The 72,089-nt window shown below is 41.4% G+C and overlaps 1 protein-coding gene across 1 annotated transcript; it reads right to left on the bottom strand.

The window, feature by feature from the left end:
- Nucleotides 1-41,287: 41,287 nt before the first annotated feature.
- Nucleotides 41,288-69,698, bottom strand: NDFIP1 (Nedd4 family interacting protein 1). The gene is made up of 8 exons (XM_053461863.1): nt 69,541-69,698; nt 51,228-51,315; nt 50,971-51,101; nt 49,790-49,877; nt 48,863-48,987; nt 47,300-47,366; nt 46,018-46,123; nt 41,288-42,159 (listed from the first exon to the last, which is right to left on the bottom strand). The coding sequence occupies exons 1-7, from the start codon at nt 69,577-69,579 to the stop codon at nt 46,020-46,022; spliced, it is 642 nt and encodes a 213-aa protein (XP_053317838.1). The 5' UTR covers nt 69,580-69,698; the 3' UTR covers nt 41,288-42,159; nt 46,018-46,019.
- Between the last annotated feature and the right edge of the window lie 2,391 nt (nt 69,699-72,089).

Raw genomic sequence — 72,089 nt, 5'->3', positions numbered from 1 at the left:
GTCTGGGTGGATGGGCAACAGGTCAACTGCTAACTTAATATCTGACATGGCCACCAGACACCATGGCCCAGGCATCTGGGTCCACAGAGTAGGGTCCACGATATCAAAGGATACCTTGTGGACCCTACTCTGTTTCTTAGTGATATCACCATTAACGGACGAACCCCTGGGTTTAATAAGTGAGGTAGCAATATTTCTAGTATTTTTTCTGTAGTAGACTGGCATATCTGTATTTACATACAGTAGTTCTGCAATGACAAAAATATACATTTCATTGTTCTCATGAAGTTTTATATTTATATATATATAAAATGACAAATACTACCTTAAAAACAGGCATATGCTTTCAAATTACAAGCACACATAGAGCGAGCTGCATCTCAGCTGTACACAAATCACAAGAACAGGATGTGTGCATAGCTGTGTATAGAAGAAAAATATCTGCACTGCAAACAGAAATGTAGCCAAGAAAAAAAAATGAAATGCTTCATACAAATAAAAGTTATATAACGATAGAATATATAGTCTAAGGGCATTACTGCTAAAAAAGGATCTTTCTGAAGCTTTAATTACTGATGTACTGAAACAGTATGTAAAACAGGTAGATCTCGCTTATGAGCTACCCACTCCGATTGTGTTTATGTGGCTGAGGATCATGGGAATTGGAGAACTACCTGTTGATTCCAATGTAATAGGTTATAAAGCATTTGGAATGTCATTGCATCAGAACAGTACCTCTTAGTAAGTATACCTGATTATGTAAACAGGATACAGAGTAGTGAGAGGAACATATCAACATGTTTAAAAGAGCACAATGTAAACAAGACCTTTGGAAAGACAGTTTCTGATTCAAAACTAAGTTTCAGAGATACTTTTATAGTAACCTCTTTGATTGCTATATGCAGCATATTTAGAATTGAAATACCACCAGCCTTAGTCAGTGTTTGTTTTTTTTACTCTGCTGGACCTGAGGCACATGTTTAACCCCTTAACAGCAGAGGACGCAATACTACGTCACATAATTCTGTAAACAAGGGAGGTCATAGTTTTACATCTTACCTCACCTGCAGCTTTCTCTAAGATGTTCGCACACTGTGCTCACAAGTTCTTTTTACTGCTCAGGGGAAGCAGGAACACTGTTGAAAAGATTTATGTATCATGTGTTAAACAAGACTAAGTTGCCTGGACTTGAAGATCTTTAGCTAGGATGACATCCTGTGACCATTAGTGGATAATAGAGTTTATGTGCAGTTTATATTCCAGAGTCTGATATGACTACTTGGTTAAGGATAATTAAGAGGGTTCTTACACATTGGTTTTATGCGATGCAACTTCTGCTTCCTAATCATGTCTTGTCTCAATCCCTTAGCATATGAAGGGATTCTAAGCATGAATTACTCATTCCAATCCAAACACGGATTCATTCAGAAATTGTATTTTTTTTTTTAAATTATACAAACCACTCTGAAGCTGCCTTCCAACCCTTCCAAACCACAGATGAGCTTGGCAGTAGAGATATCCTCCTGGTGTTACATAATGCTTTTAGGGAAATAAAAATAGACTTACCGAAGGGAGCTAAAAGGCCAATAAAAATATTTGGTGGTACCAATCCATTTATTAAATGATCGGGCTTCCGTAAGATGGATAATGTAAGCTCATACCAGATGGTACACAAGGCCCTGGGGATTGATCTAATAATAATGTTGTTCAATAAACAAAGTCTGCTGATGCCCTGGAATGGCTGACTTGTTTTTTTTTCTCCACACACTTCAGTTCAGTTATCAGAAGTACCGTATAACTAACTGGCAGTGGAAACCATGTTGCAATTACTTTAGGGCCCTCAACAGCAATTCTTTTTCAATCAGACCTACCGTATGTACTGGAGTGGTGTTTTATAAATGGGACACATGCTCACAATGAACTACCCTGCCGTGTGGCCTATGTCCATCCCCATTAAAATTCCTTAGACCTGTAAGTATCCTTGAGTTTAGCTGCTTCATTCTTGAAGAGTGTCACTGCATTTTTATTACTTATTATCAAAGTGAAGAGAGTCTGGCAAATTAAACAAAGTGAAACAAGAAGGAGTATTAAATATAATATGAGAATAAAGATCTACTAGACAGTAAACAATCTCCTTTGTTTATGGTCTAGTAGACAACAGGTCATCACTTATAAGGCCATCTAAAACATTTGCCTAGTTATCCTGGATGGGGGATTCTGGTAAGAAGTTCTTGAGGAACTATATTACAATTGCTTATAAATCAACGAATAAGTACGGGATGTTACAAATTTAAAAAAGTGACATTGAAGCATGACTCATTCCATCAGTGGAAAACAATAAATGTAATAAAAGATGGGATGTCCCAGTTATACAGTCAAACCTATTAAGTCATTACATTAGTCACTCTAAGCCATATTCCCAGTTGTGATTTATTAGTTGTTTCATTGTAGAACTACAATGTCGAAGAGACTGAATTTATAGAAAGTATATCCAGGGTGGTCAAAATCGGCTGTATATATTCAATTCACATTTCCTAGGTATTTGCCATCACAGATCTTGTGTTATAATGACATGGGTTCTGCGAACCTATGTTTCACCAGAGCAGCAAACTGCAAACTTGAGTCTCTTAAATAGCAAAAGCTTTACAGCAACTCACTCAGTGGCTTCCTTCCATTAAAAAGTAAAAAAATAAATAAATTTTAAACCCCCCCCCCATTTCTGTGGTATAACAATAATGGCCAATTGGAATGACACATATTTGGTTTCAGAGAGAGTCCCAAATGGTGCAGCCAACCCAGGCTATATGCTCAGGAGGATCCTATACTACTACTTGTCTGTATGCTTACAAAATGCTGCAAGGAGAAAGCACCGAAAACACATTTCAGTTTTTTCTGATGTGAGCCGTTCTAATGCTCAAAAGGGTACTGAGAACAATATCCCATTAAATAGCCCCACCATGGCTCAGTCTCAATCACCACACCACATAATAATAAAATTGCCACGCATGGACACTGCAACCCTCTAGAGGCTTATGTGACGGCAAGCGTATATAGCTAAAGGATTTGTGTGTCTTTCTTAATGGACTATCCAGAGATTTATGTACAGTATGCCACGGCTCCTAATATTTACAATGCAATAGAGAGACACTTTTCTCTTAGGGGAGTTGGTCAGAGATTTTAATGTGATAATCAGTTGTAACAGGATTGTGACGTGATTATTTTGTTTTTATGTTTTTATTGTTTTTTTCTGTACGTTATAGGGCAATAATTACAAGTAGTGTCTGCTATTTCAAAACCATTTTTTCTTAATCTGGTAATTATGCCCCCATGTGCCATTTGGAACATCTCTGAACCCGTCCAATGCAATTTACCCCAGGGTATTTAAAATGCTAGTATTTGAAATCTTTCCATGCACTAATTGTACCAACAGTCTCCTGTCACACAACATCCCAATATGTTTTCAGCACCATCTCCCTAGTACAGTGATACCACCCATTCATGGGTTTGCCTGGCTGCGAACAGCAACACTGTTTGGGTGAAGAAAACGACCGTAGATTGCTTTTTACACCTGTTCAAATTCATGACGTGCCAGACATGTCAACTATCGTCAAGGAGTTAAATTAATGTGTACTTGTTTAGTTGGGTATAATTATAATGTTGGACACATATTTAAAGAATATTATTGAGACTATAGTGTTAAGGGTGAAGTCGTAACATCCTGTATTTTCTTGTTTTAATTTCTCTTGTACTACTTCATCTTGTATTAATAATTACTCGCTGTCCACTCTAATCCACTCTACATTTAAGTGTAACCTACTTAATCCATTCACCTCTGTTGTGTATTCACTATTGTTGAATATGTGAGGAGATTAGTCTAGTGCCGATGTTGTCTGCAAAATCTGTTGCCATCCTGTTATGTGTTTCCTTTCCTGTTTCACGTGTTTGTCAATTTCCTTTCCCTTGGTAATGTGGCTAAATAAACTATGGCCAGTCCCAATAAAGTGTTATCTTGCATTCTGACTGGCATGTTGTGTGGACACTGGCGGTACGGTTCTTTGGGAGACCTTTACTGAAGCGGCTACCCATCTCGTAGTCGGCTTTTCCTATGAGAAAGGTGGCAGCGACAGCCAGGGGCATTCCAGTAGACCCCATGATTCCCGTTACACCAATTTATGCAACTTACCAAATATTATTTACCATTGTATAGCAAGTCGTGAGGAAACAGCTGTACGTTACACACAATGTTAGGTCTGTATAATAGGCCAGTAAAAGAGCAATCTGAGACTATAGGAGGAGAGAATGATTGCTTGCTGTTTGTTATGGAGTGAAAGGAAGCTTTACATGATTGTCCTTCTTCTATTAACAGCAGGATGGAGTCAGTCTGGAGCCAGGAGGCTGCAAAGTTAGCTGGGATTTTCAAACATCCATAGCATGGTCTCCCCTTCACAAAGCACTCTACAGTTCCTGTAGGAAGAAACATGAGTTTTAATTGTAGAAATGTGTATGTTTTGCATGGAAAAACCTGCGGTGGGAGATAAATAATGTAAGCAGATAACATTTTCCAAACAAAAATACCAGAGTCTTGTAAAAACAGTTGTGGGACTGGGAATGAATTTCTAAGTGAAGTGCTTTACTGGGTAAAGTAAAGAAAATGATTACAGGTGTATAACGAACTGTAAACTCTTAACTATAGAATATCTACTGTGCATTATAAAAAAAAAAAAAAAACAGAAAAAATCACAAAATATAAGTAAAACACAATGTATCATTTAATTTTTCTTGGTTTTCTAAGTTTGGGCAATTAAACCAGTCTTACAGAGTATCACAGAGAATGTATACCACACATGAGGCCCTCTTTTATCTGTTGAAGAACCAACAAAATACCAAAGTGAAACAGAGCTGACACATGTACAATAAGTGGTACTTATCTGGAAAATATCCCCTTTTCGTTTCAGTGGGCTATTTCTCTGTGCTAAAGGCTCAGCACTTTTACATTTCAAAATGCACTTTGCCAGGACCCAACCGGTTTTCAAATGTGAAGAAAACATACAAAAAAGACAGTAAGTGTATTATACAAGAATATGTGCAACCATTAGACTCACAGTTCTCACAGTGAAATTCAACATGAGTTTACCTAGGTTTAGTTACCTAATTTGAAAAGTTATGGCTTTAACTCGTGCCCCATGCTGCACTTGTCATCTGGATACTCATAATTTAAAGACTAAAAGGAGAGTAGGTGTTTTAGCCAACTTGATCACTGGGTTCCGATTTTTTCAACCATTGAAAGCTTTTACATTTTATGCATAGATTATCTGCAAGACATTTATGCAGTATATCTATTAAAAGTCAAGACCACAAAATAATGTATATTCAGACTAGTGGAAAATTATAATGAATCTAGGACCCAGATATATTATTTCAGGTGTCATTTGTATAAATATGATGCTGTAATAATGTATGCATATGATGCTATGCAAAGATATAATGGCAAACTGCATTTCATATGAAATAGATTGTAAACTCACAAGTGCTCCACCCTCTTCTCGTCGTCTAAATGTGTGTCAATCTTATCGTCAAATTGTCTGGAAACGAATTAAGCCCACCCACTTCATATATTTCAATGTAAAGTGTTACCCCAATATAAAAGCTCTGCTGAGAGCTCTCGGGGACTGAGGCTGTCCGGGACATGAAGTCCCATTGCGAGACTGTCCTGGGCAATCCGGGACACATGATCACCCTACTATATAATCTGCTGGTGTTCTACAAATAAATGTAATGTAAAATGTAATAGATAAGGTAAAATACAGTGCACCCACATCTCAAAAAGCTAGATTACAATGTGTTATAACTAGACTTGGGCACCAGGGGGCTCTTCGTGTTCGTCTTCGTGCTCGTCTTCGGGGAAAAAAAAATCTTCGTATTCCGCGAATATTCGCCCGTTCCTGTCTTCTCTTCGGGCGAATATTCGCGGACATTCTTCGTGCTCGTTTAATCTTCGTTTTCTTCCTGGTTGCCTAGCAGGGGTTAATACGGGGTTAATAACACATCACAGCAGCAGCAGCTGCCGTGAAGGTACGTGTGTGCAGCTCTATTGGTCGTTTCGGCAGGGGGCTGGTCTGGCATCAACGAGTGAATTGCAGAACTGCAGAATGCACTTCATTCGTTGATGGCAGGCGAGCCCCCTGCCGAAACGACCAATAGAGTTGCACACACATACCGAGGTGTACTGTCCATAGATGTTTAATAAAAGAATAGGGAATATTTTACATTTTTAAATTGATTTTGGACCACTTTACATGCCTAACATTTGCTACCTATTTACAATGGCATACTTTGCAACAACCCAACTTACTTATTGGACAGGACTGGAAAATAGCAGGACTGTCCACCAAAATCTTGGGTGTGTTGGCAGGTATGCTGATGGAAAAATGTTGGACAAGAACTAAAAAATAGCTTAGGGTTAATGTACGGTTATGTTTAAGATTAGTAGCAGTGCACTGGTTTGGTTAAAGATGGATTATGTCTAAATAATAATAATTTAATTTTAATGTTTTTTTTTAAAAAAAAATAGGGGTTTATTTAAATGTATTTTAAAGTTAGATTTATTATTTAGTACTTGATTATATTTATTAAATGTTTATAGTAGCGTTACCTACCGAGCTATACCTACCTATGTGTATTTGCATTTTGCATACCTAGTTTAGCTAAATTAGATGGGACAGGACTGGAAAAAAGCAGGACTGTCCCTGAAAAAGTTGGGTCTGTTGGCAGGTATGTGGATGGAAAAATGTTATAGGGTGAAGTGTGAGTTATAGTGTTAATGTAATGCTATTAGTGAGTGAAGGCCAGGGCAAATAACAAGGAAAAGGTCCTTGTGTTTTGTGCATTGTAAGTGTGTGTGTATGTGTGTTATGTGTGATGTCACTGTGTGTTATATGTGTTATATGTGTTATTGTGTGTGTTATGTTTGGTTGGTTGTGTATCAGAAGGAAAATAATGAAATGGAAAAGGAAATGGGAAAGGCAAATGAGTGGGCAATTGGCGACCCGCTCACCTGTTTCACCCCAGGGCAAAGCACCCAAACACTGTCAGTCTTAGACGTTTGGCAGCAGACTTCCAGAGCTCAGACACAAGGCCCTAGCGTAAGCTGGCCACTCCGGCGGAGGTAGCAGGCGTTGCCACACCGCAAACAGAGGCAGCCAGGGGGGAGAAACTGCCCTTACCATTAGGGACATTTTGGGCATGACTCTAGCCAGGAAGCGAACTGGCAGAGAAGAGATGCTGGCACCACCACCAGCAGCAGCATTGAAAAATGGGAAAGGCGAATGAGTGGGCAATTGGCGACCCACTCACCTGTTTCACCCCAGGGCAAAGCACCCAAACACTGTCAGTCTTAGACGTTTGGCAGCAGACTTCCAGAGCTCAGACACAAGGCCCTAGCGTAAGCTGGCCACTCCGGCGGAGGTAGCAGGCGTTGCCACACCGCAAACAGAGGCAGCCAGGGGGGAGAAACTGCCCTTACCATTAGGGACATTTTGGGCATGACTCTAGCCAGGAAGCGAACTGGCAGAGAAGAGATGCTGGCACCACCACCAGCAGCAGCATTGAAAACTGAAAAGGCGAATGAGTGGGCAATTGGCGACCCACTCACCTGTTTCACCCCAGGGCAAAGCACCCAAACACTGTCAGTCTTAAACGTTTGGCAGCAGACTTCCAGAGCTCAGACACAAGGCCCTAGCGTAAGCTGGCCACTCCGGCGGAGGTAGCAGGCGTTGCCACACCGCAGACAGAGGCAGCCAGGGGGGAGAAACTGCCCTTACCATTAGGGACATTTGATTCATGACACTAGCCAGGAAGCGAACTGGCATCGAAGAGACACTGGCACCACCACCAGCAGCAGCAGCAGCAGCAGAATTGGGAAAGGCGAATGAGTGGGCAATTGGCGACCCACTCACCTGTTTCACCCCAGGGCAAAGCACCCAAACACTGTCAGTCTTAAACGTTTGGCAGCAGACTTCCAGAGCTCAGACACAAGGCCCTAGCGTAAGCTGGCCACTCCGGCGGAGGTAGCAGGCGTTGCCACACCGCAGACAGAGGCAGCCAGGGGGGAGAAACTGCCCTTACCATTAGGGACATTTGATTCATGACACTAGCCAGGAAGCGAACTGGCAGAGAAGAGACACTGGCACCACCACCAGCAGCAGCAGCAGAATTGGGAAAGGCGAATGAGTGGGCAATTGGCGACCCACTCACCTGTTTCACCCCAGGGCAAAGCACCCAAACACTGTCAGTCTTAGACGTTTGGCAGCAGACTTCCAGAGCTCAGACACAAGGCCCTAGCGTAAGCTGGCCACTCCGGCGGAGGTAGCAGGCGTTGCCACACCGCAGACAGAGGCAGCCAGGGGGGAGAAACTGCCCTTACAATTAGGGACATTTTGGGCATGACTCTAGCCAGGAAGCGAACTGGCAGAGAAGAGATGCTGGCACCACCACCACCACCACCACCACCAGCAGCATTGAAAAATTGGAAAGGCGAATGAGTGGGCAATTGGCGACCCACTCACCTGTTTCACCCCAGGGCAAAGCACCCAAACACTGTCAGTCTTAGACGTTTGGCAGCAGACTTCCAGAGCTCAGACACTAGGCCCTAGCGTAAGCTGGCCACTCCGGCGGAGGTAGCAGGCGTTGCCACACCGCAGACAGAGGCAGCCAGGGGGGAGAAACTGCCCTTACCATTAGGGACATTTGATTCATGACACTAGCCAGGAAGCGAACTGGCATCGAAGAGACACTGGCACCACCACCAGCAGCAGCAGCAGCAGCAGAATTGGGAAAGGCGAATGAGTGGGCAATTGGCGACCCACTCACCTGTTTCACCCCAGGGCAAAGCACCCAAACACTGTCAGTCTTAGACGTTTGGCAGCAGACTTCCAGAGCTCAGACACTAGGCCCTAGCGTAAGCTGGCCACTCCGGCGGAGGTAGCAGGCGTTGCCACACCGCAGACAGAGGCAGCCAGGGGGGAGAAACTGCCCTTACCATTAGGGACATTTGATTCATGACACTAGCCAGGAAGCGAACTGGCATCGAAGAGACACTGGCACCACCACCAGCAGCAGCAGCAGCAGCAGAATTGGGAAAGGCGAATGAGTGGGCAATTGGCGACCCACTCACCTGTTTCACCCCAGGGCAAAGCACCCAAACACTGTCAGTCTTAGACGTTTGGCAGCAGACTTCCAGAGCTCAGACACTAGGCCCTAGCGTAAGCTGGCCACTCCGGCGGAGGTAGCAGGCGTTGCCACACCGCAGACAGAGGCAGCCAGGGGGGAGAAACTGCCCTTACCATTAGGGACATTTGATTCATGACACTAGCCAGGAAGCGAACTGGCATCGAAGAGACACTGGCACCACCAGCAGCAGCAGCAGCAGCAGAATTGGGAAAGGCGAATGAGTGGGCAATTGGCGACCCACTCACCTGTTTCACCCCAGGGCAAAGCACCCAAACACTGTCAGTCTTAGACGTTTGGCAGCAGACTTCCAGAGCTCAGACACTAGGCCCTAGCGTAAGCTGGCCACTCCGGCGGAGGTAGCAGGCGTTGCCACACCGCAGACAGAGGCAGCCAGGGGGGAGAAACTGCCCTTACCATTAGGGACATTTGATTCATGACACTAGCCAGGAAGCGAACTGGCATCGAAGAGACACTGGCACCACCAGCAGCAGCAGCAGCAGCAGAATTGGGAAAGGCGAATGAGTGGGCAATTGGCGACCCACTCACCTGTTTCACCCCAGGGCAAAGCACCCAAACACTGTCAGTCTTAGACGTTTGGCAGCAGACTTCCAGAGCTCAGACACTAGGCCCTAGCGTAAGCTGGCCACTCCGGCGGAGGTAGCAGGCGTTGCCACACCGCAGACAGAGGCAGCCAGGGGGGAGAAACTGCCCTTACCATTAGGGACATTTGATTCATGACACTAGCCAGGAAGCGAACTGGCATCGAAGAGACACTGGCACCACCAGCAGCAGCAGCAGCAGCAGAATTGGGAAAGGCGAATGAGTGGGCAATTGGCGACCCACTCACCTGTTTCACCCCAGGGCAAAGCACCCAAACACTGTCAGTCTTAGACGTTTGGCAGCAGACTTCCAGAGCTCAGACACTAGGCCCTAGCGTAAGCTGGCCACTCCGGCGGAGGTAGCAGGCGTTGCCACACCGCAGACAGACGCAGCCAGAGGGGAGAAACTGCCCTTACCACTAGGGACATTTTGGGCATGACTCTAGCCAGGAAGCGAACTGGCAGAGAAGAGATGCTGGCACCACCACCAGCAGCAGCATTGAAAAGGCGAATGAGTGGGCAATTGGCGACCCACTCACCTGTTTCACCCCAGGGCAAAGCATCCAAACACTGTCAGTCCTTGGCGTTTGGGAGCGGACTTCCAGAGCTCAGACACAAGGCCCTAGCGTAAGCTGGCCACTCCGGCGGAGGTAGCAGGCGTTGCCACACCGCAAACAGAGGCAGCCAGGGGGGAGAAACTGCCCTTACCATAAGGGACAATTAAGGCATGACACTAGCCAGGAAGCGAACTGGCAGAGAAGAGATGCTGGCACCACCAGCAGCAGCAGCAGCAGCAGCAGCAGCAGCATTGGAAAAGGCAAATGAGTGGGCAATTGACAACCCGCTCACCTGTTTCACCCCAGGGCAAAGCATCCAAAGACTGTCAGTCCTTGGCGTTTGGGAGCGGACTTCCAGAGCTCAGACACAAGGCCCTAGCGTAAGCTGGCTACATTGGCGGAGGTAGCAGGCGTTGCCACACCGCAGCAAGTGCAACCAGGGGGGAGAAACTGCCCTTACCATAAGGGACATTTGAGGCATGACACTAGCCAGGAAGCGAACTGGCAGAGAAGAGACACTGGCACCACCACCAGCAGCAGCATTGGAAAAGGCGAATGAGTGGGCAATTGACGACCCGCTCACCTGTTTCACCCCAGGGCAAAGCATCCAAACACTGTCAGTCCTTGGCGTTTGGGAGCGGACTTCCAGAACTCAGACACAAGGCCCTAGCGTAAGCTGGCTACATTGGCGGAGGTAGCAGGCGTTGCCACACCGCAGCAAGTGCAACCAGGGGGGAGAAACTGCCCTTACCATAAGGGACATTTGAGGCATGACACTAGCCAGGAAGCGAACTGGCATCGAAGAGACACTGGCACCACCACCAGCAGCAGCAGCAGCAGCAGAATTGGAAAAGGCGAATGAGTGGGCAATTGACGACCCGCTCACCTGTTTCACCCCAGGGCAAAGCATCCAAAGACTGTCAGTCCTTGGCGTTTGGGAGCGGACTTCCAGAACTCAGACACAAGGCCCTAGCGTAAGCTGGCTACACCGGCGGAGGTAGCAGGCGTTGCCACACCGCAGCAAGTGCAACCAGGGGGGAGAAACTACCCTCACCATCAGGGACATTCGAGGCATGACACTAGCCAGGAAGCGAACTGGCATTGAAGAGAGACACTGGCACCACCACCAGCAGCAGCAGAATTGGGAAAGGCGAATGAGTGGGCAATTGACGACCCGCTCACCTGTTTCACCCCAGGGCAAAGCATCCAAACACTGTCAGTCCTTGGCGTTTGGGAGCGGACTTCCAGAGCTCAGACACAAGGCCCTAGCGTAAGCTGGCTACATTGGCGGAGGTAGCAGGCGTTGCCACACCGCAGCAAGTGCAACCAGGGGGGAGAAACTACCCTCACCATCAGGGACATTCGAGGCATGACACTAGCCAGGAAGCGAACTGGCATTGAAGAGAGACACTGGCACCACCACCAGCAGCAGCAGAATTGGGAAAGGCGAATGAGTGGGCAATTGACGACCCGCTCACCTGTTTCACCCCAGGGCAAAGCATCCAAGCACTGTCAGTCCTTGGCGTTTGGGAGCAGACCTACAGAACTCAGACACAAGGCCCTAGCATAAGCTAGCTACACCGGCGGAGGTAGCAGGCGTTGCCACACCGCAGCAAGTGCAACCAGGGGGGAGAAACTACCCTTTCCATTAGGGACATCTGAGGCATGATTTCAGCCAGGAAGCGAACTGGCAAAAGATACTGGCACCACCACCAGCAGCAGCGTTGGAAACGGAAAAAGGTGAATGAGTGGGCAATTGACGACCCACTCACCTGTTTCACCCCAGGGCAAAGCATCCAAAGACTGTCAGTCCTAGGCGTTTGGGAGCGGACTTACAGAGCTCAGACACTAGGCCCTAGCGTAAATTGGCTACACCAGCGGAGGTAGCAGGCATTGCCACACCGCAGCAAGTGCAACCAGGGGGAGAAACTACCTTAAACATTAGAGAGAAAAAATTTAACTTTCCAAGCTAAGAGCTGGGTAACCCAATTTGGGCAGATTGAATTTAAGAAAGGCAATCTGCTCCATGAGATGAGGTGCCATGCGTGAGCGCTGTGGACTCAGTATGTTTCCAGTCATAGAAAACACGCGCTCACTTTGAACAGTGGTTGGCGGACATGATAGAAGCTGCTGCGCAACCCATGAGAGTGCAGGCCACACACTCTTCTTTTCATCCCAGTAGCTAAGAGGATCAACATTAGGAGCAGAAGGAACTTCACAGAGGTAAAGTTTGACCATTTCAGCAGCACTACTCTCCTTTCTGCTGCTAGCTCTGTCAGATGGTCCAACTATACTGCCAAGTGCCTCTTCCCAAAACGCAGCTGCTCCACTCAGCTGTGTTGTGCTGCTTGTGGCACTGCTGCTGATGCTGCTGCTAGGGGTAGCAGACCACATCATCTCTTCCTCCTCCTGCACCTCACCCTCCTCGGACAGCATTCCCATTTTACGCTGCCAGTCACGCACCTTGTTGACCAATTGCTCCCGGTAGCTACTGAGAACATTGAATTTCAAAGCTAGCTTTCCCTTAATTCTTGGATCACAAAGGCACGCTAGCATCATTTCGGGACTCTCTTCCATTCGCTTGCGAAGGTGTACTTTTAGCAGATCCTTCAGCTTCCTGACTATGGCTGCTACGTCAGGATGTAGAGTGCCACCTTGAACAGCCTCACGGTTTCCAAGGAACACATCCATCTTGCTGCCTAGATGGGAGAACACTGGGATTACCTGGGCCAGACTGGCAGTGTTTGAGCTTAAATTTTCTGTGGCATCCCTGAATGGTTTAAGGACTGCCACTAGCTGGGCGATCACTGTCCAATCCTCCCTATTCAATGGAGAGGTAATCCCTATATTGTGCTCTGAGGCAAGATTATGGATTGCCCTCTGCTGCTCCAAAATCCTCTCTAGCATGTCTAACGTGGAGTTCCACCGTGTACTGACATCCTGACGTAGGCAGTGTACGGGAAGACCTGACCTCTCTTGCTCTTCCCTCAAAAGTTGGCTAGCCTTAACACTATGGTGAAAGTGCCCAGCGATCTTTCTGCAGCGGGACAGAACTACTGCTGCCACATTAGTTCCTTCTGACATTGCTGCCTTCACTACAAGATGGATGATGTGGGCTGCACAGCGCACACCAACAATATGACCATCTCGCAGCGCTTTCACCATATTGGCACCTCCGTCAGTTACCACAAAACCAACTTCAACATTGGTGCCCGCCTCTGCTCCCACCCAAAGGCTAAACATTTTCCTAATCGCATGCAGAATATTTTGGGAAGTGTGCTTTTCATCCATCACTTCTGCATGGAGAAGGAATGATCGGTAGCCTGCTGCAGCAACTTCCTTAGACACACCGGGCTGCCACCAGTGTGCTGTCAAAGAAAGAAAGGCATGCTGGGCGCTAGGTGCACTCCACAAATCTGTAGTGAAATGAACACACTGACCAGCAGCCTTGGAAAGCTCCTCTTTCACTGCTGCAACACAGGACCGATACAGCGAGGGGACAATGTTCCTGCTGAAAGTGGAACGTGACGGAACTGTGTATTGTGGAGCCACAGCCGCCATCAATTGTTTGAAAGGCTCCCCTTCAATCATGGAGAAGGATGCCCCTCCAACAGCAATGAACTGACCAATAAGTCGCGTTACTTTATTGGCCTGCTGTTTGGGCATCGTTCTCTTGGAGTGGAATGCCCCAAATTCTTCCAGGGTGGGCTGGGCATGCAGTGCTCCAACCTGCCTTGGTCTCTGGCTGCCAGCACTAGTTGCTGCTGCTGCTGCTGCTGCTGCTATTGGCTCAGAAGAAGAAGCTGTTGGGGTTTTTCCACGGCCACCAGCTATGCTGCCTGCACTAAGTTTTACCTCTGCATCTTTCCCCAATAGCACAGCGTTGTGTTGAGTGCTGAGGTGATGCTTCATGCTAGCACTGGTAAAATGGCCAGACACTTTCCCTCTGCTTATTAGCTTCCCACAATGTTTGCACTTTCCATAGCGCCCTTCTTCAACATTTTCAAAGTGCTCCCAAATTGGGGCGCGCATAGCCTTGGAGTGTGCCTTGGGTGCTGCTCTTACTGCTCGGGGTGGATGAACAGAGGCAGAACTAGTGGTGGTGGGACTGGTGGTAACAGTACTGGCCATAGTGGGACTGCTAATTGCTTTAGATTTGCTAGGTTTTGCTGCTGCTGCTGGTGGTGGTGATGGTGATGATCGTAGCGGAGAAGGTGGAGGCTCAGGGGAAAATTGTGCACTAGTCATTTGGACACTGCTCCCTGAGGAATCTGATTCCTGACCACTCATCTCCTCTACTTCCTCTGGCTCATAGTCTAGCTCTTCATTAGCCAGATCGAATGGAATTCCTGCTAGGCTGGAGCTAAGACTGATATCGTCGTGAGACTCGTGACTAGTAGTAGTGCGAGCAGGAAGAATAGACTCTGCACTTGGCCTCTCAGTCTCAGGCTCCTCTGCTACCTCGCTAGGTGGAGTTCCACTATGTGTAGCCCTCTCTCTAACTGTCTTTACAAAAATTTTGTAAGGACTTGGTGGCTTGCTAGAGGTACTAGGAGGACATGGCGTGGCGGTACCAGTGGGAACAGTAGGCGCAGCACTAGTGGTGGTAGAGGCGGTAGAGGTGGGGGTGGTGGTGGTGGTTTTCCCTACAAAGGAATGAGATCGCTTTGGTTTGGGACCCCTCTGAGTCTTGCTGCTAATTTGGCTCTGCTTGGTACCTTGCATGCTGCTGGTGGATGGGGAAGATGCTGCTTGGGGCAAAAGGCACTTCTTTTTAGTCACTGGGCTGGTACTACTTGTGCTACCCTTTAACTTTGAACGTGCTTCTGGTGCTTTAGGCTTTCCGTAAAAAACCATAGAGCTTGTGGGCCTAGCCGCACTACTACTGCCTGCTTTTGGTGCCTTTCCTTTACTTGATGATCCTTCAAGCAATGCTTCCCCAAATGATAAGCGAGAGCTTGGCCTACTTGGCCGACTAGACTGACGCAAAGGCTGCATCTTAGAACTGGTGGTGGTGCTGGTGGTGGTGCTGGTGGTGGTGGTGGTGGTGGTAGATGGAGCTTGTCCCTCCTTAGTCCCAAAAGGAGGATCCATTTCAAATTTTGTGTTGTGTGTGTAGTGTAGTGTAGTGTAGTGTAGTGTAGTGTTTAAAAAACTATAAAAAAAAAATAAAAAAATAAAAATAAAAAAAAGGAAAAACGAATTAAAGACAAAAAAATTAGAGGAAGTTCTCTTCAGTGCTACTGCTTAAAAAGTAAAACTATGCACTACTGCACTGTGCTGTGTGCAATCTGCCAAAATCCTAAAGTTATTTAAATTATTAACTCAAGATTAACTATTTAATAACTAGCAGTATTTTATTTTTAATTTGAATTTACACGGGCCTAAGAGCTTAGCCTACTACTATGCTAGCCTAAAGCTATATTTCCTTACTATAAGTCTACCTCTAGGCAGACGCTCTCAAACCCACTAAGCTAAAGTGAGGTTAAATCAGATTCAGTATATGATTTATTAATTAATATTAAGTTATATAATATTAATAGATTAGAACTAATTTACTTATATATTATGTATTATAGATAGAAGAATATAGATTATGAATTAGAATTTAGAATTAGAATTACTTATATTATAGATTATGAATTAGAATATTATTATTTATAATATATTATAGATTAAGATTAAAGAAGATTAGAATTATTTTAGTACTACAGCTAGTAGCTTGAAGCTTTGCTTAGTACAGCTCGTCACAGTCAATTTTTCTTGAAAAGAATTAGAAATAAAATAAAATGTCACAGCAAAACAGTTATCTTCACTGCTTGCTGCACTCACTAGCCCAACAAGTTCACTTCACTGATGGACTGAGGTGAGCAAAACACTAAGGGTACTTTTAATAAAATTGAAATAAAATGTAAAATAAATGAGAAAATCTTTGCAAAACAGTTAACGTCACTGCTTGCTGATCAAAAAAAAACACAGCACTTATGCGGCTGCACTCACTAGCCCAACAAGTTCACTTCACTGATGGACTGAGGTGAGCAAAACAAATGAAATAAAATGAAAGATTAATTAAGAAAAATTGACTTGGTCTCTTACTGTTGCTAAAACAAAGCACAAACTATAGAGCTGCAGCACCAGTACTAATAAGATTAGCTGAACTATACGCTAGTAGTAATTAATTAATATTATTACTTTTATTTATAGCTAATTTAATTAACTATTAAGATAAGAAAGAATTAGAGAATTATTGATATTACTGATTTTAGATTAGACACTAGTAGATGTTCTGAATGTCTACAGTACACTCTACACTAGTATACTATTACTAACTATAACTGACAAATATATATATTTTATAATGAATTCAATTATTAATTATATTAATTAATATTACTGATTTTAAATTAGACACTAGTAGATGAATGTCTACAGTACACTCTACACTAGTATACTATAGTATATATATATATATGACTGACAAATATATATATATATATAATATTATAATGAACTATTAAATTATAGATTCTATTAAATTGTAATTTATAAATTCTATTTAATTTATTTAAGCAGGACAGGCAATAGGCACTAGTGCCAGCCCAGGGCAAGGGCACCCCAGTGCCACTGAGGCACTGGGTGCACTGTCAACTCAACAGCACTTACACTAAAGTTGATGACAAATTAATTTTAAAAAAATTAAATTAATCAAATTATTATTATTAAATATATTAATTAAGTAGCACTGAAGTGAGGATGAAGTACACAGTGAGAAATGGCAGGCTAAGGCTTACCAGTCTCACACAGAACAGAACAATCTCTCTCTGTAACGCTCGGATGCAGCACAGCAGTGTTGCCAAAGCAGTCACAGCGAAAAATGAATGGATCTCTCAGGCAAGCTCTGGTCTTATAAAGGCGCCTTCAGAATTCAAAAAACAGCAGCACAGGCATTGGACGAGACCCTTAGCGTTACGTCACAAGAGTGAGCTGATTGGACAGACGAGGATCAGCTCACTCCTGTTTGAAATTTTGGCGGTTGCGCGGCAAAAACGAAGACGATCACGAAGAATCTTCGATTCTTCGTGATTGTGAGTCTTCGTCTTCGCCTACGGTTTGCCGGCACTGTATTCTGTTCTACGTTCCTTCGGAACGAACAAAAAAACGGCCTCTTCGTGCTCGTTTTCATGTTCGCCCGAAGACGAATGCACAAGTCTAGTTATAACTTGTGAATGAGGAATAATAATGTATGTACTTCTCTGTTTTTTTGGGTTTTTTTACATTAGCCCGTCATGTAATACATTTTTTTATTTAAATAATATGGTACGTTATATTTGCAATTTGCATGTGTTTAACCAGTCCCTAAATAATGAATACATTGCAAATATAGTACAAAACAATATAATATCCTAATCATTTTAGACACGTTTACTTGTATCATTTGTCTTTATACATGTTTTTCTTGGACTTTTTTAAACTGAAGATGCTTACCCAAAATAAATAACATTAATGTGGAATTTCCAAATCATTGCGAATTGTACAACCCAATCGAATGAAGTACACACGTACTTTTTAATGATTTCTTTTTCTTGGAACATCAACACAATCATACACTGTTGTGTTATAAATGCCACTTTGTGTCAGTCGAATAACCTTAGCTTAAATATGTTTCTTAGTTAGTTTTTTCGTTACATTATCATTATCAATAACCCACTTAGTAGTTTAAAAGCTCTTGCAGCAAAAATGCAGGCCTTAACAACAGTGTTGAAATTATGGGTAATTCCCCGTTTCCGTGTAGTAATCGTTTCCCCATGCAAATTGCAGAAATCCACAAACACAAAATGATCATTTTGTTTAAGTAGAAACTAACTTGGGATTAAGAGAGGAGAGCCGTCTCCTCCAATCATAAGCCAAACCACTAAACCTTTCTAAAATGGTTCTTTTGAGGCCTTAGTAAGGGCTATTTCCTCACAAACAGTGTAATATGCTTGTCTAATATATTTGCATATTCATGAAATCAGCAGCCAGGAGGCCCTAGTGACAGGTATGTGTCACAGTATGAATGGCTTGTCAGTTATAAACATTTGCAATCCAAGGTGTAAGAAGTTCTTTCTACAATGTCGTCCAGTTTTAAATGTTAATTACCAGTGGTCAGGGGTCATGATATATGCGGAATAGATATTCCCTTTTTTTGAAGATGGAAGTGCGTGTTTACAGGCCAACTTCATGTTGATGAGTAAAAAATATAAAATATAATAAAACAAAACGAACAAACATTTCCATTTGCCATAGCTGGCTCTAAGTCTAAACATGCAACAAATCTATTTTTCTATTGGGGCAAGAGGGGCACCATGTGAATAGTGCGTTTGAGCCGCTAGGTAGAACCAGATGTGATGTCTCTATGGGGTGGTACTTGCAACCATGTCTTATGTGCTGTGACAAACCCTGTTGCATGAGGGCCATACATGTCACATTTAGGGGTCCTAAGCACAATCCTCTAGGGCAATTAGAGTCGGGAACACCAGCTTTGAACAAAACAGCACTTTATTTTAATCGCTTAAACCCCAAAAAAACAAATCAAAAAGAGAAAACCTAGCTCCCAATTGGAGACCTCTCTAACTGAACTATGCTGGTCCAGACTGACCAGCCTAATCACCCACTACCTCAACCTCCCAACCAGGCCCAGCTACGCCAGGCTCTGGGAAACCTCCCCCAGGCAACACAAAAAAATTCCAGGCAGGTATTGCCTCACTTGGCTCAGGGATGGTCTTCTTGTTCAGGGCCTCTCCTTGCCCTGGGAGCACAGGGAACTTCCTCTTCCCCCAACAGTCTCCCTGAGTATCAAGCTACAGGGGTTTTAATGCCCAGCACCTGTGCCTGATGCCAGCCCCATAGGAATCCCAGACCGGATCCTGCAGATTTCTTGCCTCCTGGAAAACCTGGCATGGAATTTCCACAGAATGGGGAAACGGAGCATTGGACCACCCTGCTCTCCAATTGCTCCACTCCAGGGGGACCCATAGCACCTGTACCCAAATGCCACACTAAGCATCTCCCTGGGGTGTACACTGTCACAGTGCCAAGACCCCTAGTTGTGGTTCTGTACCAGCACATGTCTACTCGTGACTGTTGTAGGATACTTGGAAGGTATAGAGGATATTACATTTTTAATTCCCTACAAAATATTGAAAAATCTATAAAATAAAACACTCTTAAAACTAGATAAAACTAAATTAAGATCAAGCTAAAGTTCTTGCAATTTAGGCCAACATAAAAATTATTTGACCAAGATCCATACATATTAAGCACAAACTGTGGCGATGACGCGACGGCCCCGGTACCTAGAGAAGGCGCTAATTATATTTTGATGAATAGATTTTGTCAACTGATTAGTAGAGGACTTGAACATCTCATGGGTGGCTTATATTTTTAAATAAGGGGCTGTCCCCAGGGCATAAAATTGTTTAACGGATAGGGAGCAGGAATTGTCATAAATGGAACTTTCTCTGCAATTGTTTCACCTAAATGGAGGGTATCACCAAGGGTGGGCTGACCCAGGGGTATAGGCACATGACAATGTCTGAGCAGCCATAAGGCAAGCCTCCTGTAATGGAGTGAGGTGTTAGGTGTGACACGTGTGAGGTGTGATGGACTGGGTATGTTTTATTTTAAGTCTGTGTGTGTTAGAGTGAGTATGTATGTTTGTGTTAATGTTAATGTGGGTTGCATGAGTGTATGTGTTAGTGGCTGTTAGCTTTGCCTGCCCCCTGGACCAAAAGTTGCCAACCCTCTCCTGGGTATCACAGTGTTAATTCCAATTTCTCTGTTGTGACCTAAGATCAGAATGCAAAGTCATTTTAGAATTACTTATTTAAATTGGAAGAATGGTCTGAATAATGAGATTCTGGCTTTAGTGTAAAAAGAGGATTTTTGTTGTTTGCATTTATCTGGAACGATGCCATAAGGAATATATTTGAAAGATTAAATAATAGTTTATATGTTTTTCCAACCTCACTATTGGCTTACAAATGGGTCCCAGCACCCAAAATGTTAAAAAACAAGAGATGATTGTCAGAAAATTAGTTAATAGTACTTGTTCTGTCTACTGTTTTATGGCCATAAACTGTAGTTCCCAGTAAAGAGAAACACAGTCTAACATAAGAGCCTGCTCAAAAAGCCTCTAGATAGTTAACAGAAGGAAATAATTAACTTTATCACAGTGATGCATGGCTCCATTTTTATAGACACTTTATAAACACAGGCAGCTTGCGGGCTACCGGGCAAGGCGTATAGTAAACAATACAGATTCTCTGGAAGAAAAAGTAAGCGCAATTACAATAATCAGGTAATGTTGTAATAAAAAGCAATGACTAAGCATGGTAGCTTGTAGTTTTTAAGATCATCAGCATACTGTAAATGTTGATACTGATGTTTGTCATAAATTACACAACAGAAAAGATGATATAAAAATAAGTAAACCATTTAGCCAAAAGAGTTGATTTATTTATGCAGCATATATATACGAGGGCCCACAAATTCTAAAGATGAAAGAATGTCCAAGAGTAATGTTGAAACTCTGCTTATAGTGGCAGAACAACAAGAGGTCCAGCCAAGTGTAAGGCATCAGGGTAAGGCTCTTCCTTCACTGACCCCACTGGCATAACAGAGGCCCCCACATTGCAGGAGGGTCTCTCCTGTAGGGGACCCCAATGCCAGCACTGCAACCCCCCAGCCTTGTAAACCACTAGGCCGAAGGGCCGTAGCATCACTAAGTCTGAGTGCAAGGATATAACATCAGTGAGGCAGAGTGTAAGGCAACATGAGGGAGCACCAGGCGATAACCATCACTGGCTGGTGGATCGCCCCTCCTAAGCCATGTTTGTAATATGTTATTGTGTGGAAATATGTTCTGTATATAAAGCATTTTAACTCAATGTATTGTCTTTGTCTTGAGTTTACACATTAATATGGATGTGGAATGGTACAGCAATAAACTCAAGATTAAGGCAACAGAATAGCCAAAATATAGATAGACAATCTCAGCAAACCTGGCCTGAGCACAGCACTTTGGCCAGAAGATTAACTTTTTAGATCTAGATCAATGGCAAAGTGTTTAGTTAGGCGTCTTAACAGTTCCCCCGGAAGACCTTCTTCTTCAATGAGTTGTATGGATGCCTTATTAAGACCCCCATGCAGCAGAATGTCTTGAAAAGTAATTTTGTTTATTCAGGATGTAAAACCTCCATAAAGGGCCAAAATTAATGAAAACACTCTAGTTAGCACAGTTATTGGATGTTTACTTTCAAATTGCAGGAAGCTGTTTCACTAAGTACAGATAATTTCTGCTTAAGTACCATCATTATTTAGATGTAATGACTTGATTTACATGCTCGCTGTTTTCCCACTGCTCTGGGGGGTCTTGAGGAAAAAAAACATAAGATTTTAGGAAATAATTTGACCCACTATAGCATTAATGACCCGCCACTGTGATAAACTTTCATTGTATAAAAACAAAAAAAAATAGCTTCTTTAATATAGAGTAAGAAAGAGTTTAGCATAATATCCAGGCACTCCGTGTACCATAAATATAATAAAATGCCCAGTTTCCTCAATCTCCCATTGCTGGGCCAGCATTTTAATTGGAGAGACCATTTTTTATTATATAGCTTGAGCGTATATAGCACATACAATAAATTCTGAACACAAAAAAATTAATGGATTTGGATGAAGTTTGAGTTTCATTCCACTGTGGGAAAAGGAAAAATCCATTGGTCAATGACTCAGTGGAAAAGTTACAAGTGCTAAAATTATCTTTAACAACATTCATTCTCTGTCTTTTCGGTTTTAATAATATTCTCATGGACCTCAAAGCCATTGAATATTCAACCCAGGCAAATAAAGTCACATAACACAGTGGAAGACTGACAACATTCTGAATCAAGTTGAATCAAGTGGACTAGCAGTTGGCAGTCTACACTCACAAGGCACCCTAGCTAGACCTGGCCAACACACATTCCAAAAAAAGACTACGCAGAACATCGAAGGAACACAAAATCGACTCACTAAGGGTATAAACATTTCCCAAAGTTTAAGTAACCTGCTGGTAACATTTGCAATTGCACTACAAACCCACAAAAATAATTCAGATAATGACTCAAAGTCTTCAGATCAAGCCAACTATCCCCCTGTTCCCTTTGACACCCCCTGTAAATGTCTTAAACCACTTAATGTCTCTACTGGGGTCATCTTAAGAAAGAACCTTCTTATAGATATGCCTTTTTTTTTCTTGTAAGAATATTCAGAGATATATGTTTCTATAGGTCCCAGAGTAACAACCCACATTTCATATGAGTATATTAGAAGAATGGGAAGAGTGTGGAAACTACTATGCTTAATCCCTTTATGACGGGGGATTTCCCACCTTAGTGATGAAAAAATGTTGATACTTTTACTATATATTTAATCTTGATTCATTCATTTTATACTTAATTTGCCCACACAAATTATATATTGTTTTTTTGTTTGTTTGTTTTTTTGGAGGGCTAGGCCTTTCATTTGCTACCATTGTGTATGTATAGTTATGGGTTATATGAAAAACCCTCATTTATGTTCAGCAACAATAACCCACATGTAATTGTTTTTGTATTTTTATACGGATTTTGCCCCCTTACATGCTTCTCTATTTTTTATTTTTTGGGGGGGGTTGCGAGGATCAGTGAAGGGTACTACTTCTAACTTAACATTAAGCAGGCAGTGTGATAAAGCAGTGTGAAATGCATGCATGGTAGATAAAGGTATTCTGGAGCTAGTTCAAAAAGGGCTACTAAAAGAGTTTGTGGGTTACAGGATAAATCAATATGTACAGCTTGGAGGCAGTGGCATCCTGGAATGGGGAGGGTGTACCCTCCAAATAAGATATTCAAGTTTCCTAGCGACCTCATGATTGTAAATATAGATTCATTAATTGAAAGCTGAAAGGGCGGAAACGTACGAATTTCAACATTTTAATGGGTGCCGTGCAGGGCCCAGGAAATATTAGAGAAGGAAGACCCAAAGATCATGGTGCTATGTAAAGCAATACATAATAATAATTAATGATAGAAGCATTTATAAATGTCAACACTTTAACAAAGTATGGCAGGGATGGAAACTGAAAGAGGAACGCTACGACAAGAGGGTGAAAGCCTTAAATGTAAAAGTTCTTTTTCACATTAACGCTATTACGTATACTGATATAATATACAGTATTGTGCAAAAGTTTTAGGCAGGTGTGAAAAGATACTGTAAAGAATGCTTAAAAAAAACAAAGTGCAAAGTGAGTGAACATTATTAAATAATAAAAAAAAAATATGAGCATGCCTATTTTTTGAAAAAGTCTTACTTTTGCATTTTTTTCCACACCTTTCTAATACTGTACAGTTCTGTATATCTATATCTATATCTATATATATATATATATCTTTAACATTAATCTATGGGTATCACCCAATATATTTACTCATGTTCTCCTTTTTCACTCTAAGTAATGCTTCTATAATTTTCATTTGCTCTAGATATGTACATAGCTAACTTAAAATACTCCACCCTTTAGTTACATAAATGGTTTGATCCCATAATTGCAAATCGGATGTTTTCCTAGTTGCGAATATAATAATGACTTCACAATGCAATAGTAACAGGACTTTTAAAGCCAGCCTGGATGTGGTAATGCAAACTCATGTGACTGATGAATGTGTGTGAATAAATATAGGAAGAGATAAGACTGTGATATGGAGACACATACTTCCCGCCAGCTATGTTTGAACACTGATAGACACCTTGATAAACAAAGGTCTTTTGTGCATTGTGCATCCTTTTTCATTAGCTTATATATGCCTTAAAGGGACAACCCATTTCTGAATATAGATGCGTAGAACCAAAATACATGGCATGCTGAAATATTTGTGGCTCTTGATAGAAAAATAAAATCTTGCATAAATATTATCCAACCATTTTCAGGAGACGCGTAGTTCTTGCATTGGGACCTACTCAGGCAGTCTGATTATCATGTAGCTACAGACTATATTTGTTTATATTTAATATAAAATAATAGAGGAGTTTACTGCTTTGATGAACAATGGACATTATCAAACCATCCAACTTTTTCCTAACATACAAACTACATCACGTGTAGCTAAATATAAACCAAATGAATATAACAAACACTTGATGAAAACAAACAGAAAATAAAGCTTTTATATATTATAGAGAATATATCATCTAAAAGTTGTATTCAAGTGTTTCAAATGGTTGGTGTGCCAGATGCACATACATTACAGTTAGTGACTAGTCACTAGTAGCTCAATGTCCTAACACATTAAACTTATTTTATTACATTTATTTCTTCCATGAGTCAGATTTCATACCCCAATAGCATAAACATGTTAAAACATACTGGTACAGAAATATAAGAAGGTCCTGCTATAGGGAACTTACAATCTATTAGGTGGTTAAGAGGGAGTCAGAAAAAGAATAGTGTCTGCTTACGTGGGAAGGCTCTGGCAGATAGACATATCCAGCCACATGGCATATGACTGAACTTCTACAAAACTTAGACAATTCATATGAATTGATCCCTCAGCGTAAGGTGATGTAGTTGGAGCAGCAGTAGAGCACTTGGCAGGTATTGGCAGGCAGACACATCCATCCTAGGGTGACCACATGTCCCAGATTGCCCGGGACAGTCCTGCAATCTTTTTTAAGTCCCGGGTCCCACCATCTTTTTTTATTTTTTGAAGCGGAGGAGAGGGGCGCCGAGCAGTCGCTTATGAAGTTTTCAGCAACCGCTTGGGAGAGGGGGTAGATAGTGACAAAGGGAGGGGAGGGGGTAGATAGTGAGAAGAGAGGGGATAAATAGTGAGAAGGGAGGGAGAGGGGGTAGATAGTGAGAAGGGAGACGGGGTAGATAGAGAGCGGTAGATAGTGAGATGGGAGGGAGAGGAGGTAGATAGTGAGATGGGAGGGAGAGGAGGGTAGATAGTGGGAATGGAGGGAGAGGGGGTAGATAGTGAGAAGAGAGGGAGAGGGGGTAGATAGTGAGAAGGGAGGGAGAGGGGGTAGATAGTGAGAAGAGAGGGAGAGGGGGTAGATTTTGAAAAGGGAGGGAAAGGGGGTAGGTAGTGAAAAGGGAGGGAGAGGGGTAGATAGTGAGAGAGGGGGGAGAGGAGGTAGATAGTGAGAAGGGAAGAAGGGAGGGAGAGGGGATAGATAGTGAGAATGGAGGGAGAGGGGGTAGATAGTGAGAAGAGAGGGAGAGGGGGTAGATAGTGGGAAGAGAGGGAGAGGGGTAGATAGTGAGAAGGGAGGGAGAGGGGGTAGATAGTGAGAAAGTGAGAAAAGGGGCAGTAAGAATATTTAAATAAAGAGTGAGAATGAGTGAGAGAATGGATGAATTAGTGTGTGGATGAATTATGTGAATGAGTGAGAGAATGAATTGATGTGTGGATGAATTGTCTGAATGAGTGAGAGTATGAATTAATGTGTGGATGAATTGTATGAATGAGTGAGAGAATAAATGATTGTGTGAATGAATTATATGAATTAAAGTGTGAATTAGTGAGTGACTGCGTATCATAGATGTATAATTGATTTGTGGAAAGGCAAAGATGGCAAAAGCAGGGTGTTTGAGCCTTGGGGACCAAGATGGCACAGGCAGGGTGTTTATGGAACAAAGATGACACAGGCCAGGCTGTTTGGGGACAACATTGACTCATGCTGGGCTGTTGGGGACAAAGATGGCAAGTCCTATGTGTGTTATCTGGGTGCTGGTCAGGTTCTATTTGGGCAGTGTGGATGCCAGGGCTGGCTTTGGGTTCTGCAACCTGTGATCTATGCCTGTAAGTTAGGGGTTTTATCTATACAATTAATGCTGAGTTTTTATGTGAATTCCAATTGATCTATACCTGCAAAGCTGGCTTTGTGTGTTATTCTGTTGCTCCATATCTGCTATGCCATGTTTCCATACAATATTTATGCATACCTGCAAATACAGGGTTTGTATGACTTATTCAGTTGATCAATACCTGCAATGCTGTTCCCATGTGTTTATTTGATCTATACCCTCAGTGCTGAGTTTACATGTGATTTCTAGTTGATCTATACCTGCAATGCTGGGCTTGTGTGTTCTGTTTGCACCAGTTTGTTATTGTATGTGTTTCTTAATTGTTCTTCTGACTGTGACAGTGCTGCGGAATCAGCCGGCGCTTTATTAACCCCTTAATGACAAAGCCCGTACATGTATAGGCTCAAAATGCATTGTTTTCAATGGGTTTAGGGACTGCCCATTGTCCTTAAGGGGTTAATAAATGTAATGTATTGTTCTGTTGATTTATACCTGAAATGCTATGTTTCCATACATTGTTATTGTATATCTGCAAATACAGGATTTGTATGTCTGATTCAGTCCTGAGTTCACATGTGAATTTCAATTGATCTATACATGCAAAGCTGGGTTTGTGTGTTAATGTGTTGATCTATACATTATACTTTATATTTGCATACCTGCAAATATAAAGTATCTATGTCTTATTCAGTTGATCTATACATGCAAGTGCTGTTTTATGTGTTTATTTGATCTATACCTATTTTTTGGTGCAGGAGCGGAGGGAGTGATTATATATATATTTTGGCACCAGGCTCTAATATTTATATATATTGGCAGCAGGGGCTTATAGTAATATACAGTATCTCACAAAGTGAGTACACCCCTCACATTTTTGTAAATATTTTATTATATCTTTTCATGTGACAACACTGAAGAAATGACACTCTGCTACAGTGTACAGTAGTGAGTGTACGGCCTGTGTAACAGGGTAAATTTGCTGCTCACTTAAATATAACCCAACACACAGCCATTAATGTCTAAACCTTGGCAACAAAAGTAAGTACACCCCACGTATGAGTGCTGCCAGCATTGCTGCACACTGTATCAAATTGGTTTGCATGGCTTTCGTCCCAGAAGGAAGCCTCTTCTAAGGATGATGCGAAAGAAAGTCCGCAAACAGTTTGCTGAAGACAAGCAGACTAAGGAGATAGATTGCTGGAACCACATCCTGTGGTTTGATGAGACCAAGATAAACTCATTTGGTTCAGATGGTGTCAAGTGTGTGTCGCGGCAACCAGGTGAGGAGTACAAAGACAAGTGTGTCTTGCCTACAGTCAAGCATGGTGGTGAGAGTGTCAAGGTCTGGGCCTGCATGAGTGCTGCCGGCACTGGGAAGCTACAGTTCATTGAGGGAACCATGAATGCCAACATGTACTGTGACATACTGAAGCAGAGCATGATCCCCTCCCTTCAGAGACTGGGCCACAGGGCAGTATTCTAATATGATAACAACCCCAAACACACCTCCAAGATGACCACTGTCTTGCTAAAGAAGCTGAGGGTAAAGGTGATTGCCTGGCCAAGCATGTCTCCAGACCTAAACCCTATTGAGCATCTGTGGGGCATCCTCAAATGGAAGGTGGGGGAGCACAAGGTATCTAACATCCACCAGCTCCGTGGTTTTGTCATGGAGAAATGGAAGAGGACTCCAGTGGCAGCCTGTGAAGCTCTGGTGAACTCATTGCCCAAGAGGGTTAAGGCAGTGCTGGAAAATAATGGTGGCCACACAAAATATTGACACTGGGCCCAATTTGGACACTTCCACTTAGGGGTGTACTCACTTTTGTTGCCAAGGTTTAGACATTAATGGCTGTGTGTTGAGTTATATTTAAGTGAACAGCAAATTTACACTGTTATACATGCTGTGCACTCACTACTTTACATTGTAGCAGAGTGTCATTTTTCAGTGTTGTCACATGAAAAGATATAACAAATATTTACAAAAAATGTGAAGGGTGTACTAACTTTTGTGAGATACTGTAATTCGGCAGCAGAGGCTAATATTAAAGAAACTGCTAGTTCAGCTGTTATTTTGAAATCAATAATCAATAAATCAATAAAATATTATATAGTTAAAAATGCATGTCTAACGCAAATATATATATATATACACACACACACCTGTGTGTGTGATCTCATGCGCTTCATAGTGTGTCCTTAAATGGCAGAAATAAATTGTGGTCACCCTAATCCAGCCACATTGTATGAGATTAAATTTCCATAAAAATTAGACAATTTTGATGAATGTATCCTTTAGAGTAAGGACAGTGATAAAGCGGCAGCAGCTGTAGGGCACAGGCAGACACACATACAGCCACACGGTATAAGAACAAATGTCTCCAGAAATTAGACAATTCGCCATATGAATTGATACCTCAGCGTAAGGAAGGAGATGAGAGTGGCAGCAGAAGCAATATGGGACAACTGGTAAGGAGGGCCCTGCTCAAAGGAGCTCACAATCTAGGGTGAGCATTAGCTGGCTACCGGGTACCACGCTGTGTACACGTCTGTACTGTCGAGCAGCACCTTACTGTACTGGCCTCCAGGTGGCAGCACTTCCTGGCAGGCAGTGACATCTGTGCATTTAGGCATTTGAGAAATAAGTAGATTTGTGAACTCATTCATATAGGGGCTGCTCAGTAGTATGTAAAATGTAAATCCTTCACACACATTGGATGCAGTGTATGAATTCTGCATACTGCATTCATAGGTGTCAGCTGAGGTGGGAGCTCTGGACACTGTGTTGACTGCTTCCAATGCTTTCTCTTGCAGGTCTACATACCTTCTTAAAAAGGAAAAAAAAAGACTTGTTAATGAAACATTGATTAGAATTGAGACAAATTATGTGTCTTTACCTAGAGGGTGGTAGAGAAATGAAACTTCCATTAGAAGTGGTAGAGGTTTTGCTGGTACAATAAATGTGCAACTGTCGTAAACCCAATTCAGCAACAGCATTATAAGAACTTAAACACACTGTGCACAGTGCCATGCCCTGCCTCATTTTCCCTGATTTATTATTTGCGCTGTCCAAAATTAAAAGGTTTTTCTGGTAGTGTAAACGTGCAACTTAAACCCAATTTCAACTGCCTAATTTGTCATCAATATTAATGATGTATTGTTTTGTGTTGTATACAAACTAGAGGTTTTGCCGGTTGTGTCAATGTGCAACTGTGTTAAACCCAATTCAGGAACAGTATTTCAAGAACAAAAACACACTACGTGCATTGCACAGTCCCTTGCTTTGCCTAGACTTGCAAATGGGCCAAAATAAATTCTTACCGATTTTTGGTTCGTTTTTGTCCCATTCATTTTCGGGCAACAAATTTTGTTCCCTTCCCATTAATTCAAGAATGAAATTTATTGCCCAGTGCCCACATTCACCCACGCTCTCATTTACTCTATTTTTCACGCTCTTTCTGTTTCATGAAATTCACTGCCGTTCACTTCCGCATCTTCTATCTTCTCTCTGTCAGCTTCTCTCTTCTATATTTTATCTTTGCCTACACCTCCTTGGACATAACCTGGCACAAACTTCCACCTAAATGGGCTTTGTACAAAGACCCCAATCTGCCAACTTCATGCAAATCTGAATGCATAAGTCTATTTGTCACCAATATTAATAGTTCATTGTTTTTTTTTAAGTTTTTGCTTGTAGTATAAGTCTATTACTAAAGCACCACTTAATAAGAAAAGTGAGCTATATTTAATGAATTGGTTCCTAAACTTGTTTTAAATTGAAAAACAGCCCCCCCCAAAAAAAATATCCATTATTACATAAAAAAGGGAAAACAAAACCTTCTAATGCAACCTTCTGTGTGCAGGAGGAGAATGGAGGCGTGAAAGGAGAAAGTATTTCTAGAGGGGTGGCGCTTCCAACACCATCTCCCTCTAGAGACAGTGTGAGGGGCGGCACGAAGGTTGGCTCTACGGTTGTGACGTCATACGTCTGTGATCCCTATAAAACCACCAAGCTCCCTTATGGCAGCGCTCAAATATTCTGAAATGCTCTGTGTGTTACATAGCGTTCCCAGTGCCGTGCTCCTGTCCTTATTCTGAACCTGATCTTGGCTTATACCTTGACCATGCTACTTTGTCTTGCTGCCTGTACCTGACCCTGGACTGTTTCCTGATTACGCTATTTGGAACTCTGCCTGTTCTGATTCACCATTCCCTCCGGTCATTCTGGAGGCAGCAGCACCCAAATAAGCGTTCCTTAATAACCTGTATAACTTTTCCAAATGGGGCGCACATCCACAAAGGGAAAAGAGATATTTGACAAAAAATAGTGTAATTCCATATGCAAATAGGGGCTTAGCAGTATTGCAGGTAAGTAATGCACTCACATTTCCAATGACGTAAATTAGCTCATCATAAAATATTCTTTAATTCTTCATAGCTAAAAAATATAAAAACACAACAGCAATGGCACAGTATCATTCGGTTAAGTGGATAAAGTAAATTATCGCACTTACAACAGATGAAATGTACAAAAGCGTGTACAAAGTAATCAGCATAAAACCAGGCACAGGAAAGTCCACCGTCCAGCAGCAAGAGCTTCCCAATATATCCCTCTCTCAACGCGTTTCACCAGACAAGCGGCTTCCTCAGGAGATGAATCAGGATTTTCTTTTGCAGCTTGCCTGAAGATATAATGTAGACCACCTTCCTTGCAGCTCAACAAATCCAGAGAGGTTAAATTTTGAAGTGTCCATACACTTCCTTATAAGTGATAGTCCCTGCCCCTCAATATGGTCACATGACCAAAATACACCAATAAGATGGAATGTCCATCTTAATATGGTCTCATGACCAAAATACACCAATAAGATGGATTCTCCAGCTTTCAATAAAATCACATGTCAAAATGCACCAATAAGATGGAATCTCCATCTTAATATGGTCATGTGATTCCTGTTTGGGAGTGTTGCAATGCAGTGTTCTCTAAGGGATCATAGAAAATGTTGGCACATTTGCATGAAATGTCCTGCCATGCCCTTCATAGACACAAATATAGTGAATGCTGGAAAACCTAACTTTAAAATAATACATTTATGTAAAATGTTAAAATATCTTTTTGTTTTAAATAAATATATTTAAATACACTCTGGCAGTGATTTAAGTGCAGCCACACTTTGTACTGCACATATATGTTAATAATCATCTTATTATATAAGTATTATATAATAGTGAAGTTATTCATAACCTAGAGAATGAACACGCACATTCTCCCAAACAGTAATTTTCCTTGACTTGCCCAGCAACATGCAAATGGCAGTAAAACAGGGAAATGAACAATATTCATTCAGGGCCTTTCAGCAAAGACTGTGCAACTACAACATGCATCCTCTCTTAGGCAAACAACCCAGAATAACTCATAGTGACTCCAGGAACAGGAACCCTGTGAAGTTCCCCTTAAACCCATTACTCCAAGGACGGCATGCTTGACTTAGCCATTTCAAAGCTGTTTCAACACAAGGATTAAAAGAGTAAAGTTGTTAAAAACAGCTTTATCTTGCACCTACAAGAGCAGCGCTTTGACATTTCTTACAATGAGTCAGGATCCTTGGTGTGCTACCAATTTAGACTCTACTGAGAACCCAAATCCAATTTGATTGCGGTGGGAAAATATAACTGGGATGTGTTTTTTTTTTCCTTTCCCATACAGTAACAGGCATCCAACTGCATTCCAACTGCCATTAACTATAACTCTCAGAATGCTTAGCCAATCTCACCGCAACTAGAATGGCAATCCATAGACGGACATCAAAGAATTTTCTCCTGACAATTTTGCCTTTCACGACCAAAGGGACAGGGCGTAGCCTGAGAAATTAGGAGAGGCCCGTTGCTTAAATCCCTTTAAACTAACAAGGCTTGTTTGATGTTATCAAGAACTTAACTACAAAGTCTATATAAGGAGTGCATGACTTTGTTTATCCACAAACAAGAAGACTAGAGAAGATACCTATGTAACTAAAATGGAAATTAGTAAAACATACTACATTTTGTACATGACCTAAAGCTGATTTTCTTAATATGTGCAGCAATATTCATTAACATGGACAATTTAAGATCTTGGCCATGTGACCCGAGTCTCACCGGTCTGCCGATACAGATTGTACATTTTGTGTGGGCTTAAAAAAAAAAAAAAAAACACGTAGCATGTAAATATTATAAATTTAATATTAATGTAAGTGCCTTCATCAACAACACAGTTCCATGTATAGTTCTATATGTCCTAGCTGTGTAACGATACCTTTCCTTCAACTATGTAAAGGTGAGATGGATTTAGAACTGGAAGGAAAAATAAATAAAACAACAATGGATTTCAGTTGGTAGAAAGGTATGGTAAAAACAAGGTGATATGCCAACCAGGCTGGAGAGCATGTCCTGCATGACATCATCTTCTCTGTCAAAGCCAAGGTTGAACAACACATCCGGAAATCATAATAAGGTGCGGCTTCCTGAACTCACTCAGTCGAGATACCAAAAACACACAAGTCACAAATAAAGCAGGAAGACAAATACACTTAAGAAAACATAGCATTGACTCTCTTGAATGATTCCCGTAGGAATCTTGTTGGTACGACAACCTGTTTGACCTTTTTTATGGCTTTTGTAGGCAAACATAGCCTCCAGGTGTAAATGATACCTTGGCTAAGCAAACCAAGACAACAGATTCTCACTAGGCGGGGTGCGCAAAACACGTCCGGGGAGCAACAAAGAAATCAAATTGTTTTCCGTACTATATTGTTAGAGAAGAAGTTTATGCCAGAGTTCATACATCCTACCAACAAGCCTTGGCTAGGAAGGCATTGTTAGTTTTACACAACTACACATCACAATTTTCTGCATGGCATAACAAACTAAATAGCACAAAGGAAGGTGTGTCTGCTAACGGACTGGGTCGATATCATTAGTTGGAAAGGGTAGAGTATGTTATTAACCATGTCTGTCCAGGTATGTTTGAAGTACAATCCTAAACTATATTCATTTTCTTTGTTCTGAATAAGCCTAACCCCAAAACTGTACAGCCAAGAAGAAACTTGCCTATGGGTACCTGTAAGGGTCAAGCTAGACCAGGCTGGTCATCCAACACTGTAACAAAAACAATCTAGTGTCATGTAACGTTTATATAATCATTTGGAAAACCTGCAAAGTTAAACTATATACTAAGCAGGATTAAATAAGAGTAGTAGTTTTTTTTACGTGGAAATACATGTGTAATGCACAGTAGATTCAAATTTTAGCTACAAACTTACAGAACATACACAGGTTAGGTAGTGCATGCATCATACTAAATGAAACCACTACAACAGGTCAGCAGGTTCAAATTAAAGAGCAGCAATTGTTATCAATGATCTGGCTATATATTATCACATAATTGAATTAAATTCAAAATTAAATGGAAAAAACAGGAAAGGTCACTGCAAGCCCATTTTTTTTTTAAGTTCAACAGAGTTCAATGTTTTTATTGATTTACAGAAAGTAAACTATACCCAATGAAGTAAAACAGTAAAACATGATTGTGAAACATAATGAAGTTCAACAGGATAGTTAAAGCTTAACGTAGGCATTTCATTTTTTTTCAGTATGTTTTATTCGGGGAATGGCGTAGGTTAAGGTAGCCCCCTAGAGACCGTTTAAAAAAGGCTAAAATTTTAAAATAACTGAAAAATCAACATTTATAAATAAAATATCAGTTGTGTATAGCATAAGGCTATGCCTTACTCCTGCTGAGTGCTCAACATAGCGTTGTAGTATAGCTTGCAAATATTCCAACATTTGTGATTGCAAACCAAAATTGTTATGTGATTCACTATTTTTTAATATTTCTACAGGACAATCCTATTCCACAGCACTATACAGTGGGTATAGTAAGACTTACAGAAACAAAGGTGTAGCACCCTGATCAAATGAGCTTCCAATCTAGAAGTACTAGAAACATAGTTCCTGCCCTTAGTGAATCACTAGGATGATGGTAACTAGTCTACAGTAACCTAAACAGAAATTTTACAAAAAGATACAACCAGAAGCTCAGTGGTATGCTGTACTATAATCTAGTAGATTAATTGTGTTGTGCCCTCTCGCTGTTTATTAAAGAATTTTTAGATCACATGATCATATGATCACATGATCATAGGAAAATGTGAGTGGTGAAAACACCACAAAAACGGGATGAGATAAACAATATGGTTTATTCACTTAACTTGGAGTTGGTAGACGAGTTTCAATTCTCACATGTGGTATTGGCCTATCATAATGCATTGTTCAATCAGCAAGGTGAATTTCAAGAGATTAAATATTTTGATACATGGCCATGAATAATTATTGCATTAGACGCTCACTGAGGTTGGCCTTTCATAATTTCTAGTGAAAACAGGGAGATTTGATGACATTGCATTTTAAATACATAGACATTCATATTTAGTTGGTCCCCTCTTTGCAGCTATAACAGTTTCCACTCTTCTGGGAAGGGTTTCCACAGGTTGGAGTGTTTCTGTGGGAATTTTTGCCCATTCATCCAGCAGAGCGTTTGTGAGGTCAGGCACTGATGTTGGCCTGGTTTTCAATCTCAGTTCCAGTTCATCCCAAATGTGTTCGATAGGATTGAAGTCAGGGCTCTGCGCGGACCAGTCAAGTTCCTCCACACCAAACTCATCCAACTATATTATTATGGACCTTGCTTTGTTCACTGGGGCAGTCATGCTGGAATAGAAAAGGGCCTTCCCCAAAATGTTTTGGTAAGCTTATACATTAAGATTTGCCTTTACTGGAAGTAAGTGGCCCAACCCCTGCAAAAAAAGCCCCATATCCCTACTTCACCAAAATGTATAGATGGCGCAATACAGGCAGGTTACGTACTCCTGCCTTCGCCAAGCCCAGCACCGGGTGCCGCTCATCAGGGGGGTGCCACTATGCCGGCTCCCCTCTGTCCGTCTCTAGAGGAGCAGGCTCAGTTGGGGAGATCAAGGATCTCCCTCTAACCGGCTTAAAGACAATCAAGGGAGCGGGAGGTCTGTTAATGCAGACCTTTGGTCCTGCTCCCTTGCGACGTGCGTGGCAACTGATGCGGTGCGCCAGGATTTCATGTCATATCCCGGCGCACAACACTAAAGCCGCGCCTACCGCCTTCTGCGCTCATTGAACCCGGAAGCACAGGACACAGAAGAAGAGCCAAGAGGAAGAACAAAGAGGAGGAGGGAAAGTGACAGTGACAGAGAAAAGGTAGGAAAACATTCAGTGAGAGTCGATTAATGTGCGAGAGTGATGGGTATTATGCTGTAGTTTATGCTGAATGTATGTGAGTGTGTGATAGCATGGATGTGTAAGTGTGTGTGGGGGGTAGCATGGCATAGGGAGGCTGTAATCACATTACTATCATGCCCAGGTTCCCGCATGTACTGGTTGCCTGGGAATGATAGGAGTGTGATTGCTGTTAGCAATTATATATATATATAGTATTATAGTATTGTTGATTTTTTTTGTTGTTGATTTTTTGGTCCAACCACACTGGACAGAAAAATGAAATAACAATATTAATATATATATATATATATATATAGATATATATATAATTGCTAACAGCAATCATACGCCTATCATTCCCAAGCAGCCAGTACATGCTAGAACCTTGGCATGATAGGAGTGTGATTGCTGTTAGCAATCAGTCACACTCCTATCATGCTAATTCAGCCAGTACATGCTGGAATCTGTGTAGTCCTGGGCATTATAGGATTGTGATTGCTGTTAATCATATATATATATATATATATATATTGTGAGATAGGTCTGGGATCGCCCCTCGCTGAGGTCAAGGGACAAGCGCCCATCTTCATTCAAACCAGGCAAACAGCAGTAAGTTTGTGCAATCTGACACAGGGTCAGGTTTATTAGAAAGATTGCAAAGACAAAAGAAATATAACACAGCAACAAAAGAAATACCTTGCCTGTCCGGCACTTACTATACAAAGGATGTCCCTCACTACCAGCTGAAGAGCTTCTCTCTGCCAACTTAACATATTATGTCCAGCAACCTTTACTCACATGTCTCTCCCACAGACAGGCTTTCTGTGTCCTCAGCCAGAGAGCTACCTGCCCTCCTGGCTTCCCTTTTATATCCACCCTCTCATTCACCTAAATGAATCACCTAGCAGGTGGAAGACTCAGGTGTTACTTCACATAGGAAAGGAATCTAGGAGAAACATACCTCCCTTCCACCACCAATCCTACATGAATGTCACAATATATATATATATATATATATATATATATATATATATATAGTTGTTGGTTTTTTTGTCCAATTTTGGTGTGTTACTTTTAATAAAAGTGTTTTGTTTTTCTTTTTCATTTTGGTGAACCCCTACTATATACTAGGCCAGACACTGAAGTGGTAAGCCTACACCACATCAATGTTTGGCTTAGTATATAGTGATAGGGGTTATATGGAAAAACAGAACAAATTTTATTTTTTGTTAGCTTATGTTTCTTGATGTAGTATAACTAGTCCCTGATGAAGTCAGTATATGACGAAACGCGATGGACTTAGTTTTTATTAAAGCATAAAGTGTTTTGAATTGGCTATTGCAAATAAAGAGCTTCTGGAAGATACCCTGCCTGCCATTCGTTTGTATCCAGCAGATGACCGTTTTTTAAACCTTTAAGGTGGTTTTAAAAGTTCCAGCAAACTTCCAGGATTTTTAAAGCTGTATCCCCAGAATTTGTTCTGTTTTTCCATATATCTGTTGTAAGGGGAAGGAGTCCTTGGGGAAGCTACCACATATGTGTTCCGATTAATGAATAGAAGGGTTAAAAAGCTAAGTACCCTGTTTTTTTATATTATTTTTCATTCTTGTAGAACACAGTTTTAGTGATAGGGGTTATGCGGCATTATTGTCAATGTCTGGCTCAATGTATAGTGATAGGGATAGGAATTACACTGCACCACCGTTAATGTGTGGCTCAGTATATAGTGATAGGTGTTATGCTGTACCACCGTCAGTGCTCGCCTTAGGATATAGTGATAGGTGTTATGCTGTACCTCCATCAATCTTTGCCTCAGTATATAGTGATGTGTTATGCTGTACCACTGTCAGTGCGCACCTCAGTATATAGTAATAGGTGTTATACTGTACCCCTGTCAATATTTGCCTCAGTATATAGTGATAGGTGTTATCCTGTACCACCGTCAATGTTTGTCTCAGTATATAATAACAGTTATGCTGTACCACCGTCAATGTTTGCCTCAGTATATAATGATAGTAGTTATCCTGTACCACCGTCAATGTTTGCCTCAGTATATAATAACAGTTATGCTGTACCACTGTTAATGTTTGCCTTAGGATATAATAATAGCAGTTATGCTGTGCCACCGTCAATGTCTGCCTCAGTATATAATGATAGGTGTTATGCTGTACCCCCGTCAATGTCTGCCTCAGTATATAATGATAGGTGTTATGCTGTACCCCCGTCAATGTCTGCTTCAGTATATAATGATGTTACGTTTTAAAGTGTGTGGGGGGGCCACATACAGGATCCGCTCTAGGTGCCAAATACTCTAGGTACGCCCCTGGTCCTGAGACATGTAGAAAATCAGAGACTACTTTAGGAACAAATTCAGGAGGTAGATGGAGAACCATTCTACAAAAATACTTAGGAACGGCTCTAGGGTGGATAGGGACTGTAGCTCACATACCCTTCTGACTGATGTAACGGTCATCAAAAGAGCCAATCTGAAAACTAGGGCAGCACTTAGGACTTTAATAGTCTAAGGCCATAATCAAATCCCTTCTGAAGTCTAAGATCTGAGAGATAGATGGTTGAGAAACGAGACAGGACTCCACCAGTAAAAAAAACTTTCCAAATCTTGTTCTATCTGACCGAGGTCACTGGTTTCCTGCTGGCCAGAAGAGTGTTAATGACAGCCGGTAGACCTTTACTCGCTAATTTTTTACTCTAAGAAGCCAGGCCGACAGGTGCCAGGTGTTTGGTTATGGATGATAGGTGGGTCCCTGTTAAATAGTAGTAGATGTAGAAGTTCTGGGAACCATTTCCTCTTTGGCCAGAAAGGTAACACCAGAATAACTGCCGCTTTCTCTTCTTTTATTTTCTTGATCACCTAGGTAAATTGTGGAAAGAAGTAGGCCAGGAAAAATTTCCAGTCCTGTGTGAGGGGTTCTAACCCGAGATGGTAGCAGCCAGGGGAAAGGGAAAAAACGTTTTGTTTTTTGCTTTTGCGTGGGAAGTTTTACTTCCTTCCACAGAAAAACCTGCACTTGCTTCCGGGGCACCAGCGAAGACGATTCTTCCTGCATCCACCATCTTAGAGAGAGGAAGACTTCTGGTGTGAGGCATTATTATGGAGACTCAAGAGCGATCTGTTCCAAATAGCTGAGGAGAAAACTCTGGAGTGGCCTGATGTTAGCCAGAGCCCAAAAAACAGTGAACCGACAAGCAGTCATAAGGGCAAGAAAGGATATGATGCCGCTGATGGAAACCACAGGATTTCGCTGAACCTTAATAATGAAGACTTTAAAGCTTTATGAACATCTCATTGGGAAGGTTTTTTCACAGAAATGTCCAGGAACAAACCCAGAAAGAGTCTCTGTCTCTCCGGGACCAGCCGATACCTCTCCAAATTTACAATCCAACACAGTTCTTTCAGAAATTCATAGTTATGAATAAGTGATGGTGAAGGACTTCTGTCGAGGAAACAGCAATAGGACAGTCATCTAGATATGGGATCATTCTGATGCTCTCCAGTTTTAGATGCGCAATGACTACAGAATTAATCTTTGTGAAGATTTGTGGTGCAGATTAAATACCGAAGGGAAGTGATCAAAATTGAAAGCACTGACTTGAATGAATGTCCCCAAAAACGCATTAAGGCTGCATATGAAGACTGGCGTGTACCTAACCATGAGAAAACTTTTCTGTTCATAATTAATCTTATATTTGATCATATATACAGATTACCTCTCCGCTGCCTTCGACACAGTCGACCACCCCCTCCTCCTACAGACTCTCAGCTCTCTTGGTGTCCGTGACACTGCTCTCTCCTGGATTAACTCATATCTTTCCAACAGATCCTTCTCTGTGTCTTTTGCTGGCGACTCCTCCTCCTCAATGCCTCTGTCTGTTGAAGTACCTCAGGGCTTTGTCCTGGGTCTCTATCTATACTTCCCCACTTGGAAAACTCATCTACAGCTTTGGATTCAAATACCACCTCTATGCAGACGACACACAAATCTATCTCTCCACCCCCAATCTCTCTGCATCTGTCCTCTCTCAGATCAGCAGCTGCCTATCTGGCATCTCTTCCAGGATGGCCTCTCACCACCTGAAGATAAACATGTCTAAGACTGAGCTACTTCCAATCCCTCCAACTCTATTCCCCTCTGACCTTTCTATCATTGTTAACGGGTGCCACTATCTCTCCATCACCACATGTCCGCTGCCTCGGAGTGACCCTAGACTCTAACCTATCTTAATCCCTCACATCAAATCACTCTCTAAATCTTGCCACTTCCAACATTTAAAAAATTTGTCCTTTCCTGTCAGCACCACAAAACAACGTAATCTCCTGTCTAGCTGTGGGAGGAACTTCAAGCCACCTTTGAATGGTTCAGAAGTTTGTTTCAACCTCTAAGCCCAGTATCTATCTAGGGATCCTGTGCCACCTGCTTCTCATACACCTCATGCTGTTCTCTTAGAGGAAGAACCGGGTTCATCTTTTGAGGCTGCCCTTAATTCCTATCAGATCACTTCCTTAGAAAAAGAGGGTGAATTTAAAGAATCAGCAGTGTGCATGCATGGGGATACTTATCGCCTGCCAGCTCTACTTTGCAAAAGAGCTCCAAGAGGTCTAACAAGAACACTACACAGATGTTTAAAAATTATTCTCAATGATCTCAATGGAAGCACTTTCCTGCCAGTGATGAGCAGCTTTAAGCAGCCAAAACCGACGTGAAACATTGACAGCAGAGGGGTCATTGCTGCAGCTCTTGAGTAAGTGGGTTTTTAAAATGTTAATACGCATGCATCCTCGGTGGCACTATCCCTTATGACTGATGTATTGAGTGGTATTTTAGTAACAATGTCTATAGTTTACATTCACAAACCAGTCTTATCCAGCCAATGTCCTCATGATTTGTAGCGCCTCAACTCACATCAATGAATGTACTCGCAAAATTGCTACATAAGTGACATTTATTAATGTTCAGCTATATTTACATTTTTAACATAGTAAAACGCTTAAGTGAGTTGCCATTTGGCAAAAAAAGGTGCATATCAGTCTACACAAAATGCAAAGATTTGCATACATACTTTAAAAGCACAAGAAAAGTACAGGTATGTACGAACATCATGGCTCGTCCCTAAAACACCTAGACAAGATAGCCCACCCCCTACTAAAAAAAAGCAGGACATTTAGATACGTGTTTAATAGAAAGTGTCAGGACCTCCGCAAGTCACAATATGCAGGTTAAAGCTATTCCCAAAGGAGTAAACTATGATATATGGTGAGGTATAGCTTTGTGAGTGGCAGTCTTCTGGTGTAATATGGAGGCATCTGGGCACATAGCATTAATCAGAACACCACTGGTACACACTAACAATATTGAATAACCCCATTCATCACCGGACAGGTCAAGCATGTATTTATTTGCTGTAGATGGCGTGGTCACATGATATACCCAAAAACTTGGTTACATTAATGTATAAATATAATTACTATGGATTCATTAAAATTAACCAATTTAAATTAGAGATTCAATTTATTTCTTGTAAAGGTGTATTACACAATATTCATATAATTGTTCCAGTTAGCAATACAGGATCACATTAATCAGGCATCCTTATCAGCATTCATTGTGTTCTTCTACAAGGGGTTTGCTGTTGTACAAGAGTTAATACCTTCTTAGAAAAACCTGATTTGGATTTATCCCCCTCCCTGGCACAGATACTTTTCAGCTTTCTAAAAGCTCTGATTTTTCTTTTTTTTTTGTAGAAATAACAAAACAAGATAAACTTCAAAGATGTTAGTCTAGCTGTTCAAAACAACACTCAATACATTTACCTATGCAAACGTACAAGATGCTGTTTACACCACTGTCACTGCATTGTATATTTCTTAGGTATTTGCCTTTGATGCAACACGGCCCAGATGCAAATACCATAAAAAGAAATTCATTTGCAGACAAAAAATTCTGCTTAGAAACACAGTATGTGTCTTTTATCAAAAACTGTGTTTTGCAGGTAGTATCCAAATCTACATTAGCAAATCCTTGTCGATACCTACACAAGAAAATGAATGTATATCTTAGTAATCTCAGATATATTAGAGACCACGCAGTGTATTATAGGTGTCTGGGCTTTGGAAACTTCTTAATGTTTCAGTCCTTGATCATGTTTGCACACAAAGCAAAACACAATAGAGTACACTAAACAACTGCGGCAGTCAAATTATGAGATAAAGCAAGACTGCCTCCTACTGGCAGAAGGAGGGCAATCAATGCTGTGGAACTTTTTACAAACAATATATAAGGCTTTATTAGTATGTCAGAAACTTGATTGCTAGAGCGTTGATTTTAAACAATAGCCACTAATGATTTCATAATAACATAATAATTTGCAAAGAACTATTAAGTTTTACATCTACAAACAAAAATGCTTATTTTCTTCTTTATCTTCAACAGTACTTTTATCTCTGTTTTTTTTTTTACTTCATAATTTGAATTTCTAAATGAAACAGGTGCTTTTTTTGTTTCGGTCAATGCTTCTTGCCCCTTCCTGTAGATCTTCTTGGTGTTTTGAGATAGGGTACTCATGAAATGGCAGGAAGGATGGGGCCAAAACACATCTGTAAATAATAAGGAAAAAGAAAATGACTACAAAGAAAGTATTTTTTTTCTGTAAGAATGGCAAAGGTTATGGATGTGCATGTCAGCCGATGTTACAGATAACGTGAGCAATATAACACAATCCACCAAGATACATGGCACTCAATATAATGACACATCTACAATTTATGAAATAATGATTGTACATCAAAATCAAAAGATTAACTGCCTTAATGCACACAGCCAAGTTTAGTGAGGGTACCTCATATGCACAGCCCAGCATGTATCCTAACACTTGCATTTCTAATTAGGTCAAAGGGAAACTAACGTACTAACTGAAGTGCATGTCATTGCCACAGCAGCAGCTCATTATAGCCAATGTGTCACAGCCAGTACGTAAACAGCATGTCTGTTTACGTCTGTGTTGAAGAGAGTCCCATACAGCTCCACCAATGGAGAATGCCTAAAGTACTGTACTTTAATATGCAAAAAATGTGCATTCCCATGGAACTCTGGATAGTCAACTATCGTATGCATTAAACTGCACATAGTATCTGAAAGGTCCCTTTCGATGAAAATATTTGTGCCTGCCCAAACCATTGACACCAAATCATGCACCAATACCTTTCTAAGATTTCTTGATTAAAGATCCAGTGGTACTTTAACTCCTACTGGAGGGGAGCATTGCAACAAACCCACATACATTAACATAATTAGGAGACGGTTCCAGCAGTTTCTGATGTCAAATGCAGCAGTACTCGGCCTATAACTAGCTCAAGCCTGAAGCTTTCCAGTGTCTATGCATCTCCACAAACATTTATAATTTTGTTACATAAATACCAGCTACTATAAGGAGTGCATTAAGCACACGGGTATATTTTTATTTTTAATAAAGATTTCAACTGCTTATAGACTACCTATGGTCACTTTTTCTTTAAACCTGCTTTATTAACCCCCTAAGGACAGAGCTGTTTTTGTTGTGCTGCTGTTTAGCTGTAATTGTCTTCTTTCCCATTTAGTGTACCAAAACAAATTACAGTGCCCTCCACTAATATTGGCACCCTTGGTAAATCTGAGCTAAAAATGCTGTGGTGAAAAAAAATGTATATTGTTTAGCCCTTTGATCTTTTCTGCAAAAAATAATCTGCTCTCATGCATATCAAACAATTGGAAACACAACATAGGTTTACCCCCCCAAAAAAAGTAAAATTTAGGCCGATCAGCCATTACATTATGACCACTGAGAGGTGAAGTGAAGAACACTGATAATCTTGTTATCATGGCACCTGTCAGTGGGTGGGATATATTAGGTAGCAAGTAAACATTTCATCCTCAAAGTTGATGTGTTAGAGGCAGGAAAAATGGGCAAGCGTAAGGATCTGAGGGACTTTGACAAGGGTCACATTTTGATGGCTAGATGATTGGGTCAGAGCATCTCCAAAACTGCAGCTCTTGTGAGGTGGTCCCAGTCTGCATTGATCCAAGGAAGGAAAAGCGGTGAACCCGCGAACAGGGTCATGGGTGGCCAAGGCTTATTGATGCACATGAGGGGTGAAAGAAGGCCAGTGTTGTCAAATCCAACATATGAGCTACTGTAGCACAAATCGCAGAAAAAGTCAGGGCTGTTTTGGCAGCAAAGGAGGACCTTCCCAATATTAGGCAGGTGGTCATAATATTATGGCAGATGGGTTTATGTGTTGAACAATTATTGGCACCCCTATGAATTAATAAGAAAAATATTTTTGAAGTGATATATATGATATTTTACATTTTTAGACACTTGGGTGACTAGGACCAGGAAATTGCTCAATCGCAACTTTTTGTTTCATAGGAGTATAAATATTAGGCAACACATAGGTCAAATTCTCTTTCATTCATCAACCTGGAAGAAGACACCTTTCTTTGGAGTCAAGAAGGAATTTTTCCCTCTGATGGCAGAATTAAAAGTAGCTTAATTAGGGTTGTATTTGCCTTCTTTTGGATAAAGAGTAGGAAGGTAGGTAGAACGGTTGAAAAGATGGACTTAGGTCTTTTTTCAACCTTATGTACTATGTTACTATGTACTATGTAACTGCAGAAGTTCATTGCGTCTTGAGGTCAGAAAGTCTCCAAAACTACAATCCGTCACCTACATCACCACAAGTTGTTTGGAAGGGTTTCAAGAAAAAAGCCTCTAGTCTCATCCGAAAACAAAATCAATCGTCTTCAGTTTGCCAGACACTCCTGGAACTTCAAATGAGATCGGGTCCTTCGGTCAGATGACACCAAAATACAGCACCCTTTATGACAATGGCTTTGGTTTTAACATTTCTGTGGTGCTGATGCTTAGCTGTAACTTTCTTCTTTCTCATCTCCTGTACCCACACAAGTTATATATAGCTTTTTAAAGAGGCATTACAGCAACACTATTTGGGAGAAACTGATTGTTTAAAGTCATAACACTCCAGGCACGTCAATTGTTGCCTAGGGGTTAAATGAACACCTGTCTGCCTCTGCCAAAAAGCTTAAAATGGGCCGTGGTTGGATCTTTCAGCAGGGCAATGATCCAAAACATACATCAGAACACAAAAATGGTTTATGGTTTACTGACCACAAAATAAAGGTTCTACCATGGCCATCCCAGTCCCCTGACTTGAACACTTTGTGGGGTAAACTGAACTGGAGAGTCCACCAGCATCAACCTCGGAATTTGAAGGATCTGGAGATTCTGTTTGGAAGAATAGTCTCAGATCCCTTGCCATGTATTCTCCAACCTCATCAGGCAATATAGGAGACATTTTGTATAAACCAGTGTTGTGTTTGCAAATGTTTAACATCAACGAGAGCAGAGTATTTTGTGTATTATGTGAAGAAAAGATCAAAATGTTAAACAGTAAAAACATTTTTCCACAGCATTCCTTCTAATATTTACCAAGGGTGTCAATATTAGTGGAGGGCACTGTATATATTGGGATTTCTTTAGATGCCAAAATTTTAATCATATCATCTAATTTACCATAAATAAATATATGGTGAAAAATTTGGACCTTTTCTGACTTTTTATTTTTTTACCCAATGTTTTTGTGTGCGTTTTTTTTTTTTTGCAAATTATATGGCAATGAGTACAAGTAGCATATTGCCATTTCAAAACCATCTTTTTTTAAATCTGGTTATTTTACCCACATGTCTTATTTGGGACATTTTTAAAGCCAGTCAGCACAATTTACTCTATTACACCATATATTTTTGAAAACAAACCCCAGGGTATCTCATATCCTAGTATTTTGTATATTTTGATGCAGTTATCTACTACCAGTTTTTCTAAAAGTTTGTGGTAGTAGTTTTGTGTTTTCCACACACATTTAGTTATAAATGTACAGCTCCTGGTCCATATCACTGCCAAACAACACCCCAATATGTGTTTGTCAGGTTGTTTGAGGTTAAAAGGCCACATTCTGGAGATGAACAATTCAGTTTTTCAAATTTTAATTTTGATATGTGGTCATTCCGCCACAATGTCCTATTTAGGACACCTTTGAACTTGGCCAATTCAAGTTACCCCATCAAATCATACATTTTTTAAGAAAGATACCCCATGGGGATCACTTTCTAAACTTGCTTATCCCCATCATGCGTCATTTTAAGGGGATGCTTTTCTATGATGTGCCTGGCACGTCTATTGTCATCAAGGGGTTAAGGTAACAACCGAAGCTCTTTTGTACGCTATACTCACAAGTAAAACAATGCTTCTCTTGAATGTTTACAATCCACAGAGTATTAGTAATAAGATGTAATACATACTTAATTTCTGTTAAACACAATTAACACAGGGCAGGCAATCAGCACCTCTGGCACTGGTGGGTCTTACATACTTTGCGGGAGGGAATAGAGAACTGTACCTTTAATAAATAAAGAGCACTCTGGTCCTGGGGAGAGTAGAGAAGTTATCAGGCATCTTCCGAACCTTAGCATAATTTATGAACCCTCTAAGAAATAGGAGGAATCCTGTAAATGGTATAGAAACAAAGAATTAAATTATGCTATTACGTAATGACCTACATTATTCTCCCAGCAATGGGTCATGGTAAGGTACTTCACCATGCTATAAAGATGTTAATTAGCATTTTCAATGTTTAAATGTATACCATACAAACATACACTTGCGCCATTTCTTTTATCATCTCAGAACATTACAAATTGAATCAACACAGCATATTCTCTATGTGTATATCCCAAGATAAGTATTTGACTAATTGGCTGGAGGCAATTATAATTATGAGCCCAGTGATCTTTTAGGAGGCAGGAAAGAGGATTGTGCATAGGTTTCTACATACAATAGTAACATGGTTTCCAGGCTGCTTTTTAAACCCTTTAAAAGGAAATATAAACTTGATTTCTCCACTAGAGGGCAACATTGTGTAAAATTTTAGTTTTCTAATAATGCGGTTGAAAGCCACGTGAACAAATGATACATGTTTGCATTGCATGACAACATATACATAGAACGCATCACAAACATTAGGCGAGTAAGACAGCACTGTCAACTTTGGAACAACACTCGTTTTAGGCAGCAATCAAAATTCAGGTGCCAAAGCTGGACTCCACCCAATCCAAATGTAATAAAACACAAAAAAACTACGCAGCTAAGCACTCTTTGAAAATGGTATTTATTTCACTTACAGTGGCAATGTTTTAATCCCACTATGGGATCTTTCTCAAGCCATTGAAAAATGTGTCAGAACTTTTTTTTAACAATTGTTTGCGTTTTAGCACTGATAACTTGGTTCAATACAAACTGAGTACTGGTGCCTACTTTCATACTAAAATTACTTGACTGTTACACATTCTCCCCAAAAGAACACTGTCCCGTCCTTCAAGAAATACCTTAAGATTCTGAGAAACTGAAAAGCTGTTACTGGGCAAAGAAATAACTCCATTAGCCCATTAGACCCAAGATTTATGAAGCCCTGATTAAGGGGATAGTTTCCTGTGCCATTTACTCTTATATCTACAGATCTTTGTATCGCCAAGATCATTATTGTGGTAAGTGCAATTGCCTGCGTGCCACTGGCTGTAAATAAGAGGGATACCCACCAATGCTATGAGCAACAGCTTTCTGAAGCATAAAATGCTCCTTTACATGTAAATGGGAAAACTGGTTGACATCTGATATGTACTTACCCAGAACCAGAAACACCCACCACAACCAGTACTGGCCATCAAAATATCCAGGGAAATAGGTGGAGAACTGCACGGAGCATAAAAAGAATATAAAGGTCAAAGTAGTTAACATATACATTGCTCATAATGTTACTTGAAAAATGAGAAGTATGCGACCTGTTCACCTTGGGTCAAACTATTTTTGCCACTGCTACGGCACAGGAATTTGTGTGAAAAGAACCTGGGGCCAGCTGAACTTTTTAAGAAGGAAACTCTGGATCCTTTCATATAACACAAGAGTTTGCTTCACTGATCCCTAAAGCAACAAATCTACTTTAATTAAATACAACATTTAAACAGTACTCCTTGTACTGTTAAATGTACAACCCCCCTCCCAAAAAAAAATATTAATAAAATACAGGTTGTGGCTATATGACAGATCTGCTAACATTTATTGATCAGCATAATAAAGCTCTATTATTTGTTTTTCTTGAAAGTAGTGTTTATCATATTCAACATAAAAGGCTTAGAAAAAGCCAATCATTTATCAGTTTATGTTAGAGAAAGGTTGGCTTTTCATAGAGAATGGAATTGCCTTAAAGATCTCGGGGAAAATGATGCATCTCTCTGAATCTCCAAAAAGCTAAACAGATACATGGCTCAGCACTTGTACAAGAGGTGCTTTTCCTATTACAGAGCCACCAAACCTCCTTTTGCGTTAGAGGGGTCTATTCACTAAAGGGGAGAGTCAGCAGGAGATGTGTGCTTTTAAATCCCAAGCTTCAGTATTGATTAAGAGGGGCCATCACTGTCAAGTCTATCATTTAAGAAGGGCTGAGTTGGCCTTGTAAAATGCATCATTTAAGGGGTGAGGAAACCGAATAAAACTCAATTAATTATACATCGTACTAGTCCAGCCAAGCTCTTCCTGCAGCAGAAGCTCACTGCGGATGGCAATGATCCACTAGTACACAAATTACATATTAAATTACTGTAGTATTGAGAGAATACTACAGCGGACCTTATACAAGACCCAGTGGAGTCAGTGAGTTCAAATATTCAACTCTGGGGCCACTTTCTCACATGTGAGAGGCTCTCACTGAGGTTCAATTTACAACTCCTATGGTCAACTCATAGTGTAAGACTTGGGTGCGTTTCTCCACCTACATAGAAAGAATTCTTCCTTTATAGAGGTTTTTTGATGCTAACCAAATCTAGTAAAGTTGTTTTACTACCAGACAAATGAAGTAAGGACTTGCCACCGTTTTTAAGATCTGATAGAAATATCGGTATTTCAATAAAACGTCTCCTCCCATCGTTCTCTGTGTACATTCTTTTACTCTAAACACCAGACCTGTCTTTCCAGATTGAACTCTTGTTTTGAGTGAATTTTATATTTACGTTCCTGTGACAATTACAGCTAATGAAAACTTCAATAGTTACAAACAAATGCAAAGTCACACAGAAAGCAATGCTAACGTGCAGAGAACGGTCAACAATAGGCATCTATCAGGCTTATCGCATTTTAGCTCTTACAGAAAGTAAAAGTAGCTCATCTATAGTAGAAAGTTCCGAACAACTTACGCGGACAATTAGAATCCACTTAATCAACGAGAGGCCAAACCCAGAAATGGCTCCATATCTGCCAGCAGCTGAAGTGGTCAGGCAAAACGAGAGGAAAAATCCAATCCAGTTAAAGAGGAATGCCACTAGAAAAGTAAGATAAAAACACAATTATATACTGAACTTTAATGACGAGAGTGAGGAAAGAAGACAAAAGCAGAGGAAAGTGGAGAGAGCGTCTAAAGTGCGGATGAAAGGCAGTAATTGGACGGTAGAGGATATCGGAAGGGCAATGGATGTGTCCAGATGGTGTCTTTGGGTAGAAATGCCGGTACACTTTAATACCCCCAAAATAAGCCTAGCATCCTGGTATGCATTACACAATCAGCAAGAAATACACACAGCTGTGTTTACTTAGTTTGGTGTCACTGACTTTGCTTTATGTTATATGGATGGCCCTGTATAGAGCATATTAAAGCCACCTCACTGACTGCACTATGCAGGACCAGCTCGACCCTTCCTGCAGAGAAATTGGCCAAGTATGCCCTTTTATAATTCACAATTCTTTCAGGGAGTTGTAACTAGTATTCTCCCACAACATCTCCTGCCAGCTCCTGCTAGGTCTGGATGAATTCCGGGAGCCAAAAGACTATGGTTTTATTGCCGCCCATCTCTAACGTTTAGGCTACTTTGTATTGCTCTGCACTGACATATACTGTATATTTCTAGCATTTACGAGGACAGTCATGCCCAGATTTTATTCTCCCGGCATTAGTGAAGCAAACTGCTCACTGCTTGCTCATTTCTGAGGTTCCAGACTTCAGTTATTCTATGCATGCACGCTCATGCCTCAACATATTTGCCTCAAAGAGCAGGGTACAAAATTACTTTACAAAGTGGTTTGTTTGCCAACTCAATTTCACTAATATTGCACGTAGTGCTACTTACTGAAAAATGTGAGCATAAAAATGCCATCATTTCCTATCCTTAGCTGGTCAGCATCATCAAAATCATCTCTTGCCACAAAATCGTCATCCTGGCGGTGAACAAAAACGGATTACTTAATAGTCATCCTTTCCAAAAGAACCAAGCTAGTTAATACTTTATTTGATATAACAAATGCTCTATTAATGTACATTGGGGACAATGCTTCTTTTGCCTTTTACGCATTTCACAGTTCAACGTTCCTCCTCTGAAATGTAAAGTGTTAATTAATTATCTTCAAGGACAGTAAAACAAAACTATGTCATTAAATTTGCAATCTCCTATTCATCGTAAATGGATCAACTAGTTTTAAATCTAATGCACTTCATGGCAGGCGGTTTGCATTAGAAGAAAGACAAACATTTTGCTTGATTATTAAAGTACTCAGCAGCTTGGTTTTCCAGGCAGGTACTGGTTTAAAGCATCTTAACGTCTTGTAGAAGACTGCAGAAGAGGTTTGCGCTGTTGGTAAAACCACATGTGGTTGGACACAAATACACGTGAAACAGAAAAACAAGGAGTTGAGTTTTTCTCCGGATAATCACGATCTAAATTCCATGTCTACGTTCTATACAAGGTGCTCTTCTATGGCAGTAATCTAATCTATGGTACCTAATAAAGGACACGTAGCTCATTTCTATCAAAGGAATCTCTGTCTCTAGGGAGCGTCTGGAACATTTTCCATACCTCCAATGAAATGGGGAAGAAATCACCAAAGGTATCCAGTGTCTCTCTGTGCTGTGTGAGTCCAGATCATATCCGAAAAGAATACAACAAAAAAGCACAACATATCTTTAACATAAGCCTGTCCTGTTTTTAAGTGTACAAGTCATTGGAAGTGCATATTTGTTTGACGTTAACGGACAAGGCTAGCCACAGTATGCAGGACCTCATGATTTGGGATTTTTAAGCATAGGGTTCTGCAGATATTGAGGGGCCATGGATCACTTGAGATCAGAGGAGAAAAAACACACGGGCATGATGAATCTAATAGAAACTGCATACCAACATTTTAAAAAAAACACAATGATAAGTTGACTTTTTAAATTAATGGTTTATTAGCATTACCACGTACATATTATTCTTAACATTCTCACGTAGAAAAAGACTCTGGGTAATAAACTAGAAAAGCTTGGAATACTCACTCTTCCAGGTACCAGAGGTATCGTGGCCTCTGTTTTGGTCCTCTCTGCTTCATCGTAACTGGGAAGCGTGGTGGCCACATTGTAAGACGGTGGCTTTGGAAAACCAGGTTCATCTTTGTAATCAAAGAATGCTTGAGGAAGAAGGAAGCAAAGTTAAGAGGATTCCGTGCAAAATACTGAAGACTACCATTGTATTGTACTGATTAAGTTTAAAATATTTCAGAAAACAGTCCTAATAAGGACTACACCGAACTCACCTCCATTCTCACCAGCAATGCTGCTATATGGAGGAGGAGCGTCTGTTCCTGCCTGGGGATTTTCTACAGGCTCGTCTTCATTCTGTAGCTGAAGGAAAAAGTAAGATAGACTGTAACAAGCCGAGTATGATCGAAGGTAGGGAAAAGCAGTCTTGGAAGCATTAACGCATCATTAAAGCATCAGAAGAGCAACACAGACACTCAGGCAGGGCCTCTTCCTTTCTCAGACCACAGCAGGTCCCACTTCAGCACAAGTTGAGAAAGGTGCACTTAGTGCCACCAAAAGTTTATAGTTACTTAACTGACAGCAACTCAGAAGCCAAGAGCTGCTGAATGAATGGTGAATCTACCAAGCTCCCCCATACACGCTTTTAAAATGTTTTGCATGTCTGGAGAGAGGTAACCTTGGGTTTATAGACGATGGAACATATAGTCTAGTGAACAAAAACTTATTTGCCTCTTTGCATTGGTCTCTGTTTCCTTAGGCTCACAAATGGTTCCCATGTCTGTCAGTTTATTTGTCCATGGAAAATATATTTCTACACATAATTTAAAGGAGATATAAACAAGGAGGAAATGACAGCACTGGATTCACAACTGCAAACTACACGTGACTTGCTGACATGTCACAACCAACATAGCAGAGATAATCCCCTTTAGAAAAATCAGACCAATGTATGCGGTTTATACATCTTAAATCTTAATCTTTCCGTTCATTTTTCCAATAGACTTACAAAAGTTCTGTAGGTACAACATGCGAGTGGTTCAAGATGCCAATGGATGCACTGGCAATCAAAATCAGCATATTCAACATCCCTTTCACAACATTATTATTGATAAAATGTATCAGCTAAACATCCTACTACAACACAATACAAAGACATATAACAAGCCTTAGCATTGAAGTCTATATATTGGACTGAAAAAAGGGTCCCCATATAACATCGCTTATCACTTTACCGTAAATCTCTCTCAGTACTCTAATTGTCACCATACTGGTCAGGTTACTTTATACACTTTTTTTTTTTTTTTACACCATGGCAGGAAGAGAAAAGGTTAATTGTAAGTGAACACTTTTGAAGCCGCAGGACTGAACGAGATCCCGGATTGTGCCTCTCCTCTGTTCTGCACCAATGTCTCATCTATTATGCAGCAGCTCCACCATTTGAACTGAAAGCACTTAGCCACAAACTGACAATCATTTGTTTGCTTTATCCCGTACATTCGGTCGAGAAAATATTTTAAGGCAAGGCAAACAAGAGACCAGGAAACAAAAGTTCGGCAAAAACGTATTGCACTGAAACCTTTTCTAAACTCCCAAGGTGTCTAATGACATCTAGGAGTCACAAAGGTAGTGATCTCCGAAGGCATTTTATCATGTTCTGGGCGAGCTATTATTAAAAAGTACCAGAAATAACAAAACTGCACTAGCGCATAAAGACAATAAAAAGTATTACCTTCCTGTTAGTACAGGCAAAGCTAGGATTGAACATCAACCCATAAAGAGGATCTGTTCCTACTGGTCATTCTCAAGTTGAGTACACTAAACACATTGATATGATATTAATATAGGTACAGGTGATTCTGATTATTGTTTTATATTCCTCAGGCTGTACAATGGGTAAACAGGACATAATGAAGTGTATAGCAACGCTGTTACATTAAATCTTTGCAAATTCTTCAAAGCATTATGTAATGCTATCTCAGGGGTTCTCTCAGAACAAACTCACTTGAGGAGGCCTTTCAAAAGCCACTAAAGGGAGAGTATGGTTTTAATTCTCTCAATTTAGGATTCATTATGAGGGTCTCACACCAACAAGTTTCTCCAGCATAAAGGGCTAAACTAGCCCATGGTAATGCATAATTCAACAGAAACAGAGACTTTCAAGAAATATCAATGATTTATTTAATTATGCAAGTCCAGCCAAGGTGTCCACCTCGACCCAACACTTTAACGAATGAACCCCATAGCCCTAAAACCAGCAGAAGGAAACGTTTAGTGCTCTGGCATCTATATATCATATTTTAAAGATCAGATTAAAAGTTAAAGGCCTGATTTAAGAGTTATGTTATGTAAACCTTGAATATTTCACGTCCTTAAAATGTATCTCTAGACGGAAGCGACCTCAGATTACAGGCATATGTTACCTAGAGGAAGTTATAAAATGCAATGACAGAAAGTAGGTGGTCTCAGAGGAATAATATAGATTTAAGGACAAACATTCTGTTTGATACACTTTAACATAAGGTAATATTTTGCCCTTCACATTCTAACGTTACCCACAGAACTCAATTTATTTGTTTCTCTGCAAGTCACTCATGAGGAAATAGCAGCAAAACTCATGACAAAAATCCTGTTCTGATCAAATAAAAAACAAAACTTGAGTGGTTACACTTCCTGTCTTTTGGTTTTAGACGATAACATTTATCAACTTGTTTACATGTTAAACCAGGATGTGACAAGTGAATAATTTAGAAACCAAAATATCATGTGATCTTTGGGACGTTGCCGAGGATGAGCTAAGGGGGTTGCAGCCTCCAAGGGCAACCTCAAATATGGACACCAAGACTGATGTATACTAGTTACCCTGTCTGGGCTACACGTTCCCTCGGTAATCACTAGAGAAGCTGAATGGCAACTCGCACAGACAGTGTGAGCTGCATCGAAGACAGGGCTCTCTCTACATTGAAGATGGCGGGGAGAGAAGATGGTGTTTGTGTATTTATGTTTATGGATAGAGTGAGTGTGTATATGTCAGCATATGGGGGTAGACTATGTTAGCGAGTGCCTGGGGTGAACCTATCGTTAGTGGCGCCTTGGAGAGGGTGTGTGTGTGTGTATATGTATGTATGTGTATATATATGCATACATGTAAACGTGTAAAGTGTTCAAGCAAGTGAGACTAGGGTTGCCAGTCAGTAGAGGGGGATCATATTTCACTGCCTACCTTCCATCAGACAGGACACTGTACAGAAATGTACCCCTGGGTATTACTGCAGGTTGCCCATGATACAAGTAGCACCACTGGAAAGCCACAAGCATGCAAGTATGTTGAAAAGCAGCAGGGTAAAAGTAGGGGATATTTCTATTTTTATTTCAGCTAGTATGGTATTTTGGACCAGTATGGAGAGGCTAGAATGCAGCAGGGTCGTAAAGGTAAACTGAGGTATGAGTGTGATGAAGTGAGGGTAAAGGAGGGAGTGAGTATGTATGTATGTAAGTAAGAGTACATGAATGTTTGTCATACTGTGTGTCTGGAGGGAGGGAGAGGGAGTGTGTGTTAGCACCTGTAAATGTGTTAGTGTAAGTATGTGTGTGTAAGCGTGTACATATAAATGCGTGTCAGTGCGTATGTGAATTACCGAGGAGGGGGCACAAGGGGCCGATGGGCTTTCCTGCCCCCCCACCACCACCACCACCCGGACCAGAAGGTGCCAGCCCTCTCATGCTTTTGAGAGAGGAAAACACTGGGAGCCCAATAGATATTAAGGAAGACAACAAGATATATCTATATTTATATATATATACACAAAAGCCCCATCAATGTTGAAACTGTTGGTCACACTGGGAGGGGCTTAACGTGAAAGTCCAATCAGAATGCATGTGCACTGCACATTAAGCCCTGCCCACCGCAACCACCAATGGCCACGGTGAGCTGCTGAAATGTGGGAAAGAGGACAAAAGGTGCACATTTTTATGACATACACTACTTTTCTTAATAATTATATAAACCTTACACAAGAGCTCAAACTTAAGAGCCAGGCACAGAATTATAGCAGCCATAAAACTTGTGTGAAAAATGAGGCACCAGAGGTAAAATTTTAGGAGCCATGGCTTCGTGGCTCCTGTTCCGCCTTGCCTTAGGCATCCATGTGTTTTTATTATCAAGTTGTTTATATGTGAACACTAATAAGGACTACACTTTTCATTCAATGAAACATAAAACTTTAATTAGCCTCAAGACTTGTTCCAGCAGAATAAGCATCAATGGTCCAAATCAAAGACACCACTATACGTTTTATGGCTGACTGGCTCTAAGAGCTATGGATGTTTTATAAAAAGCAGTGCTTGGAGAAACATAGAAACCTTTTGATGGCAGATAAGAAACAATCAACCCATCTAGTCTGTGCTTTGTCCTTATGTTAAGACTCAGACCATGATCAGTCCTTGGTCTCATTTTATGCCTATCCAATGTTGGCATTGCCCACATCACCTCACTCTTCTTTCCTCCAAGCTGTACATATCGAGATCCCTTAGTCTTTCCTGGAGCTGTTCACCAAAAGGCATGTGGGAGACTCCCCAAACATATGGAAGAAGGTACTCTGGTGAGATGAGATTAAAATTCAGCTTTTTGTCCATCAAGGAAAATGCTATGCCTCGCCCAAACCCAACAACTCTCATCAACCCAAGAACACCATCCCACAGTGAAGCAGCATCATGCTGTTGGGGAGTTTTTCATGGACAGGGATTGGGAAACTGGTCAGGATTGAAGGAATGGTGGATGGCGCTACATAAAGGAAAATTCTTGAGGGAAACCTGTTTCAGTCTTCCAAAATTTGAGACAGGAACAAAGGTTCATCTTCTCAATCCAATGGAGAATCTATGGTATGACTTGTAAGAGCTGGAGTAGTTTTTCCTTGAAGAATGGGCAAAATTCCGAGTGGGATTGATTGCTGCAAAAGGTGGCTGTACAAAGTACTGACGGTGGGCCGGGTGAATAGTTATGGACACAAGTTTTCTGTTTTTTTTTTTTTTTTAATTCTCGTTTGTTTCAAATATATTTTGCATCTTCAAAGTGGTAGGCATATTGTGAAAATCAAATAATACAAACCCCCAAGAAATTCTGTAATGACTGTAAGGCATAGCCATAAGGGAAACAGCTTGTTCACTTTAAGAGAGGCTTATGCAAATGAAAGCCGAGAACCACGCAAACTGGATCAGCATATCCAACAAAAGCAGGGAACTAGAAAAGCCTGCCTATAAATAGCAGGACATGCTAATCTCTGAGCAATAAGATATCCCATTTAAATCTGTTAGAAAGAAAAGATCTGGCTGGAGCTGGCAAAGATCCACTAGCTCCTGAACTCTTTTGTCTTTGACTTGTTTCTGCCTTCCTCACGTAGGAAATGTTACAGATAAATGTATTAATATAATATGTACTATCATACGTATAAATCCAGATTAGTAGGGATGCACCAAAATGAAAATTCTGGACCAAAACCGAAAATTCAGGATGCGCTTGTCCGAAACTGAAACCGACCCCCCCTCCTTTAAAAAATGACACCATGTATATGAAATTATATATACACACACACAATCCTATCATGCCCAGGCAACCAGTACATGGTGGAATCTGGGCATGATAGGAGTGTGATTGCTGTTAGCAATCATATATATTTAATATAGCAATCACACTCCCATCATGCACAAGCAGCCAATGCATGATAAAACATGGCTAGCTGCCCCCCCCCCGTGTTTTGATGCTGCCCTGCAGGATGGGGTCTGCTCATCACTTACAGCCTCCCTGTGCCATGCCCCAGCCCCACTTACACATCCATGCTATCACACACATATTCATTAATTTACTCATTCACTCATTCATATAGTCATTCACAGATACTCACTCATTCCCTCAATTGCGCATACTCGTTCATACACCCTCTGCCACTCCCTTACCAGAACTGCAGATTTCCCTGTGTCGCTGCTCGCACTCAAACAACTTCTCTTGTCCCGCCCAGGGGAAGCAGGAACAAAGCAGAATCGTGTGACGTGAGGTCCATTCAGGTGACTTCACTGGGTTCCTGCTTCCCAATCAGCAACTGTCCCCCTGCCCAGCCTGCCCCTGGATGGAGGTAGATTATTTTTGGCATTTTTTTTTTATATTTCGACATTTTGCTGACAATGCCATTTTCGGCTGATATGTTTTGGTCACCGATATTTCGCTGCATCCCTAGATTAAATTGATTCTGGAAACAACCTCTGCTCCAGGAGTTTCCATTAGGAACGTTGTTATGAATTCAATTTGATACATGCGTATCCTATTTAATGGATAGCCTATCACAATATACGCTCTAACATTTACCATCCTCAGGAAAATAAGGAACATGGTGCAGGTTTAACCCAGATGCATTGGAGGTAAGAAGAGGATTAAGGTGCTGTTCCACTAAGACAAAACACTGACTGCATAATAAGCCTTAACAGATCTGTCATTTTATTCTTTCCTTTATTTTTACACAAAAACTGTTAAGAAGTTTTTTTGTTTCAATGGCAACAACCTATCAGTGCCTGCTTTTGTGTCAAATGACACAATCCCCTGAGGGGGTGCTAAAGGTGAATACCAATATATAGAGATATTCAACCATCTGCAGATTGGTAACCTTATACACAAGTAACCTTGTAGCTTTGGATAGGCAGGCAGAAAACAAGTCAGACTAGAATGCCCCAAAAAGGTTCTTATCTGCTCTCAAGTTCTCAGCTGGTTTTCCCTTATGTATTTGTCAGTAGCGTGGTAATTTATGCATGCGTCAAGAAGAGACCTGTGAGAATGTAAAAGTGTTGTACTTCTCCTTCGTGACGAAAACGTTTGTGACTAGCAAACATTCCCACTGGGAACAATAGGACATCACTTCCATGGCAATCTCCAATTCAGTGGTCACTGTATCTATCCATATCTGCCAGCGAAGAGCGGTACTTATATAATACGGGTGTGATACACAGATTATTGCTTAACAAGTTGATAAAACCCTTGCACCCCTGTCGAGACAAGACGGGGAATACAATAACTGCAGTGATTTCCGATCACAGAGTGTCTAGTAGTTTCTAACATACAATTATAAGAGGTGGGCTTTGTTAACACTCAGGGATACCACAGCACTGTGTGGTAATGTCTTGTGTGAAAAGGATCCGCCATCATATATTTATTAGTGACTTTATATTGATCAATGCTGTAGGAAGCCTGCCTACATCTATTGCTGAAGCCCAACTTCAATGCAGTCGGTGTCCCCCTTTTTTTCTCTTCATTTGTATACGAGATCTCAGTGTGTCTCGCACAATGTTACCGTGGTAACAAAGCATTAGCGGTTTTGTATGTGATTGTGCTGTGAAACCACCTTTGAAAAAGAAATAGAGAGGCACCAGGGACAGCTATGATTGGAACAATTCATTATGTTATCAGAAATTATTGTTTCTACCAGTGGAGCAACAACAAAAGCTGGGGACACTCTGCGAGACGTATGGCGGGGGCCCCCAAGCCCTTCCTACACACACACACAATGACATCCTACCAAACATGCACACACACAAACACTAATATACTTACACAGACACACACACATGAGGTAGAATGTCAGAGGATGGTAGATAAAATTGACCAGGCACCCCTAGAGGAAAATATTTATTAAAACTTAAGAAAAAAAATCCTTATTTACAGCTTAAGTTTGCATATACCGTATTTGCTCGAGTATAAGACGATTATAACATCTGAATATCAATTTAGGAAAAAAAAGAAAAAGCCGGAATATAAGATCACTCTATAGGAAAAAAGTTTTACTAATAAGTGTTAATTCGTGTAAAATAGTTTTTCATATTTAATAAAAGCTATGATTGAGAAAAAGATTTTTTTTTGTTTTTATTTCCTTTTATTTCCTTTTCCACTCTGCCTTCCTGATATGCCTTATACCCTTCTATATGGGGTTAAAAGACATTTCTGGAGGCAGAGTGGCATAAAGGGGGTTAAAAGGCATCTCAAGGGGCACTCTGCCTCCAGAAAAGCCTTATGCCCCCCTCCCCATATAACACCCCCCCGCCCCCAGTGCTTCAGACTCCCTGGTTTCTAGTGGTGGCAGCGGGTGGAGGCCGGCATTGGTTCCGCTGGTGCTTCTATGACCGAGCACTGGAAGGTCATAGAAGCCACGGTGGAAGTGCCAGCAGGGGAGTTGTCTGCGTCCATCAAGCAGATGTTCGCCGGCTGCCAGAGAAGAGAATTTCCCACAGTGCTGCAGGGAATTCTCCTCTCTGGCAGCAGGGGAAGGTGTGCGCGATGCGTGTAGACAACCTCCACTGCTGCCAGCACTTTCATCAGCACTCAGTGAGAGAAGACCCGGTGGAAGTGCCGGCAGCAGCCGAGGTTACCAGACAGAAGGATCCAGGTCCCCTCCAGCAGGATCTGGATCTTAGTCTCCAAGTCAGACCTCTATTTGAGGTCTGATTAGAAGACGACCTCGATTAGAAGACAAGGGGTATTTTTCAGAGCATTTGCTCTGAAAAAACCTCATCTTATAATCGAGCAAATACGGTATATTTTTAGTAGAATTACCATTCATAAATGTCTAGGTTAAGGCAAACTGTGAATCACAATACAAAACAGCAAATGACATCATATTACTACCCATATCCATGTGGATGTACATATATTAAGATTGCTAATAAAGCCCATGTAGCTTGAATTTATCTATTTATTGTGAGGAGGCATCTGTCATATAAATGTTTCTGTCTGCTGAAACATATTTTAGCATCCATCATATGCACTTTAATGCTTATTGATAGGTACGAGGTCCCTTTAAATTTTTATGTGGTCCATTTTGCAAATGCATGGAGGGAATATGCAGAATTCGCCCCCCCCGATAAATGTGATGCAGAAGATGCAGTTTAGACCCCGGCGCGCATGTGTAAAGCCTCCACATTGATTTCCAGCCACTGACCGGATATACTCTTAATTTCCTTGGAAGTATTTTACAGATGCTGATAGTCAGCTTAAGCAACCAATCAAGAAAGTGATTTTTCATTTTTGAAGAATAAATATTAAAACACTCTAGGAACAGCTACCGAGTCAGCAGATCTTCATTGTTTGGCATGGAAACAGACAAAACTAACTGAATATAGGGCAGAGATATTAGGTTACCATTTGTCATAGAGTGTGATTCTTGTAGGTGGAGTACATACACCTACTGTACACTTTATTAGCAGAACAAACATGTAACTACACAACGGCAGCTCTCGCACACAGCGCAAGAAAAAGAATGCTGTATATTCTGATGCTTGAAATGAAGTGGAAAAAAAGCATAATAAATATATACAGATTGAAGAATAAGTAGGATTGCCTATAGTAAGGTTGGCCCTCTGTAATAAACTACTACAACAAGGAATTGTGTAGCTCCAACTTGTACCTCCTACCAGGAGAAACTCCCCGCACAATGCATGAAGACAATTCATCCCACCGACTCAACAAGTAGACCCCCCATATACATTTGTCCCTTTCCCACTCACAGCTTTGTAATTTAATAATATGAAGTAAACTATCCCCTTAATAAGGGACCACAAACCAGAGTTCCTTTACACATCTAGATACTCCAATACAATGGAGTTAAATGCACTCCTAGTATTAAGGTTTTTTATATGATTAATTCACAATAAGGTGCTTTCAGATGAAAAGCTCTCTTATACCACACTGTTTAGTAAAAACAGCCCTGATCACGCTACAAACCCGGTAACAGGACCAGCGTTCAGTTGTCTCGGCCACACATTCATTTGGTAAGATTTTGACAGCAATCTGTTGTAGCACAACCATCCAATGGAAATGCAGAAATGAAGAAAGGTGTAGGAAATAAATGATTATATGGATGTGCTACAGTTCCGTGGGCAATAATGGAAAAGTGAAAAAAAGGAAATTTTAAAAAAGATCTTATGGTCCAATAGCACAGGGACACTGGCCTCAAGGGCTACAAAGTAAACCATTTTGGACATCTTTGCTTGATCACAAACAACTATTTTATAGTGCTCAAGCTTGGTCGTCTCCACACAATGGCCTGTTGGTAGCCTTAAGTTAAAGAAACCTCTGGAACCCTCTGAGCCAAACAATGGATCTGCCATGAGAAGAACTGGATTGCCTTAGCCGGGCAGAGCAGGCAGGCAAGCTTACTAAAAGCACCGCTGCAGTCCCAGTATGTGCCCCTTTTTAATACCCCATCTTCTAGTTGCGCGGCACTTACTGATGCCACAGCCTTTGTCACGTCTAGGGATTTTCTACCTGAAACTGCTACACTGACTTCTCAACACCTGCTCTTGTGCGAACGGCAGCAGTATGCATCCTCACGAGACGGGGAATTCACTTTGAGGACCGGAAAGAACACTGCCTCCACACTGTGGCTTTTCTGGCAGCGAGGGTTTGAACATTCTAATTGCCACAGCTCAAAATGATCACGCAGTTAACTCTCTGTACACTACATGATGGTTGAGTAATGAGGGTGTCTCTAACAAAGAGCAGTTTGATGATTAACGAATATAAAAGTCAATTGAGATATAGAGAAAGATTGTTTGCAGCAAAGTCATAAAGACTTGCTATTTTTAAGCAAGTCGACCCTAAACCTGATATGGGAATTCCAAATTTCATGAAAAAGCAGAGGTGTGAAGTACGCTGAGGAACGTTATAGATATAGTGAAAGTTTACAGACTAAGATCTATTAGGAAACAAACACATATACACTATACTTAGATTAACCTACAGAGAGATTTAAATAAAACATGTTCCAATCAAATAAATGAAACATGTTGGGGCACTAACTGTACTTGCCAGAAGTAGAATCGTGAGCTGCTCTCCTCCTGGTCCGATGATTCTTCAAGAGGCCAATCAGCTCTCCTAACTGAAATCAATGGGAGCCTTTTCTGCATATGCTCATGAGGCCTACAGCGTTCACTAAGCCAGCACTGGAGCTGATTGGAGGTTAGTATGTGTATATATAATCACCTTCAAGGAGATGTGTTCAGTCAAACACATCTCCTGCACAGGAAAAAGATGGGTAGGGGAAGGGGCAAATGCGTATTAAAGATTCTGCAGAAGTTTAGGGACCATGCAGCTACTATACCATATAGGACAAAAAGTATGCAGACACCTGACCACCACACATATATGAGCTTGTTGGATATCCCATTCCAAAACCATGGGCATTAATACAGAATTGTGCCTCCCGTTTTGGCTTTCGCCAAAAGAGCATTTGTAAGATCAGGATCTGATGTGGAATTAAAAGGCCTGGTTCACAATTAGCATTCCAATTCGTCTCAAAGGTGTTTATTTGGGTTAGGGTCAGGGTTCTCGAGCTCCTCCACACCAAACTCATCAAACTATGTCGTTTTGCACCTTGCCTTGTGCATAGGGGCAGTCATGCCAGAACAGGAAAGGGCAGCCCAGACCATTACCCCTCCTCCACCAAACTTTACAGCAGTGTTCCCCAAACTCAGATCCATTCCAGACCGTGAAGCAGGATTCATCACATCTGCACCATGCATTGTGATCTTTGGCTTGTGTGAAGCTGCTCGGCGATGGAAACCCATTTCATGAAGCTTCCGACGCGCAGCTTTTGTGCTGATATTGCTTGTGGGGGCATTTTTCAGCACTCAAAGGCCCCACTCTGTGAGCGTGTGGGGCAAAGGTGGAATCCTATGACAGTGCCATGTTTAGGTGTCACGGAGCTCTTCAGTACGACCCATTCTACTACCAATGTTTGTTTATGGAGATGGCTGCCTATGTGTTTGATTTTGATATACCTGTTAGCAAAGGGTATGACTGAAACACCTAAACGCAATAATTAAGAGGGGTGTCCACATACTTTTGGTCATACAGTCTAAAGATGTTGGCATCCTGTATTTCAAAATGCAAGTGTCACAGAACCCTCTGTGTCCTGGGCTCCTGGAGGGGCCAGCCTCCTCCCTACAGGCTATGGGCCCTGGCCTGGGAAGGGGTTCTGTTTTTGGGGAGGTGGGCACAGGGGGTTAGTTGATGCTACTTCTTCCACCTTGTACAGAGTGCCACGTTTCCCCAATTACCCCAGAAACTCTAAAGGCTATGGAGCTCGGACACAGATTTGGGTTAGCTGAATTTTGGGAGGGAGATTATGTATGCAAAGGAGGGCCTGATGGAGAACTATATGTGTTCTGCTGTGACTACTGTATGTAAATCACTCTGTTGTACTGTTTCCCATCAATATTTCTTGAGAGGAAGGCGTTAGCAGCAGATATTCTGACATCAGCTGATAAATGTGCGGTTCAGTGGTCGGAGTAGTGGGAGAAGATGACTTTAGTGGATACAGTAAATAAGTTTTATTGGAAAATATATTGTTTCAATACATTTCCTTGTAATGACGAAAGTGTATGCCATACCTTGGAAGCTGAAAGTTGCAGAATACTTTGCGTTGGAGAAGGTTTTACAGCAAAAATGTCATGTAGATGTGATAAGGGTCAACAACATACACGAATGAGAAAAAGCAGAACGTACAGTTGGCACCAGCACGAGATAAGAGGCAATTAACCAAGCTATTGCACAAAGCTGTTTGGATAGGAATTTTTAGTAAGGAAAATGATACATTTAAGTTAAATAATTACATAAAATCTCTAGAATCCCGTATACCATGACTACCCCCAAATCTTTGGATTGCAAAATTTATCACGCAAGTTATAATTAGGTTTACAAAACATGCTGTAAATAATACATTTTCCTTTTGAAAACAGAGGCCTATCATATCAGTGCGCACACACACACACACACACACACACACACCCTGACCCTCTTCAGGGCACAGCAGTGAAATATGACCAAGGAAGAAAAAAAGTTGTTTGACTCAATGATCTCAGTAAAGAAACTTTGTCAGACACCCCTAAAATGAACCACTGCTGTAGAGTGCATGTGCGATGACAAAGAGATGTGTTCAGCTGGCAGGGAAACAATGCTCACAAATAAAATGTATTCTGTAAGGGGGGGGGTTAATTTAAAGGGGCCACAGCTATCACATGCATTAATGTGCATCTGATGGCCATTCAATCATCTCCAAGTCCTATGCATTTGGTACAAACAAATAAAAAGTGCAGATCTTTGAAGGGGAAGAAAATGTTCTAACAGCACAGAAAGTATCTCCAAAAAGCACAATAACTAATAAATCCAAACCACTCCTCTTGGGCATGTAGTAAGCCAAGTAATGAATTGTACATCCACAATGATTCAGATTGATGTCTAGAATACAAGTTTCAGCTTTTGGTTACGTATCTGTAATGCTACACCGCAGATCACAACAGTTCTGAGCCCTCCCAGAACGCCATGTCTACAACAGAAGTGAAGAACGCCAGGCCTCGGGGGCTGTAAACATGTCAAGATTTTTGGATTTCCCATCTAGTTCAATTGCTTGTTCTCCAACATATGGAATTCCATATCTGCCTCTGTTGAGTCCTCATTTTGACATCTGCAATGTACAGTGAGCCAAATATAGTCCTCATTAAAGGATCAGGTCAATACATAGAGGCACACACAAATGATAGCTTTAGGCCATCAGTAAAAGTATAATGTGAGGGTTAAACTGTGGTTCTCAACACCAAGCCTTGAGAGTCAAATATTGGCCAATAATTCTGTGTATTTCTGTGGAAATAAGGCACTTTAGTTTTTTTTCCTCTCTCTCTTTCTTTCTTTCATGGAGACACTTACGTTCAAGCTGGAATATTCAAAAACCGTTTGAGGCCCACGTGGCCTAAAATTGAGCACTTTGTATTTGCTATACTACACCACACACACAAAAAACAGTTGTTTAATTTACCATTGTGCTGTACTTTACCATACCTCCAAATCCAAAGTTTGTATGGTTCCAAGTAGAGCTGAAACAACGAATCGATAAAATCGATAATAATCGATAACGGAAATCGTTGTCGATGATTTCCGTTATCGATTAATCGATTCGTCGTTGGAGCACTAGGCTCCTTTTACTTACCTCCGCTTCTGGGGGGGGGGGGAGAGAGAGAGAGAGAGAGAGAGAGAGAGAGAGAGAGAGAGAGATAGAGAGAGAGAGAGAGAGAGAGAGAGAGTTTTTTATCCGATTAATCGATTAATCGAAAAAATAATCGGCCAACTAATCGATTATTAAAATAATCGTTAGTTGCAGCCCTATATACAGTATATAAGGCATATGTGGGGAGGGCAGTGTGGCATGTCTGGGGAGGACGGAGTGGTGTATCAGGGTGTATAAGGCATATCTGGGGGTAGAGTGGCATATCTGGGGGTAGAGAAGTGGCATGTCTGGGAGGCAGGGTGGCATGTCTGGGGAGGATGGAGTGGGGTATCAGGGGATATAAGGCGTATCAGGCACAGTGGCAGATGGAGGCAGCGTGGAGTGGCAGATGTGGGAGGCAGCATGGCGTGGCATATGTGGGGAGGGCAGGGTGGCATGTCTGGGGAGGATGGAGTGGTGTTTCAGGGGGTATAAGGCGTATCAGGCACAGTGGCATGTGGGGGGGTAGAGTGGAGTGGCAGATGTGGGAGGCAGCGTGGAGTGGCAGATGTGGGAGGCAGCATGGTGTGGTATATGTGGGAGGCAGCGTGGAGTGGCATATGTGGGAGGCAGCGTGGAGTGGCATATGTGGAGTGGCAGATGTGGGAGGCAGCGTGGCATATGTGGGGGGGCAGCGTGGCATGTCTGGGAGGCAGCGTAGCAAGCCTGGGCTCAAATGTGCATATATTGGGGGGCTGGTTGGGAAATAAAGACAAGAAATGTATTATCAAAGTTTTTTTATTCTGCTGTTTGTATTTAACATCATTTGTTTAGTAAATTATTTTAAATAAATGAAAAATTTACATTCATTTTTTTATCCGATTAATCGATTAATCGAAAAAATAATCGGCCAACTAATCGATTATTAAAATAATCGTTAGTTGCAGCCCTAGTTCCAAGCCATCCAGATGAACACGATGGGGCTATACAAATCAATAAATAATACTGACTGGCAAACTGAAATCTATTTGTTCCCCTCTATGTCATTTTACCCACAACGACTCTGCTGTGCAGCTTGGAGAATGAGCCGAATTCCCGGCCACTTCGTTGACTGTGTACAGGTTACGGGTAAATAAAGCACTTGACATGGATGTGACAAAGCAAGGTCACCTCCAAATGGGATATTTCATAGTGAAGTTAACCCCAGGCTTTGAATAGCACAAGAAAACCTCCCTTTACAAACACGTGTTCATAAATACTTCTCCAGTATACAATGAATTCACAGATTCACAGGAATTAACACTTTATGTATTATGTTCCTACGCAAAAAAAACCCCCCAAAAAAACTAAAGCCCCATACCAACGCGTGACAAAATAAAACCACTCCAGTATGGGCACAACATACACTTTCCACTCTCTAACATCCATGCATTAAATCCTGCTATAGCATGTGTGTTGAGCTTTTCTTCCCTCTACTAAACCAAATAAAACAAAGGAACTCTCCAGACAAATAAGACTCCTACATGTTCTAGGTGAAGAACACAAACTCTCCAGATGAATAAGACTCCTACATGTTCTAGGTGAAGAACACAAACTCTCCAGATGAATAAGACTCCTACATGTTCTAGGTGAAGAATGCTAAAGCAAAGGAACTCTCCAGATGAATAAGACTCCTACATGTTCTAGGTGAAGAACACTTGATGGTTTGATACCTCCCTTCCTGTTTAGTAAGAGAACTTTTTTCCAACTATCAGCACATGACTATTTTTTTCCAGATGAGGTTGTCTGACGCATGCACAAAACACTGAATACTGAAGCAGCAATATTTTCGTGGTTATGACAAAAAGCCTGTAAATAGTTTAATGGAAAAAAAATAATCACTCAAAGTGCCCTGGATAGACCTCTGACATTATTAAAAGTCAACAACGGAAGATGATCAGACCCAGTGTTTTCAGATACAATGACATATCGGCAGATGAAGATAAGCTATTGTCACGCCAGCTCTCAATTTCTTTTCTCATCTTGCTATCGCTGTAAACAAACATATTCATGGCGGTAAATGAATTAATCAATCATGGGGTGTTGACAATTGTTGAAATGCCTTGTAGAGGAATCATCCCATTAAAGCTTCCACCAGAACTTTATTTAGTTTACTAAAACTACAGTACACATAGTTTGTGCTTTTTCTTTCTGTTGATGGGTGTTGAGATATTTAGTTTAACAGTATAGGATTTTTTGTTGGGCCTGTGATGTGTGGCATAAAGTAAAACTTATAGAATTATAGAAGCTGGGGGTGATGCAAGTTTGGCTCCATTAATTCAATCCTAGTTGACAAATCAATAGCTTATTATAAATGTCACTGCACCTTGCAATTAGACACGGGTTCGTATAACTACCTATATTTCACATTTCAGATTAAACTCCATAATATACAATGTGGCCTCTACTTCATCAGGAGGTCTTACCTTCGTTAAATGATTGTTTGTTGGTACCTCCTGTCTACCTACCCTACTGAATTTCATAAAATCCAACTTGAGAAACATCATTTATGGTGTTGCTGAATGCCCATAGTTAAGGAGAAAGACTTCTTTAATGGAAAATGTTGCCTCACTCAGAAGTTCTGCTGGCAACATTAAATTGTCATGCCACTGATATGTTGTTGCTATAGAAACAGAAGTTTCTCTAAAATTACTGTGACAAATCATCTAAGGTTTATTAGCTCAACGTGCTAGAGAGTCTGATTAACATGTCTGTCCATGTGGAACACAATCTTCAACCAGATCTGGCCCTCAAATATGTACCAGTGGGTCCATAAGACCCTGGTGGCACTTTGCTACCCCAAGGCATGTTCTTTTTGGATGCATGGGCAGATTCATGAGGGAAAGGGGTAATTCTCCATTGAGATAGGTGGCAGCATGCTCCAGTTGGAGGCATAAAGAGGTAATTCCAGAGTAAGTCTGTATCCCTCTAATTTCAAGGCGCAGGCAGGGTTCAGCGGGGTCATGTAATGACCTTGTGGTAGTAGAGCAGTAGGCCGAGTCTTCTGCATGGTAAGTGAGTATGTAAGTGTGTGTCTGTCTATGTGTGTGCCTGTCTTGGTATGTTAATGTGGTGACTGTCTGGATATGTAAGTGTGTCTAGGTATGTTAACGTGTGTATCTTAGTGTGGTATGTTAGTGCATACTACTACGCATGTGCAGCCTACTTCCTAGTACGTTTGGCCGAGTAAGCATTGATATAGGTCCAGCCAGGCTACACTATCCATCCCTGTAACTACATAATGCTAATGGTATAATGTTCCATACAGAACTCCCTAAGGCCTTCCATAAAGATAATAACATGAGCTCATTACTGAGGAGTTCACAGATATTTTCTATAACTAGGAGAGATAACTGCACAAGAACATTAACAAGGATTAACATCTATGGGTTAGAGAAGAAATGCTTCTCCATTCTCACATTTTAATGAAATCTTTTTTGTTTTACATTCACAGTAACTTTAAGAAACACTTATGCAAAGAGCTGTCGTTTCAGTAACAAAGTATTCCTCCTATGGCTAGAAGAGCGCAGAAAGCAGACATATTTACAAGGGAGAATAAAGTCTCCGTAACAATCAATACCTCCTTACTGCAAGATGTGTACACGTCTCGCTAAGACAGGAAAAAATATACCGACACACCAAGCTAATGCACAATTGAAATATATTTGTGTGTAACGCATATTGTATTTTATCAAACCGCAAATCTTCACCCGGAATCTTATCTAAGTACACGATACAGGGAACAATCTGTAACGCAGTATATTCATATAGCATGTATATTCCTACCTACTTAGATACAGGGTGAACAGGATTACCATGCCCATTGTACAGCGCTCCGGAATTTGATGGCGCCATATAAAACAATAAATAATAACAGAGTGAAGTCATGACTATTCCATTAAGAAAACTATTTAAAATAATGAAATGTTCTGGTTGACTACATTACGAAATAAAAGCAATGGCTTGAAGGATATAGAGATGAGACGGCTAATGGCAGCAAGTAAAAAAAAAAGCTTGTACACAATCTTATGACCAGTGCGGGAAGACTGGGGCAGGATCTTCCAGCCATATCAACGGAAAATTATTATTTAGTGTTTCATACAGCGCCATCATATTCCGCAGCGCTGTACAATGGCATAAGATCGATACACAGGAAGCAATAGCCTACATCCTTACATTCTATTAGTAAAAGCGGTAATAATCATGTAAGGTTTAGGCGTGTGCGTGTGTGTGTGTACATACACCATATATATATACATTGAGAACACACAGCCCTATATGCAAACGTGTCTAATTACCATTAGAACACGCGAACACCTACAAACATACATACATACATACGTATATATATATATATACATTACAGATTATATATATATATATATATATATATATATATATATATATATATATATACACAGATACTGCTCGCCTCTCGCGGCCTGACGGATATCAACAGTGCGGCCTAGTGTGAGCTCATCCCCGGAGCTCGCGTAGCGCCGCCCCAGCCCAAGGCGCTGCCCTGTCCGCTTACCTGCTGGTATCGGCTGCTGCTACTGCCCTGTTCAGACATGACTACCGGAGGCGACCCGGAGGGGAGAGTGGAGTGCGGACTCCGGGAAAGGCTGACAACAAGGTGGCGGCTGCGGGAAGCAGATCCTGTGAATGATACGGAGAGACGGCTAATACTGCCCTATGGAGGGAGGAGAGAGAACAGCAAGGAGGGGGCTGACACACGACGCTGCACACTGCAATAGAGAGGATGGCACACACACTACGCTACACACTGCAATAGAGAGGATGGCACACACTACACTGCACACTGCAATAGAGAGGATGGCACACACACATTACACTGCACACTGCAATAGAGAGGATGGCACACACACTACACTATACACTGCAATAGAGAGGATGGCACACACTACACTGCACACTGCAATAGAGAGGATGGCACACACTACACTGGACACTGCAATAGAGAGGATGGCACACACACACTACAATGCACACTGCAATAGAGAGGATGGCACACACACTACACTGCACACTGCAATAGAGAGGATGGCACACACTATACTATACACTGCAATAGAGAGGATGGCACACACACTACACTATACACTGCAATAGAGAGAATGGCACACACACTACACTATACACTGCAATAGAGAGGATGGCAAACACACTACACTATACACCGCAATAGAGAGGATGGCACACACACACTACACTGCACACTGCAATAGAGAGGATGGCACACACTACACTGCACACTGCAATAGAGAGGATGGCACACACTATACTATACACTGCAATAGAGAGGATGGCACACACACTACACTGCACACTGCAATAGAGAGGATGGCACACACACACTACACTGCACACTGCAATAGAGAGGATGGCACACACTACACCGCACACTACAATAGAGAGGATGGCACACACACACTACACTGCACACTGCAATAGAGAGGATGGCACACACTACACTGCACACTGCAATAGAGAGGATGGCACACACACTACACTGCAATAGAGAGGATGGCACACACTACACTGCACACTGCAATAGAGAGGATGGCACACACTACACTGCACACTGCAATAGAGAGGATGGCACACACTACACTGCACACTGCAATAGAGAGGATGGCACACACACTACACTGCAATAGAGAGGATGGCACACACACTACACTGCACACTGCAATAGAGGGGATGGCACACACACTACACTGCACACTGAAATAGAGAGGATGGCACACACTACACTGCACACTGCAATAGAGAGGATGGCACACACTACACTGCACACTGCAATAGAGAGGATGGCACACACTACACTGGACACTGCAATAGAGAGGATGGCACACACACACACTACACTGCACACTGCAATAGAGAGGATGGCACACACTACACTGCACACTGCAATAGAGAGGATGGCACACACTACTATACACTGCAATAGAGAGGATGGCACACACACTACACTATACACTGCAATAGAGAGGATGGCACACACTACATTGCACACTGCAATAGAGAGGATGGCACACACACACACTACACTGCACACTGCAATAGAGAGGATGGCACACACACACTACACTGCACACCGCAATAGAGAGGATGGCACACACTACACCGCACACTGCAATAGAGAGGATGGCACACACACACTACACTGCACACTGCAATAGAGAGGATGGCACACACTACACTGCACACTGCAATAGAGAGGATGGCACACACACTACACTGCAATAGAGAGGATGGCACACACTACACTGCACACTGCAATAGAGAGGATGGCACACACTACACTATACACTGCAATAGAGAGGATGGCACACACACTACACCATACACTGCAATAGAGAGGATGGCACACACTACACTATACACTGCAATAGAGAGGATGGCACACACACTACACTATACAATGCAATAGAGAGGATGGCACACACACTACACTGCACACTGCAATAGAGAGGATGGCACACACTACACTGCACACTGCAATAGAGAGGATGGCACACACACTACACTGCACACTGCAATAGAGAGGATGGCACACACTACACTGCACACTGCAATAGAGAGGATGGCACACACACACTACACTGCACACTGCAATAGAGAGGATGGTACACACACTACACTGCACACTGCAAAAGAGAGGATGGCACACACACTACACTGCACACTGCAATAGAGAGGATGGCACACACTATACTATACACTGCAATAGAGAGGATGGCACACACACTACACTATACACTGCAATAGAGAGAATGGCAAACACACTACACTATACACCGCAATAGAGAGGATGGCACACACACACACTACACTGCACACTGCAATAGAGAGGATGGCACACACACCACACTGCAATAGAGAGGAGGGCACACACACTACACTGCACACTGCATTAGAGAGGATGGCACATACACACTACACTGCACACTCCAATAGAGAGGAGGGCACACACTACACTACACACTGCAATAGAGAGGATGGCACGCACACACTATACTACACTATACAATGCAATAGAGAGGATGGCACACA

The sequence above is a fragment of the Spea bombifrons genome, chromosome 4, assembly GCF_027358695.1.
Source record: "Spea bombifrons isolate aSpeBom1 chromosome 4, aSpeBom1.2.pri, whole genome shotgun sequence".
NCBI lineage: Eukaryota > Metazoa > Chordata > Amphibia > Anura > Pelobatidae > Spea > Spea bombifrons.
This window is presented reverse-complemented; position numbering and strand designations above follow the sequence as displayed.

What these genes read in the sequence shown, in the direction of transcription:
- NDFIP1 (XM_053461863.1), bottom strand. Translation starts at nt 69,579, where the DNA reads ATGTCTGAACAGGGCAGTAGCAGCAGCCGATACCAGCAG. An exon ending in AGTGGATTCTAATTGTCCGC is followed by an intron (nt 47,367 to 48,862) that starts GTAAGTTGTTCG and finishes TGCTCCGTGCAG; the next exon opens with TTCTCCACCTATTTCCCTGG. An exon ending in GTGGGTGTTTCTGGTTCTGG is followed by an intron (nt 46,124 to 47,299) that starts GTAAGTACATAT and finishes TACCATTTACAG; the next exon opens with GATTCCTCCTATTTCTTAGA.